Genomic DNA, 72,089 nt, shown 5'->3' with positions numbered 1-72,089 from the left:
ATATATGCATAACAAATTCAATTTATTTATTTATTTCATAAAACAATGTCTACTACATATGCTTTCAGGGCACAATTCCCAACACCGCCAGCTTTAGAAAACTGGCAAGATGTGCTTGCTGGTATGCAAGTCAGATTAGAGAGGCAGGAAGATGAGATCCACCTCTTATGACAACAACAGGTTCCAACAGGGAACCCACAGCCCGCAGTACTGGTAGTGTCATAGCCAAAGGTACCAGCGGTAGTACAGCCCATGCAGGGGGAGATAGATGGGAACCCCTGTATGAGAGGTTCATGAAATCACACCCTCCAGTGTTTTAGGGCAGCTCAGATCCACTAAAGGTTGAACAATGGATGACCATGATAATCACCATCTTGGATTTCATGAGGGTTGGTGGTAATGAGAGAGTGGCTTGTGCCACTCACATGTTTCGAGAGGATGCCTGAATATAGTGGGAGGTGGTATCCCAGACCAGAGTAGTAAACACCATGGAATAAGAAGAGTTCAGAACTTTGTTTAACGAGAAGTACTACAATGACTCAGTTAAAGCTGTGAAGGCTGAAGAGTTCAGCAAATTACTTCAGGGTAACATGTCGGTGACTGATTATGCCTTGAAATTTGACAAATTGGAAAATTTTGTTGTGTATCTGGTGCCCACTGATGGGACCAGAAGAGAGAGGTTTCTTCATATGCTACAACCTATGATAGCACGAGATGTTTATATTACTACTGTGCCATGAATGACCTCCTATGCATAGGCTGTGGAGAGGGTGCTTACAGCTAGAGCGTAGAGAACAAGATCTGACTTGAGAATTCGACCATAAAGGATTCTAGGAGGCCGGGACCTCCATTTAGAGGCTTTGGTAGGGGCGGAGGCCCCGGTGACCAAAAGAGAAAGACTCCAAATATAGTTTCAGCTCCATGGACAGATAGGAGGCCACGGGGCATACAAGTGGGTAGACAGGGTGGCAGTGAGACCTAGAAAGCATTCCCAGAGTGTACTCGGTGCAGAAAGTGCCATATTGGGGAATGTCGTGCGAATGCCTACTTTGTTTTTGGCAGTGTGGGGCATTTGAAGAATGACTACCCAAGAGCCAGAAAGGAAGAGCCTAAGAAGGTGTATAGCCTAACGCCAGCTCGGGTGTTCACCTTGACCCAGTTAGAGGCTGAGGCTAGTCCCTCGGTGGTTACAGGTCAACTTTCTAGTGCTGGAACCTTCTATACTATTTTGATTGATTCGGGTGCTACACACTCTTTTGTTTCTAGTAGGATTATAGATGGATTGTGTAGACCATGTGACTTTTATCCTATAGGGTTTGGTACTATGCTGCTCACTGGGGAGTTAGTGGTTTCCAGGAGATGGGTTAGATCATTACCAGTTACAGCAGATGGCAGAGAATTGTCAGTTGACTTAGTAGAATTGGTAATGACTACTTTTGATATAATTCTGGGTATGGATTGGCTAGAGAAGTATGGGGCAATGATAGATTGCAAGAAGAAGATGGTAACCTTGAGCCTGAGGGTGAGGACCCCTTTGTATTCATTGGCACTGTGCATGGACCCCGTATACCTATGATATTTGTAATTAAAGCTAGAGACCAATTGCAGGGGGGATGCATAGGGTTCTTAGCTAGTGTGGTGGATACCACCTAGGTCATGCCACTGGGACCAGGACAGACCCGATTAGTCTGTGAGTTTTTGAATGTGTTGTTAGAGGATCTACCAGGGTTACCTCCACACAGGGAGATAGATTTTGTGATTGAATTGGCGCTAGGGACAGAGCCAGAGTCTAGGGAACCATATTGGATGGCTCAAGCTAAGCTGAAGGAACTAAAGGTTCAACTACAAGAGTTACTAGACTTGGGTTTTACAGGCCCAGTTTCTTGCCATGGGACACACCAATTCTTTTCGTGAAGAAGAAAGATGGTTCTCTGAGGATATGTATCGATTATAGAGAACTGAATAAGTTGACTATCAAGAACAAATATCCTCTGCCAAGGATTGATGATCTGTTTGATCAGTTGTAGGGTAGGACAGTATTCTCCAAGATAGATGTTCATTTTGGTTATCACCAGCTGAGGATCAAGGAGGAGGATATACCAAAGACAAATTTTCACTCCAGGTATGGGCATTATGAGTTTTTGGTGATGTCATTTGGACTGACTAATGCCCCAGCAGCATTTATGGATCTGATGAACAAGGTGTTCAAAGATTACATGGATCAATTTATGATCGTCTTTATCAACGATATACTAATATACTCTCAGTCAGAAACAGAAAATGAGCAACACCTCATTTTGGTACTACAAAGATTGGGAGAACACGGGTTGTATGCGAAATTCGAGAAATGCGAGTTCTGGTTGCCGCTGGTGACTTTCTTAGGTCACATAGTAAGTAAATATGGAATCATGGTGGATCCAGCAAAGATTGAGGCAGTCAGAGATTAGCCAAGACCGAAGAATGCTTCAGAGATCAGAAGTTTCTTGTGAATTGGCAGGTTATTACAGATGCTTTGTGGAGGGGTTTTCCAAGATTGCGTCATAACTGGCAGAGTTGACATGCAAGAGTCAGAAGTTTATATGGTTAGACAAGTGTGAAGACAACTTCCAGAAGCTAAAGAAGAGTTTGATCACCGCTCCGGTTCTGAGTCTTCCTACAGATCAAGACAAATTTTTTGTTTATTATGATGCCTCGTGGCATGGCCTAGGTTGTGTCCTTATGCAGATGAGGAAGGTGATTGCCTATGCATCATGTCAACTGAAGGAGTATGAATAGAGTTACCCCACACTTGATTTAGAACTTGCAACAATGGTTTTTTAACTGTAGGTGTGGCGGCACTACTTATACGGTGAGAAGTGTGAGATATACACTGACCACAAGAGCTTGAAATAATTCTTCACCCAGAAGGATCTGAACATGAGGCAACGATGTTGGTTAGAGCTGGTAAAGGATTATGATTGTGAGATCCTCTATCTCCCTAGGAAAGCCAATGTGGTAGTAGATGCCTTAAGCCGGAAGGGTCTGGGACAGTTGTATAATGCCAGGCAGATATTCAGGGAGTTGGCTTATGATATGACTAGAGCAGGAATTGAGTTAGTGGTGGGCCAGTTAACCAATATCACCATGCAGTCTACTCTCTTGGAAAGAATTAAGGAGAAACAGTTATATGACCCACAATTGGGGAAGATTAGAGGGAATGTCCTAGCTGGAGTAGCTAAGGACTATACAGTGTCAAGCATGGGCTTGTTGAGATATAAGGATCGGATCTGCATTCCGATGGACACTAGGATCAGATGGGTGACTCTAGATGAATCTCATACTACCCTTTATTCTCTACATCCAGGCACCATGAAGATGTACCAGGATCTGAAAGTTTTATATTGGTGGCTTGGGATGAAGAGAGACGTGACTGAGTACGTGGCAAGGTGGAAAACCTGTCAGCAGGTCAAGGCAGAGCATCAAAGGCCAGCAAGGTTGTTACAGCCTTTAGATATCCTAAAGTGGAAGTGGGAGGACATCACGATGGATTTCATGGTTGGATTGCCCAGGACAGTGGGCCACCATGATTCAATTTGGGTAATCGTGGATCAATATACAAAATCAGCTCACTTTCTACCAATGAGGACGAATTACAATGTTGATTAGTATGCAGATCTCTATGTGAGAGAGATAGTTCGCCTTCATGAGACTCTGAGGTCTATCGTGTCTGATAAGGACCCTATCCTTACTTCCAAGTTTTGGGGAAGTTTACAGAGGGCGATGGGTACACAGCTGAAGTTTAGTACAACTTATCATCCTCAGAGTGATGGTCAGTCTGAGAGGACTATTCAGATATTGGAGGACATGTTTAGAGCATGTGTATTGGACTTTGAAGGGTCCTGGAGTAAATATTTACCTCTGATAAAGTTTTCCTATAACAACTCCTGCCAATATACTATTGGAGTAGCACCTTATGAGATGTTGTATGGTAGGAAGTGCAAATCTCCCATTCACTAGGATGGGATGGGTGAGAGGAAATATTTGGGTCCTAGTTCAAAAAACCACTAAGGCTATTGAGAAGATTAGAGTTCAGATGCTCGCGTCTCCGAGTAGACATAAGAGTTATTCAGACCTTGGAGGAACGTGAAGTTCCAGGTGGGAGACTATGTCTTCCTTAGGGTTTCACCACTGAGAGGGGTGAAGAGATTTCGGAAGAAGGGCAAGTGGAGCCCTAGGTTTGTGGGACCATTTGAGATCCTGGAGAGGATCGGTCAGGTGGCTTATAGGTTGGCCTTACCCCCTGCACTGTCTAGTATGCACAATGTATTTCTTATTTTCCATGCTGAGGAAGTATGTATTAGATGAGACTCGTGTATTGAGTTATGAAGATCTAGAACTAGAAACAGATTTTTCCTATAAGGAACAGCCAGTTCAGATTTTATATAAGAAGGACAAGGTCCTGAGGAACAAGACTATACCTTTAGTCAAGGTATTATGGAGGAACAGCAAGGTCGAGGAAGCGACCTCGGTGCTGGAGGCAGATATGCAGACTCAGTATCCCGAGCTGTTCTGGTAAAATTTCGAGGAAGAAATTTCTGTAAGGAGGGGATAGTTGTAATGTCCCAAATTACCTAATAAGGCTTGGGGCCTTGATTAGGGGGCCAGGATGGCAATTTATGGAATTATATGCTTATATGATATATTTGTGTATAATTATGTGATTACATGAGTTATATGATAATAAAATAGGAGTATTACATATGCATGTGGGCCTGTTTCTTATTAGAAGGGCATTTTTCGTAATTTGGCCCGTTATGGGCATAATTGTATATATGTACATATATGTGATATATGTGAGAGACCACATTATTATGCAGGTTTATTTGGGTTACTCAGCACGAGACGATCCTAGGGAGCGCAATTTCTACTGGGATGACTGCTCCGCATCCGTAGACCATCGATTAGGGAGTATGTTCAGTCAAAGTTCTTTATGTGGTCTGGTATGCCCATAAGACAGGGGGAAACTCTTCCAGCCACTTGCTCTTGCAAGCTTGTAGCTTTTTCTTTAGCGTCCCCTTCAAAATATTGTTCACGACCTCTGTTTGCCCGTTTGCTTGAGACCTTGCGGCTATGGAGAAGCTTTTGACGATTCCATGTCTTTCACATAAGTCAGTGAAGTGGATGTTATCAAATTGTTTCTCCTTGTCGGACACGATTTTATGAGGGAGGCCGTATTGGCACACAATATTGTTGATGATGAAATCCAGGGCCTTTTTGGAGGTAATAGTGCTCATTAGTTCCACCTCGACCCACTTGGTGTAATAGTCGAGGGCTACAATGGCATATTTCAATCGCCCTTCCCGGTCAGGAGGGATCCTACCAAATCAATTCCCCAAACTATAAAAGGCCAGGGACTAGTCATCAAGGTTATCTCCATGGAGGAGCTCGTGGGATCTTCATGTACCTTTGGCATTGCTCGCACTTGTGGATGTAATCTACACAGTCCTTCTTCATTGTTGGCTAGAAATATCCATGTCTTAGGATTCTCTTGGACAAGCTAAGTTCGACTGAGTGATCTCCGCAAAATCCTTCGTGCACTTTGTGCACGATCGCGCTCATCTCGGTCCCGGATACGTATCGAAGATACGACATGGATAACCCCTTGCGATAGAGCTTTTCATCCATCATGACATATCTGGGGGCCCGGTACTGAAGCTTCCTGGCGACGGCCTTGTCTGTGGGCAATTCTCCAGTGGTTTGATATTGGATGAGAGGCCCTATCCAGGACATTGTGTAATTGATGGCATTTATGATTGCCCCCCGCAATCATAAATGCCATCAATTGGGTGCAGATAGATGGTCGATTGGGACTACCCCGGAGAGTTCTAGTTCCACATCTGTATCCAACTTTACCAATGTGTCCGCGAACACATTCTGTTCCCTGGGAATCTGGCGGATGACATATCTTTTGAACGATTGGAGTAACTCTCGGGTTTGCACCACGCAGGCAGCCATCTTCTCCCCTTTCATTTGGTATTCTCTCAAAATCTGTCTTACCACCAATTAGGAATCGTTGTGGACTTCAATGTTTTCTGCCCCCATTTCCCGAGCTAAGCGTAGTCCGGCCAGCATGGCCTCATTGTAAAGTCCCAAATTACCTAATAAGGCTTAGGGCCTTGATTAGGGGGCTAGGATGGAAATTTATGGAATTATATGCTTATATGATATATTTGTGTATAATTATGTGATTACGTTAGTTATATGATAATAAAATTGGATATGCATGTTTAGGAGTATTAGATATGCATGTGAGCTCGTTTCTTATTAGAAAGACAATTTTCGTAATTTGGCCCGTTATGGGCATAATTGTATATATGTACATATATGTGATATATGTGAGAGACCACATTATTATGTGGGTTTATTTGGGTTACTTGGCACGAGACGATCCTAGGGAGCAAGTTAGCGAAAAAGTCATAACAGGACTTTATACCCGACTCAAGGCGAGTCAACGGGTATTTTGGGTATCTAGCTCAGTACGGGTTATCGAGTAACGGGAATGAATAATTGAGGATATATTTGGAGTTATTAAGATTAGGAGGGAATATTGGGGACTTTGACCATTTTTCCTCAGGGACGTTTTTGGTACTTAGAGCCTCGAGATTAGCTTAAGATTACATAAGCCTTAAGAAAAAAAAACAAAACAAAAAACACTCAAACACTTAACTTCCTCACTCACTGAACCGAATCTCTCTTTCTCTCTCTCTCTCTCTCTCTCTCTTTCTCATTCTCGTTCAACTTTCCTAAGTAAATTCTTTGAGAATTAAGGAGATCTTTGGGCTGAAAGCTTGGGAATTGAAGGCTTAAACTGGGATTTGGATTAGCTACAACTAGGTGGAAATTGTTGCCAATTGAGGTAAGCTTTGGACCTTGATTACAATTGATTTTCTGTTTAAGTTTGGCTGTTCTTGAGCTTTGAGACTCAAGGTTATGAATTTAAGTTTTGGGTAGAATTTTGAGTGTGTTGAGCTGGGGTTTTGATGCTAGTATTATGCTGATATTGTTCTGAGGATTTAATTGTTGTTTTGGGATTGATTTGGGTAGGTTTTGGTAAGTTTTTGGCTAGAGAAAAACAGAGGAAATTTGGGTTCACAGGGTCAGGTCACGGCCTTGTTCTTGGGGCTCCGTGACCCAACCGAACCCAGGGCTAGAGAGAGTTTTCTACTTCGGGGGCGCGACGCGACCCTCTAGGTCAGGTCGCAGCCCGTGTCCAGGCTCCAGGCAAGAGGGAGCCTCTGACCTGGTAGGCGCGCCGTGACTCTTAGGGGAAAGTCACGGCCTGCCTGGGCTGTTTTAGCCACAATGAGTCTTGAGTGACGGGAATTTAAACCTAAGGGCTCAGGATTGATTCTATTACCCGTTTTAGTGGACATCGACATCACGGAGGCTAGGACTTGGTCCGGAAGCCTTTATTTGCTCGTTATTGACGGGATCCTATATTATGGTTGTGACTAGGTTATCGCTAGGGGCTCGGAACTGGGATCGTGCTTGAGGGTCATTTTTATTTTACCATGCACTCAGACTTGAGGTAAGAAAACTGCACCCAATACGTGATATATGTGACTAGGGCTTGGCCCGATTGTTTATTAAAATTATGAATAGGGCTTGGGCCCGTGAGAATGTATGTGCTCGAGTTATGAATGCACTTGTTGGTTGAACATACTTGAATATTCTGTTGCTGTCTAAGTGTTATATGATTATTCGCCTGGTCTGCGTAGCTAGGGCTCGGCGTCGTTAGGGAACATGGTTATTACTATGTTTGCATTTAATTGATGGTATTATATGATTAATATGTATGCATACTTGTATTGTCTGAAGTATGCTTATTTGTAACTGTGCCTGAACACCTGGTTCAGGGCTTGACTTATTAGTCAAGGGCGGCAATAGTGCGCTGCGCTCTGGTCGAAAGGCTTAGGCCCAAATCAGCGACATACTATTACGTGTGCCGACCCTATGGTCATTGGAAAACAAATTATTTGACTAGCTCTATGGCTAGTTATTCAAAGTTAAGGGCAAGGGCCCCAGGTGACTCTATGGTCACATAGTTAGGGCATAGAGCCCCGGGGTTGACTCTATGGTCAACTATTCATGGCAGCGGGCCCCAGAATGTTCCAATGATCATTTATTTGTATTTGTTTGCATGCATGAGTAGGTTATTATTGTTGGGCACGCTAAATATGTATGTAGAACCTGTATTATTGTTCATGCACAAGTTTAAGTTTTCTTGTTGAGCCTTGGCTCGCTGGTGCTTTGTGGTGTAGGTAAGGGAAAAGGAAAGCTTAACCAGCCATGAGTTGGAGAGCTTCGGTGGTAGCATGTACATATACGTCTGCTCGTCCACCACGACCGAGGGTATCTCAAAGGAACTAGGGTTGTATCCCTGATTTTGCTGCTTTGGTCGGCAATTGTAATTTTTTATGTATATACACCCTTTTAAGCGTTTGTTTGTAATATTTTGGGAACCTATTTATGTATAAAACTTTTTAAATGAAAAGTCAATGGTTCCTTTGACCAACATTTGTAACCCTAACCCTTGACGTTAACCTTAGTTAAACATTTATAACCAAATGACTTGATTAGCAACTCTGACACTATTTAAAGTACACAGTGTAACGATCCTGGATTAGGAGGACGTTACACTCATGCTTAGCCTCATTGTTTGATGCTTCAAACTGGAAGCATAGGGCACTTTGAAATTGGTGACCTTGGAGGGATATTAGGATAATCCCAGCCCCGGCCCCATTCTCATTGGAGGCTCTGTCAACAAAGATCTTCCAAAAGGGCACTACAGGGTCGATTGACTCTTCGTCCTCAGCAATCCCGGTGCATTCTACGATGAAGTTGGCCAGGGCCTATCCTTGATGGAGATTCTGGGGATGTAGGCAATATCGAATTGGCTCAGCTCCATGGCTCACTTCAAAAGTCTTCCCGATGATTCTAGTTTTTTAATACTTGTTGTAGGGGGTGGTTCGTTAGTACCTTGATGGCATGAGCCTGAAAGTAAGGACTTAACTTCCTAGAAGCGGTTAGTAAGCAAAATGTCAGTTTCTCGATCAAAGGGTATCTGAACTCCGTGCCCAGCAACATTTTTCTTGCGTAATAGACTGGGAGTTAGACATTTCCTTCTTCTCGCACTAAGGCAGTGCTTATGGCATGTTCTGACACGGCCAATTATAGGTACAGTGGTTCCCCATCAACCGACTTTGATAAGATTGGTGCTTGAGACAAATGCTCTTTCAGTTTTTGGAAAGCCTCTTCACACTCGGCTATCCATTCGAACCTCTGGTTTTCGCGAAGTATGTTGAAAAATGGAATGCACTTGTTCGTGGACTTTGACACAAAGTGGCTCAGAGCCGCTATTCTTCCCGTCAGGCTCTGAACATCTTTTTATTTCTGTGGTGATGGGATGTCAATCAAAGCTCTAATCTTATCTGGTTTAGCTTATATCCCTCTCGAGCTTACGATGAAGCCTAGAAACTTCCTCGATACCACGCCAAAAGTGCACTTCTTGGGATTTAGCTTCATCCCGTACTTTCGGATAATGGCGAATGCTTCCGCTAGGTCGTCTGCGTGTTGGGCCGATGTCTTATACTTAACCAACATGTCGTCTATGTAGACTTCCATGTTCTTCCCGAGTAGGTTCTGAAACATTCTGTTGACAAGCCTTTGATATGTGTCTCCAGAATTCTTTAGCCTAAAAGGCATGACAATGTTGCATTATACACCCTAGTTCATCTGGAAGCTGGTGTGTTCTTGGCTGCTATGTGCATCAAAACCTATGCATCTATGAAGCTTAGTAACTCGTACCCGGACGTGGCATCCACCATCTGGTCTATCCAGGGTAGAGGAAAACAGTCATTTGGACATGCCTTGTTGAGAACCGTGAAATTTATGCAAGTTCTCCATGTCCCATTTGGTTTTTGCACCAACACCGGGTTTTTCAGCCAAACAGAGTACAATACTTCCTGGATGAAGTTAATCAAGGATAACTTCTCTATTTCTAGTTTAAGGGCCTCTACCCATTCCGTGCCCATTAGCCTTCACTTCTGCCAGATTGGATTTGTATTTTCGTCGACGTTTAGGGCGTGACATATAATGTTGCGATCAATCCAGGTCATGTTCGAGTGGGACCATGCCAGGACATCCTGGTTTTATTTTACTCAGGCAACTATGGCAGCCCTGACCTCCGGATTAAAATTTCTTCCTACCCAATTACTCTGGTCGGATCTGTGTCAATAATGCACACCTCTTCAATTTCCTCCGTAGGTTATTCACTTCTATCTGGGGATCCAATTTTTTGTCTTCCCAGACCACCCCTCGTGCTGGTTGTGGTTGCGGGATCAGAGCGTTGCTCTCCTCCTCGAGGGGTTCTTCACGGGCCATGAAGATTGGTCAGGCGGAGACGTATAACACTTTCAAGCGCTCTTTTAATCTCCCTGTACTGTCCCTACTCCGCCGTTATCACATGGGAACTTCAAGCATAGGTGACGGAAGGAGGTAACGGCACCAAAGTCGACTAGAGCGGGGTGCCCAAAATCACATTATACATAGTGGGACAATCCACCACCACGAATGTGCAGTACTTGAACGTGTTTTGAACATCGTTCCCTAATGTAACAAGGAGATGTATCTTGCCCATCGAAAGTAATGAATCCCCATTAAAGCCATAGATCTGTGTTGGACACGACACTAGGTCCACCTCCGTTACGCCGATCGCTGTGAAGGATGGCTTGAACAAGACATTGACAGAACTCTCGTTGTCTACCAACACTTGGAATACTCTTTTGTTGGCAATTTGGGCGTCAATGACTAAGGGATCGTGATGCGGGAAGTGGACATTCCGAGAATTTTCCTCAGTGAACATTATCGACAGATTCTATTATATTATTTTATAATATAATGTAAAATTATATTATATTATAATATAATGTTTTAGATTAAATAAATGTGACAAAGTGTGTCACATATTGTAACATATAATAGAGAGTTACAATATTTAGATATATGAGATATATCCAAATAATGTAACATATTTTGTGTTACAAATTTATAACCTCCAAATATTACCCTTTATTGTGTAAATTGTTGTTACACAATATTGAGATGAATTTCATAAAAGCCATATGTGATATGGCTGTTAAAGATATGATTTTAACCCCAATAATGTGTTTTGGGAGTTACAAAATCATTTGGGAGGGTTTGGAACTGTTTGGAAAAACAACACAATTTTTGTGCTGAATTTGGTCAATGGCCGCGGCCTGTGGGTCAGAGACCAGTGGTCGCGGCCACTAATGTCTCTGGCTGCGGCCACAGGCCAAAAACTGACCAAATTTTCAGTTTTTTCAATATTTGTTGAACGGCTCAAAAAACCCAAATAACTCCCAAATCTCCTTTTTAATTCTATATTAATCCAAATAAACATTAGTAACAGCCATGGGGGTTGGTGGAATTTGAAATTCAAAGGGTGTCTCTAAACTCTATAAATAGGAGCCTATAGCTCACTTTGTAAGACACAACTTTTCTATCCACTAGAGCACTTGGCTAGAAACACCTTGAGGCTTGATAATTCCAGAAATCTTTTCCAATATCTGAGAGAGATCCCTTAGTGCTTGAGTTAGGGGGAAATAAGCTTTTGGACAAAGGTTTTATACCTTGTTCAAGTTGGTGATCCCCAATCCTCTTCACTTAGGTTGTGTAAGTGAGAGTTTGCTTTTGTTTTTGTTCTTCTTTCTATTGCATTTTTTTCTACTTATTATCTTGTTCCTATTACTTGTATTTCTTGTTCAAAGGTTGTAATCTTCTTTTCTTTATTTCAAACATTTTAGTTTACTTGTAACATTTTGCTTTGAGTTGTATTTCCACCATTCTCTTCTTCGTCATCATCTTCTCCCTTTCTTTGGTTTATTTGTATTTTCAGTTATAGAGTTGTAACCTTATTTAATCAATCTATATTTACTTGTAATATTATTGCATAGAGTTGTAATATTATAATCATTTCCATTGAGGCAAAACAATATTTTCCTAACATTCAAAAGCTTATTCCTTTTTGTTTCAATGGAAGGGGAGACTATCAAGATCATGAACCAAGACCTAGTGAGATTGGATAGGTTTGATGGATCCAATTTTACTAGGTGGCAAGACAAGGTGAGGTTTCTTTTAACCACTCTCAAAATCGCCTACATCCTTGAGTCTTCCTTGGCACCTCTAGCCGAGCCATCCGACAAAGACACTCCCGAGGAGGTGGAGAAGGGAAGGAAAAGGGAGGAGGACAATCTTCTTTGCAGGGGTCATATCCTCAACGCCTTATCCGATAGGCTTTATGACCTCTACACCGAGACCAAATCAGCGAAGGAGATTTGGGATGCACTTGAGAAAAAGTTCAAGGCGGAAGAGGAAGGTACCAAAAAGTTTTTGATATCTCAATACTTTGATTTCAAATTTTTTTGTGATAAACCTATTCTTCCTCAAATACACGAATTGCAAATTATTGTTAATAAATTGAAAGTGTTAAAGATAGAGCTTCCCGAGGCCTTTCAAGTTGGTGCTATTGTGGCTAAATTACCACCAACTTGGAAGAGCTATAGGAAAAGAATCCTTCATAAAAATGAGGATTATTCTTTGGAGGAAATTCAAAAACATATTCGAATCGAAGAGGAATCGATATGTAGAGATAAACTTGTGGAGGGGTCTAATGGAGAGACTTCCAAAGCAAATGCGGTGTCACAACCAAAACATCCAAAAAACAAAGGGAAAAAGGGTAATGAGAAACCTTTGGGTCCAAAAACCAACCCAAACAAGTTTAAGGGCGAGAAAGGTCCTTGCTTTGTGTGTGGGAAAAAGGGTCACTATGCTAGAGAGTGTAGACATAGAAAAGATCAACAAGGACCTAAGGTGAATACAACTCAAGAGGAAAACATAGTTGCTACCCTTAGTGCGGTGAATGCGGTCCAAGGCAAGGTGAAAGGGTGGTGGTATGATACATGTGCCACCGTCCATGTCACCTATGACAAATCATTATTCAAGTCCTTTGAAGAGTCAAATGGCAACCATGAGATACAAATGGGCAATGAGGGAAAATCCAAGGTACTTGGCAAATGTACTATTGATGTCTACTTCACCTCCGGCAAGAAAGTTACATTAGTGAATGTGCTTTATGTTCCCGAAATGAGTAGAAACTTGGTAAGTGGTGATTTGCTTGGCAAGCCCGACATTAAAGCCGTTTTTGAGTCCGGTAAACTTATACTTACCAAATCAAATGTATTTTTGGGAAAGGGGTACTCTTGTGAGGGTATGGTTAAATTGTGCACCAATGATGTAACTTTCAATGTTATCAATAAAAATGTTAATTCCGCCTCTATTGTTGAGTATGATTCTTTATTTTTGTGGCATCTTAGACTATCGCATATAAGTTTTTCTACCATGAAAAGAGTAGTAAAATGTGGTATGATTGCATGCAATATTAAAAACTATGGTAAATGTGAAACATGTGTTAAGGCGAAAATGATTAAGAAACCATTTCCTAGTGTAGAAAGATCATCTAATTTACTAGATTTAATCCATAGTGATCTTTGTGAATTAAATGGTGTTTTAACTAGAGGTGGTAAAATGTATTTTCTTACTTTTATAGATGATTTTAGTAGATATACCTATGTGTTTCTTTTAAAGCATAAAGATGAAACCTTTGATGCTTTTAAATTGTATAAATTAGAAGTTGAAAATCAACTAAATAAAAAGATTAAGGTGCTAAGAAGTGATAGAGGAGGAGAGTACTTCTCTAATGAATTCAATACATTTTGTGAAGAAAATGGTATAATTCATGAGTGCACTGCACCTTATACACCACAACACAATGGTGTTGCCGAAAGGAAAAATAGGACTTATCTAGAGATGATAAATTCTATGTTGGTGTTTTCTAAGTTGAACTTCAACTTATGGGGTGAAGCGCTTTTAACCGCTTGTCACATTCTTAATCGAATACCGATGAAGAAAAATGAGATATCTCCATATGAGTTATGGAAAGGAAGAAAACCCAACATAGGGTACTTCAAAGTGTGGGGGTGTCTTGCATATTGCAAGAAAACCAAACCTAATAGAACAAAGTTAGATTCAAGAGCCATAAAGTGTGCTTTTGTTGGTTATGCCAACAATAGTAAAGCTTATAGGCTATTAGACTTAGAGTCTAATATTGTGATTGAATCTAGAGAAGTTGAATTCTTTGAGAACATGTTAAGTGACAACAATTCTCAAGCTTCAACATCTCTAAAGGAGAATATGTTATATGAGAACAATTCTCAAGCTTCTACATCCAAAGTTGATTCTCAAGAGGAGAATTCTCAAAAGGATGTAAAGCAACCCTTTGAACCTAGAAGAAGTCAAAGGCTTAAAAGTCTAGTAATGGATGAGATAGATCCTCAACGAATTTCGTTCTACATGGTAGAAGGAAATAGAGACGAAGTCATTAGGAAAATTCCTATTGTACTTCTCGTTGAGGATGATCCTAAGACTTATAGAGAAGCTATGCAATCGAGAGATAGTGCATTTTGGAAAGAAGCCATCAATGATGAGATGGATTTCATTCTTTCCAATAACACTTGGGAATTGGTAGACCTCCCACCGGGGTCTAAGCCAATTGGGTGTAAGTGGGTATTTAGGAGAAAATACCACACTGACGGCACTATCCAAACCTTTAAAGCTAGATTAGTAGCTAAAGGGTTTAGGCAAAAAGAGGGTATCGGTTATTTCGATACCTATGCGCCTGTTGCAAGAACAACTTCTATAAGAATTTTGTTCGCTTTAGCTTCTATACACAACTTGTATGTTCATCAAATGGATGTCAAAACGGCATTCCTTAATGGTGACCTCAATGAGGAGGTCTATATGGAACAACCCGAAGGGTTTGTCCTACCAAAATATGAACATAAAGTGTGTAGACTTGTAAAATCCTTATGTGGATTGAAACAAGCTCCTAAGCAATGGCATGAGAAATTTGATCAAGCCATCATGTCTAATGGGTTTAGACATAACAATGGTGACAAGTGTTTGTATTCCAAAACTTGTAAGGGATATGTGACCATTGTTTGCTTATATGTGGATGACATGCTTATTTGAATTAATAGCATGAAAGGGATAGATGAAACGAAGAGGTTTCTATCATCAACCTTCAAGATGAAAGATCTTGGAGAAGTTGATACCATACTCGGTATCAAAATAAAGAAACATAGTGGGGGTTTCGCGTTAGGGCAAGCCCACTATGTTGAGAAAGTATTGAACAAATTTAACCATCTCAAGGTTAAAGATGCCAATACTCCATTCGATCATAGTGTAAAACTAGAGAAGAATGAAGGAAGAGCGGTGGCTCAATTGGAGTACGCTAGTGCTATAGGGAGTCTAATGTACGATGCCCAGTGTACTAGACCTGATATAGCATTTGCGGTAAGTAAACTTAGTAGGTTTACAAGTAATCCAAGTGTGGATCACTGGAAGGCAATTGGAAGAGTCCTAGGTTATCTTAAGAAAACCAAAGGACTAAGCCTTCACTACTCCAAATTTCCTTCGATTTTAGAAGGATATACAGATGCAAGTTCGATATCCAATCTTGGGGACAACTTGTCCACAACTGGTTGGGTATTTACACTTGGTGGAGGTGCAATTTCTTGGGGTTCCAAGAAACAAACCTGTATATCTCATTCCACTATGGAAGCAGAGTTCATAGCTCTAGCTGCTACTGGCAAAGAGGCCGAATGGTTAAGGGATCTGTTGATAGAGATTCCCCTAATCAAAGATAATGTATCTACTATATTGATACATTGTGATAGCCAAGCGACATTGGCTAGAGCATACAGTGGAGTGTATAATGGGAAGTCTAGACACATTAGTCTAAGACATGGATATGTAAGAGAATTGATTCAAAGAGGAGTCATCTCAATATCCTATGTGAGAACTAGTGAAAATCTGGCAGATCCTTTCACTAAGCCACTAACGAGGGATTTAGTGGCTGCATCATCTCGAGGGATGGGACTTAAACTCCCTAAAGAGATTCACGATTGATGGTAACCTATCTTAACACTAGTTATTCAACTAGTGTTAGGTTCAATAGGTAATAACAAGTCATTCAAGTGAATATTATTTGTACTCAAAACAAGTCACATCTGAGATATTGAGTACTTGTGTGTTACCAAGTGGAGGGTTAAAACCGAAAGGTTTTTTAATAGAGTTCAGTCTTGTAAAGACAAGTATTTTTGGTAACAAAATGCTGTAAGAATTCTACCTATATGGACCTAGGGGTGGTGCCGCCTCTCATGAGAATTGGGAGTATTCTCAAGAACGTTCATGAATGGAAAATGCACATGGCCATTAACGGTGCAAAGCGAGACATAGAGGTCTCAAGTGAACATCGCAAAGGTGTGTGTGTTATCACCGATTTGTCATCATGAAAAGATGGTTCAATGCCTAGTGCAACCTAATTTTCGACAAATTTTGTGATAATTACACTATAGTAAAGTTCAAGTTGAAAAACACTTTACTTTATGCACTAATGCAATGACTCCTATAAGAGAGAGTTCTTATTTAATCAAGTGGGGGATATGTTATATTTCAAAATATAATGATTGATTAAATAAGTGTTACAATATATAACTATTTAATCTTGTGGGGGAATGTTATATTATTTTATAATATAATGTAAAATTATATTATATTATAATATAATGTTTTAGATTAAATAAATGTGACAAAGTGTGTCACATATTGTAACATATAATAGAGAGTTACAATATTTAGATATATGAGATATATCCAAATAATGTAACATATTTGGTGTTACAAATTTGTAACCTCCAAATATTACCCTTTATTGTGTAAATTGTTGTTACACAATATTGAGATGAATTTCATAAAAGCCATATGTGATATGGCTGTTAGAGATATGATTTTAACCCCAATAATGTGTTTTGGGAGTTACAAAATCATTTGGGAGGGTTTGGAACCGTTTGGAAAAACAGCACAATTTTTGTGCTGAATTTGGTCAGTGGCCGCGGCCTGTGGGTCAGAGACCAGTGGCCGCGGCCACTAATGTCTCTGGCCGCGGCCACAGGCCAAAAACTGACCAAATTTTCAGTTTTTTCAATATTTGTTAAACGACTCAAAAAACTCAAATAACTCCCAAATCTCATTTTTAATTCCATATTAATCCAATTAAACATTGGTAACAGCCATGGGGGTTGGTGGAATTTGAAATTCAAAGGGTGTCTCTAAACTCTATAAATAGGAGCCTATAGCTCACTTGTAAGACACAACTTTTCTATCCACTAGAGCACTTGGCTAGAAACACCTTGAGGCTTGATAATTCCATAAAGATTTTCCAATATCTGAGAGAGATCCCTTAGTGCTTGAGTTAGGGGGAAATAAGCTTTTGGACAAAGGTTTTATACCTTATTCAAGTTGGTGATCCCCAATCCTCTTCACTTAGGTTGTGTAAGTGAGAGTTTGCTTTTGTTTCTGTTCTTCTTTCTATTGCATTTTTTTCTACTTATTATCTTGTTCCTATTACTTGTATTTCTTGTTCAAAGGTTGTAATCTTTTTTTCTTTATTTCAAACATTTTAGTTTACTTGTAACATTTTGCTTTGAGTTGTATTTCCACCATTCTCTTCTTCATCATCATCTTCTCCCTTTCTTTGGTTTATTTGTATTTTCAGTTATAGAGTTGTAACCTTATTTAATCAATCTATATTTACTTGTAATATTATTGCATAGAGTTGTAATATTATAATCATTTCCATTGAGGCAAAACAATATTTTCCTAACAGATTCATCAGCTTTGGGCGCTGGGCCGAAGTTTGGACCAATGCACACATCTCATTTTCGTGGTCAAGTTCGCTGAGGTTCATCTTTTGGTCATTCCGGGATGGTCCCCCCAGGTGCGGGCCTCCCGATATGGTGGCGATGTGTCCATCTACTCAAGGGGCGCAATTTCGGGCGAATATGGCATCCCGGGTCTAGGAGCCATAGAGCCTCCTGTCGGTCGCACTACTGAGCCCCCCTGAGAGGCTTGTGCTCCTGGTCCTGGAGCGTACCCTCCTTGAGGGGTTTTGAACTACTCTGGTGCTCCTTGGGAAAAAGGCTGTTCGGGAGCTATATGGGTTGTCCTGGAACTCCAACCGGCATTCAAACCCATTGGTGGAGGTGCCCTAGCAGTTGAGAATTGTGCCCTGAAAGCATATGTAGCAGACATTGTTTTTAGAAATAAATTAATTAATTAAATTTATTACGCATGTATTTTATGGACTATATTATTTTGTGCTAATATTAAGTAAATATCAGAAAAATTTCTAAGTTCATATATGTGATCTCAACCAGGTATTGGTACGAAAGGATTGTGTTTGAGATAAATGAACTTGAATAGTTCGCAGTAAAATAAAGTTATGGAATCTTTGGATTAATTACTGCAAGTACGGTCCACTAGTATTATGAATACATGTGATCTAGATTCGGATTACTAGTGTAGTAGGACACTTTAGTGGGGTACTTTATATATTAGAGAATATATAGAACTGAACCAGATATGTTTATTAATACTTAGTTAAATACCGTTTTGAAGTATTAATTAAATATATCAACTGATGATCATATACAAATAGATCTTAATCTTGAAGTTACTATGAATTCCTATTTATGTTATATGAGTTCTTTGATTCACTTGTTAGGGTCTGTTAGAATGATCAAGCTAGAAACTTTTGTTTTGGGAAGTCATTAATGTAAATGGCTGGGGACATAGTATACATATATGGAATCTATACCTTATCGTAAGAGATTGAATAATGGTTCTCTTAAGGGTTGACTTTTGGGACTGAAAAGGTTATTAAGCTCAAATTCATAATTTAGTTATGAATTAACCTTCACTAGTAAAGTCAATGGTACTTAAGGAAACAATATATAATTAAAAGGGTAAAATGGTAATTTTATTCCCGATTAATTATGAACTATTATTAGAGGATTAATTTGTATGTAATGATTATATCAATGGAAGCTTTATTATTATAAAGTACTCAGTAAATGAAATATCTATAATTACAAGAGTGTCGTCTCATATTTATAGTGTAGTAATCATGAGATTATTTAATTAAAGAGTTTAATTAATAATCTCAAATTTATTGGAGTTTGGAATTATAGGTCCATAGGTCCCCACAACGGCTCTATCAACACTATTCAAGGCAAGAGTTGATATAAATGGTAAAATTGTGAAAAGACATATTTAAGAAGAATTTTTTTCTTCAGGCCAAATATGTAATTATATGATAATAGTGATTAATTAATTAAATACAAATTAGTTGTGTTGACGCGGTTCTTCGCCAACAGGTAATTAAGAGAGAGAGAGAGAAGAGGATCAGTGCCAAATATAGAACCGTAACAGATATAAGATCTTAGTAAATGAAATAGGAGACTCGAGACACGTTTTTAAGTGGTTCGAAGGTTAAAATCCTTCTACTCCACTAGTCAATATTATTGATATATTCTGGGTATTTTGTTACAAAGTTATCTCTCCAGGGACTATTTGTTCCAACCCTTATCAACTCCCAGGGTCTCCATCTTTATAGGAGAAGGTACCTGGAAGTTGTGTTTATCCCAAAAGAGGGTATTTTAATAATTAAACTCGCAAGTGCACGAATCGTTTCGGAATATAATGTTCATGTAAGTACGAGGTTGAACCCATGGGAGTTGACTAACATCAAAAGAAACTATTTCAAACAAAGCAATAATATTCTAACCTAGTTCCAAATATTTGACGAGATTTTGTTTTAGAAAAATAAAAGACAAGTAATAAAAAGATTTAAGATTAAATAGAAAAAATGGTTTTCAAATGATATATGTAAAATAAGATTATTAAGATATTAGAATCCACAAAATGCAAGTTCAATAGTATTTATAAGTATATTGATTCCCAAGTTTTGATATAGTTGAAATAAATCACACTATATATTTTCTATTCAAGCACAAGTTACTCTTTAAAAAATGTAGGATTTTTCTTCACTTATATAAGATATAATTTCTAAGCATTAGTTTTGTTACAATCTAATGAAACTACAAAAAATCAAAGAGATTATGTTTAGGCAAAATATGATACTTATGCTCTAAGAATTAGATGTGAACAATTTAATGAAAAACATTTAATCAAAGAATATCATATTTTTGCATCATAAAGAACTAAGTGTAATATGCTTTAACACTCAATAATAAATGAAAAATGCATATCTTTGATAGAAAAATCCATAAACAATGTTACACAAATGGGAAATCAACATACAATGAAAAATACTATCTAGTTACATTTTGCTTCATCATCATCTTAATAACCTTTGAAAAAGATTAGAAGCTCATAACTAGATAAAAATTACAAAATAACATACTTGACATGCTCTTCAAAAGATGAAAATGGTAGAGAGAAACTAGTGAAAAGAAGAGAGAAAAGTATGTGTAGAAGATGTTGAAAAAAAAATGAAGAAGAAGAGCTCCCCAAATGGTCTTACAAGACTCTATTTATAGGCAAAATGTGGAGATTAAATTAATCAAGTTAAAATAAATAAATTGATTAATTTAATTGTGTTGGGAAGTGGTAGGATAAATAGAGTAAGTGTAAGAGTTTTGGAAAGATGAAATGTTTGGTTGGGTAAAATATTAGTGAAAAGCTAGGGTAAAAAAATAAATTAGGAATGTTTATTTAGGTAAGAAAAATAGGGAATAGTGAATTGATATTTGAGTGAAAAATATTGGGAAGGAAAAAATGTGGTTTTTGGCCTTTTTGGGTGGCTGTGTTGGCATGGGTTGCAAACTGGGCCTGGTTACTTGCTGAAGAGGAGAGTGGCGTTGGGCCTGCTTTGGTGTTGGGCTGGCTATAATTGGAGAAGTAAATGGATGATGAGGAGAAGAGCAGCTGGGCCGAAACTTGCTGCTGGAGAGTGAATGGTCTTCGGCTGGCAGGAGTTGCTTGGACATGCATTTTTCATGATGGCTTTGATGGCTTTGATGGAGTTGCTGCTGGGCTTTGATGGAGTGTTGAGGAGAGTGGACAGGTGGCGCGTGGAGAGCAGAGCTGGGCTCAAGTGGCAGGCGGGCCTGGCTGGTGAGTGGGCTTCGGCCCAGGTGCTTGGTTGGCTCCATTCTTTCAAAAATAACATTTTTTTCTCCTTATTCCTTTTTCTTTTCTTCACTCTTTCTTGGCTCTTCAAGAACCAAAAATAGAACCATATCCTACAAAATAAATGCAAATTAAGTCATAATAAAATATTTCCAATTATAAAAAATTCATATAAATTCTTTGAAAATATTAATCATAACTTAATTTAGCATTTAAGTTCAACAATACTCATTTATTTATTTATATAAAATTTTACAACAAAATAATTATAAAAATACATAAAAATCTATAAAAATTAAAATGAAACTAATAAATTCAAAAAGTAATTAAAACTTAATAATTTAATTAAAAACTTAAGAACTAAATCATTTTTAGCTTAAAAAATATGGTAAAATAACTCTAATTTCTAGAGTTATCACACCCCCAAACTTAGAATTTTGCTAGTCCTCAAGCAAAAGAAAATTAAAAACACACTTTTTTATTTTTTTATTTGGTGATATCAAAAATGTCCTCAAAGATTGCACATTGAAAATAATTTATAAAAAATATGAATCAAAATTAATCTTATGTAATTAATTCCATAGTCAATCTTGCTTTGAAAATATATTTTAAATTAGAAGTCCAAAACTATTTATCAAGTTATTATGTGAATTTTGGAAAAATTGTTGTAATAAACTATTTATTTCACATATTATGATGAATAATTATTTTTCAAAATTTCATTTTTTTTAAGCAAAATTGACCCAAGAATTAAACACAAAGCTTAAGAAAAATTCATATATTTTTTAAACTAAAATCGAACTCAATCAAGGGTATTATCATAGGAAAAACGGATATCACCAAAGGGGTTTTTTTTTTTTTAATTAATTTTTTTTTAATTGTTTTTGATGAAAATAAAATATAAAAGTACAAAACTCTATGTAAATATATATTACTAGAAATATAATTTTTTTTTTTTTTTAAAAGAAATTCTACCATTTTCAAACATATGAAAGAAGTAACCATATAAAACCACTACCCCCAAACTTAATTTATGCATTGTCCTCAATGTATCAAAATACAAATATAAATTGAAGTGTAAAAGAGTTTAGAGTTTAGAATGGTCGTACCTCATCATAGAGCATGTCAAGAGTGCAACAAAAATCAAAACAAAAAGTTAACCTAAAAACATAAATAAAACACACATTTACCAATAATTGATGAGAGCGATCAATGATCATGGTAAATAGGATCCTCAAGAAGGATTTCATCCACTTTAGCAGTTTTTAATTCTAAAAATGGTTTCAATTTTTGTCCATTCACTTTGAATATATTACCATTATTAGGATTTTCAATTGCAATGGCTCCATGTGGAAAAACAGTGCGAACAATGTATGGACCTACCCACCTAGAGCGTAACTTCCCCGGGAAGAGATGCAAACGAGAATTGTATAAAAGGACTTTTTGACCGGGAGAGAAATCTTTTCGCAAAATGTTTTTGTCATGGTAAATCTTCATTCGATCCTTATATTTTTTGGAATAGTCATATGCATCATGCCTAAGTTCTTCTAACTCATTTAATTGAAGCTTTCTTCTCTCACCCGCTTTGTCTAAGGAAAAATTCAATTGCTTAATTGCCCAATAGGCTCTATGTTCTAGCTCAACGGGTAAGTGACATGCCTTTCCATACACAAGTCTATAGGGAGACATTCCAATGGGTGTTTTGTATGCAGTCCTATATGCCCATAATGCATCAATGAGTCTTAAGGACCAATCTTTCCTAGATGGATTGACAGTTTTCTCTAAGATGTGCTTAATTTCCCTATTTGATATTTCGATTTGACCACTAGTTTGTGGGTGATAAGGTGTAGTGACTTTATGTGTAATACCATATTGTTTCATTAAATGCTCAAAAGATCTATTACAAAAGTGTGTACCGTTATCACTAATGATAGCACGTGGTGAGCCAAAACGGGAGAAAATATTTTCTTTTAAAAACTTAAGCACAACTTTATGGTCATTTGTGTGGCATGCAACAGCTTCAACCCATTTAGACACATAATCAACACCAACAAGAATGTACAAGTTACCAAAAGAGTTAGGAAATGGACCCATAAAATCAATGCCCCAAACATCAAATATTTCAACAATAAGGATAGGATTCAAAGGCATCATGTTTCTTCTAGTTACACTTCCTAACATTTGACAACGTTCGCAAGATTTGCAATAAACATAAGTGTCATGAAAAATAGTAGGCCAATAAAATCCACATTGTAAAATTTTCAAAGCAGTTTTCTTACCACTAAAATGTCCACCACATGCATGATCATGACAAAAAGATATGATTTTAAGTTGATCACAGTTTGGAATGCATCTCCTTATTATTTGATCAGGGCAATATTTAAACAAATAAGGGTCATCCCACATGAAATTTTTCACTTCAGAATAAAATTTAGATTTGTCATGCTTAGACCAATGAGAAGGAATTTCACCAGTGACCAAATAATTCACAATGTCAGCATACCAAGGCAAAGAAGATACATGCATGAGTTGTTCATCAGGAAAAGTTTCAGTTATAGTGGTGGATTCATTATTAGTTTCAACAACAATTCTAGACAAATGATCAGCGACAACATTTTCAGAACCTTTTTTATCTCGTATCTCTAAATCAAATTCTTGTAAAAGCAATATCCAACGAATTAAGCGAGATTTAGCATCTTTTTTTGACAAGAGATATTTCAATGCAGCATGATCAGAATAGACAATTATTTTAGATCCTAAAAAATAAGACCTAAATTTCTCCAATGCAAACACAACAGCAAGCAATTCTTTTTCAGTTGTAGAATAATTTAATTGAGCATCGTTTAAAGTTTTGCTAGCATAGTAGATTACATGAGGTAACTTGTTAATTCTTTGTCCTAGAACAGCACCAATAGCATAATCAGAAGCATCACACATTATCTCAAAAGGAATATTCCAATCAGGAGGGCGAATAATAGGTGCACTAGTTAAAAGGGATTTCAATCTTTCAAAGGCAACATGGCAATCATTATCAAAGACAAAAGCATTTTCTTTTCCGAGCAAGTGACATAATGGGCGTGAAATTTTGCTAAAGTCTTTTATGAATCTTCTATAAAAACCGGCATGGCCTAAGAATGATCTAATTTCTTTTATTGTTTTAGGTGGGGGAAGTTTTGAAATAAGGTCAACTTTTGCTTTATCAACTTCTATTCCCTCAGATGAAATTACATGACCTAAAACAATTCCTTTTTTAACCATAAAATGACATTTTTCCCAATTAAGAACCAAATTCTTTTCTTTGCAACTGATTAAAACAAGAGAAAGATGGTGCAAACAGTCATCAAAAGAATTTCCAAACACAGAAAAATCATCCATAAACACTTCAAGATTTCGTTCAACCATATCAGAAAATATTGCAATCATACATCTTTGAAAAGTTGCAGGAGCATTACAAAGACCAAAAGGCATGCGGCAATATGCAAAGGTTCCAAAAGGGCAAGTGAAGGTAGTCTTTTCTTGATCTTCAGGGGCAATGGGGATTTGGTTATATCCCGAATAGCCATCAAGAAAACAATAATATGCATGGCCAGCTAAACGTTCAAGCATTTGATCAATAAAGGGTAAAGGAAAGTGGTCTTTTCTAGTAACATTATTTAGCTTTCTATAGTCTATACACACTCTCCACCCCGTTTGTACTCGAGTAGGGATTAATTCATTTTTCTCATTTTCAACAACTGTGATCCCAGACTTTTTAGGCACTACTTGAACTGGACTAACCCATTGACTATCAGAAATATGGTAAATGATACCTACATCTAACAGTTTAAGTACTTCTTCCCTAACGACCTCTTTCATATTTGGATTTAACCTTCTTTGACATTCCCGAGAGGTTTTAGCATTTTCTTCTAGATGGATTCTATGCATGCATATGGATGGGCTAATTCCCTTGATGTCTCCAATAGTCCAACCTATGGCTTCCTTATATTTTCTAAGGACATCTAACAATTTATCTTCTTGTTCTTTATCTAAAGCAGATGCTATGATAACAGGCAAGGTTTCAGACTCTCCTAGAAAAGCATATTTTAGATCTTCTGGCAAAGGTTTAAGGTCTAACTTTGGAGACTCGGAAATTGATTGAACATGATCTAAGGGTGAAAAGGGTTCAACTTTGGTTCCATTTAAGGGTATAGACTCTAACAAAGAATTCACATCATCATTAAAATCATCAATATGCAAGCTCATACCAAAGTATTTTTCACAAAAATCAAGTAAGTCACTTCCATCATCTTCACATATACTCTCTATCATGTTAACTTCATGCACTTCCTCACACTCAACGGATTTAGCAACATTAAAAACATTTAATTCAACAGTCATGTTTCCAAACGATAATTTCAATACACCATTACGACAGTTGATAATTGCATTAGATGTAGCTAAAAATGGTCTACCTAGAATGATGGGTATTTGAGCATGAGCATTTTCAACAGGTTGAGTGTCAAGAACAATAAAGTCCACAGGGAAATAGAATTTATCCACTTTAATTAAAACATCTTCTACAATACCTCTAGGGATTTTTACTGAACGATCGGCTAATTGAAGTGTTATAGAAGTTGGTTTTAATTCTCCTAGACCAAGTTGCTTATACACAGAATAAGGCAGTAAATTCACACTAGCTCCTAAATCAAGTAAAGCTTTGTTAATAAAATGATCGCCAATGATGCATGAAATTGTTGGACAACCGGGATCTTTATACTTGACAAGGCTTTTATGTTGAATTATGGAGCTAACTTGTTCAGTTAAAAATGCCTTTTTTGGAACATTTGTGTTTCTTTTAACAGTGCAAAGGTCTTTTAAGAATTTAGAATAGGCAGGAATTTGTTTAATGGCATCTAGGAAAGGAATGTTGATGCTTACTTGTTTGAAAACTTCTAAGATGTCACTATATTGGTTGCCTTTCTTGAGTGGAATTAATCTTTGTGGAAAAGGAGCTTTTGGGATGGAAGGAAGGATTTGAGCATCATATTTTGAAAGGTCATTTGTGTTGGAACTTTGAGGTTGGCTTTGGTCTTTTTCAACTTGAGGTATGTAATCGGGTTTGACAATTTGTTTTCCGGACCTAAGAGTTGAAATAGATTTAGCTTCTTCTTTATGACTAGGAGTTCCTATTTCATATTGGCCTTTAGGATTTGGGATGGGTTGGCTAGGAAATCTTCCTTTTTCTCTCTCAGTTACAGCATTAGCTAGTTGACCCAATTGTGTCTCGAGTTTGGCAATGGATTGAGACTGATTTTGTAAGATTTGTTGGGTGGATTGCATGAATTGTTGTAAGGTGTCTTCTAAGGAAGGTTTTCTTTGTGGAGGGTAAGGTTGACTTGGTTGGGCATGATTTGGATTTGGCATGTGGAATTGGTTTCCTTGATTCATTTGTGGTTGGTTTTGTCTCCAGGAAAAATTGGGATGGTTTCTCCAATTTGGATTGTATGTGTTGGAAAATTGGCTATCAGAAGAAGGTTTTCCATATGAATGTAAAGCATTAGCCTCTTCAGAAAATGTTTCAACAAAAGAAGGACATGATTGAGCATTATGACATGAACTAGCACATAAAGAACAAACATCTTTTTTAGGTTGCACATGAGAATTCATAGATTGACTTATTACTAAGGCTTCTACTTTTCTTGCTAATTTATCAAATGATGTTCTTAAATCACTTTCCTATTTTATTTCATATTTTCCTTCTCTTTTTGGTGAAGGGTTGGCTCTAGATCTAGGCTCAGAATAATTCCATTGTTGTGAATTAACAGACAATTCTTCAAGAGCGTCCCAAGCCTCTTGCCCTTGCAATTTTAAAAATTTTCCAGTATGCATGGATTGAATCATTTGTCGGTTTGAAGGAGTTAAACCATCATAAAAATATTTTACAAGTCTCTATTTTTCAAAACCATGGTGGGGACATTTTAATAATAAATCTTTAAATCTTTCCCAACATTCATAAAATTCTTCGTTATCTTTTTGATAAAATTCGGAGATTTCTCTTCTTAAACTATCAGTTTTGGACATGGGGAAAAATTTAGCAAGAAATTTATTAAAAAGTTGATCCCAAGTAGTTATGGTTCCAGTTGGAAGTGAGTTTAACCAAGCTTTGGCTCTATCTTTTAGAGAAAAAGGAAACAACCTAAGTTTAACCGACTCATCTGAAAAATTTTGAAAACGAAAGGTTGAGCAAATTTCCAAAAAATCTTTCACATGCATGTATGGATCCTCTCTTTCTAAACCATAAAATGATGGTAACAATTGAATAATTGATGGTTTAAGTTCAAAATGAGTGGCATTCGTAGTGGGCAAAACAATGCATGATGGAGCATTAGATGAAATAGGTGAAAAGTACTCAAGAAGAGTTTTTTCTTGCACAACATTAGGTTCTTGTTCCATTATGCTTAAATTTTCAAAAACACTTTCAATTTCACGTAAAGACACTAATTTTTTCACCAAACGATTTTTTGAATTACGATGCCACTGATGCATACAATGTCACAAATTTCTCAAAGTAACACAAACAATCACAATGAAACAAATTTCTGATGTGGAAGATCAGTTAGAACCGCAACCACAGAGCATACTTATAACAAGAATAGATTATAATATTTATATAATTTTTTTTTTGTTATGAATTAAATTTTTTTTTTTTGTTTAACTTGTTCCCAGGCCTATTTGATTCCACTTACTCACAACTTAATAACAACTCCCCGAGGTTAATTAATAAGCGTGGATGGGAACTTTGTCAAATTTCCTTTAAGCAAAAATTGCTTATGTTGAAAGAACAAGCTTTGTTTTTTAGTTTTTTTTTTTCAAGTATTTTCTTAAACAACAAAATTACAACTAACTAAATGCGATAATTAAGAAATAGAAAAAAAAAATGACAATAGCAATAGTAAATAGTTATATAAAAATTAGGAGGCACTTATGCCATCAACCAAATGATCAAAAAACATAAAATTAGGAGGCACTAATGCCATCAACCAACATTAATAATAATAATAATAATGATAATAATAATAATAAAACTTAGGAGGCACTAGTGCCATCAACTAAGATAATAAAAAAATAAAAATAAATAAAAGCTAGGAGGCACTAATGCCATCACTAGAAGAGATAGATTGCTCAAGTATGTAGGAGGCAAAAATTGCACTCAACTATCAAGTAATTAGGAGGCACTAATGCACTCAACTAATTAGTAAGTAGGAGGCACTAAATGCCATCAACTACCAAGATATATATATATATATATATAATATAATATAAATAAATATATATATAACTTTCTTTTTTTTTTTTTTTTTACTCTTTTTTTTTTATAGATATATATATATTTTTTTACTTTTTTTTTAAAGATAATTGTGCAAATAAAAAAAAATTAAAAAATAACTAGTAGAAGAATGTTACTTACCTTGTAGAAAGACCGTTTCTTTCTTGCAAGTCCCCGGCAACGGCGCCAAAAACTTGTTGATCCCAAAAAAGGGTGTTTTAATAATTAAACTCGCAAGTGCACGAATCGTTTCGGAATATAATGTTCATGTAAGTACGAGGTCGAACCCATGGGAGTTGACTAACATCAAAAGAAACTATTTCAAGCAAAGCAATAATATTCTAACCTAGTTCCAAATATTTGACGAGATTTTGTTTTAGAAAAATAAAAGACAAGTAATAAAAAGATTTAAGATTAAATAGAAAAAATGGTTTTCAAATGATATATGTAAAATAAGATTATTAAGATATTAGAATCCACAAAATGCAAGTTCAATAGTATTTATAAGTATATTGATTCCCAAGTTTTGATATAGTTGAAATAAATCACACTATATATTTTCTATTCAAGCACAAGTTACTCTTTAAAAAATGTAGGATTTTTCTTCACTTATATAAGATATAATTTCTAAGCATTAGTTGTGTTACAATCTAATGAAACTACAAAAAATCAAAGAGATTATGTTTAGGCAAAATATGATACTTATGCTCTAAGAATTAGATGTGAACAATTTAATGAAAAACATTTAATCAAAGAATATCATATTTTTGCATCATAAAGAACTAAGTGTAATATGCTTTAACACTTAATAATAAATGAAAAATGCATATCTTTGATAGAAAAATCCATAAACAATGTTACACAAATGGGAAATCAACATACAATGAAAAATACTATCTAGTTACATTTTGCTTCATCATCATCTTAATAACCTTTGAAAAAGATTAGAAGCTCATAACTAGATAAAAATTACAAAATAACATACTTGACATGCTCTTCAAAAGATGAAAATGGTAGAGAGAAACTAGTGAAAAGAAGAGAGAAAAGTATGTGTAGAAGATGTTGAAAAAAAAATGAAGAAGAAGAGCTCCCCAAATGGTCTTACAAGACTCTATTTATAGGCAAAATGTGGAGATTAAATTAATCAAGTTAAAATAAATAAATTGATTAATTTAATTGTGTTGGGAAGTGGTAGGATAAATAGAGTAAGTGTAAGAGTTTTGGAAAGATGAAATGTTTGGTTGGGTAAAATATTAGTGAAAAGCTAGGATAAAAAAATAAATTAGGAATGTTTATTTAGGTAAGAAAAATAGGGAATAGTGAATTGATATTTGAGTGAAAAATATTGGGAAGGAAAAAATGTGGTTTTTGGCCTTTTTGGGTGGCTGTGTTGGCATGGGTTGCAAACTGGGCCTGGTTACTTGCTGAAGAGGAGAGTGGCGTTGGGCCTGCTTTGGTGTTGGGCTGGCTATAATTGGAGAAGTAAATGGATGATGAGGAGAAGAGCAGCTGGGCCGAAACTTGCTGCTGGAGAGTGAATGGTCTTCGGCTGGCAGGAGTTGCTTGGACATGCATTTTTCATGATGGCTTTGATGGCTTTGATGGAGTTGCTGCTGGGCTTTGATGGAGTGTTGAGGAGAGTGGACAGGTGGCGCGTGGAGAGCAGAGCTGGGCTCAAGTGGCAGGCGGGCCTGGCTGGTGAGTGGGCTTCGGCCCAGGTGCTTGGTTGGCTCCATTCTTTCAAAAATAACATTTTTTTCTCCTTATTCCTTTTTCTTTTCTTCACTCTTTCTTGGCTCTTCAAGAACCAAAAATAGAACCATATCCTACAAAATAAATGCAAATTAAGTCATAATAAAATATTTCCAATTATAAATAATTCATATAAATTCTTTGAAAATATTAATCATAACTTAATTTAGCATTTAAGTTCAACAATACTCATTTATTTATATAAAATTTTACAACAAAATAATTATAAAAATCTATAAAAATCTATAAAAATTAAAATGAAACTAATAAATTCAAAAAGTAATTAAAACTTAATAATTTAATTAAAAACTTAAGAACTAAATCATTTTTAGCTTAAAAAATGTGGTAAAATAACTCTAATTTCTAGAGTTATCAAGTTGGTAAGGAGGTCATCCCGTGACCTTCTTATTTGTCATATCAACTCTGTGACATTCATGATTAATTCCTAAACCTGACACATAAGTATGGTCAAATCGATAGATAAGGAGATAATGGGCCGCACGGCCCAACCCAGCCGTGGGTGTCTGAACACGCACGTTCCTACAGCGTGTACGAGAAGTCAGGGAGATATCGGACACGTGATGTTAGATATATGCACGTTTATCTTGCGTGTGTTGACTTTACAAGGGGTCATGGCCTCCATATCCAGCTCGTACCACGAGCTGTGCACCTGACCCGACCGTCGGCCTTTCGATTCCTTGCTCCAGTCTTGGCGAGTCCTTGAGGATTCCTCGAGCTAAGGGGGTACGACCTCAAGACAGGATCTCTGACCTGGGGGATGTTTATGGACTAACCATGATTAGTCCGAAGCTCGACCTGCTAATCAGCCCGTGGGAAAATCAGGGCGTACAAGTTGTAATTAACAAAATTAGTTAATAATTAATTATTATATAATTTTTGAAATTATATAAAATAATTAATTAATTATAATTTTTGAAATTATAATAAAATTAATATTTAATTTTTGAAATTAGTATTAATTAAAATTGGTTTTAATTAATTGGTAGAATTAATTAAATATCTTTATTTGAGTGGGAGATAATAATTTGATAGGTTCAAATTAGATTTGAATTTAAAAGATTTATATGTATTCAAATAATTAATTATATTTAATAATTAGTTAAAAAGATAATAAATTCAAATTTGAATTAATTATCAAGTTGTTGGATTTTATCTGATAAGGTAGTTTGAATAAATAATCAAATAATTGTGGAAAAATCAAATATCCCTAATTTACAGGGTGCTACATGCCACACACAGTTCCTGGATTGTGTGTGGCGTGAGCAGTGTAAAAAATCATGGATAGATTTTTCACTTTTATTTATTAATTAATTAATTAATGAAAAATTCAAAAGTTAGTTTTTGATATTTTCATTAATAAAATTGTCATCCCCAAAATTTCGTTCAATGACGTGAAAATCAAAAGTGACAAGTGGAAATGCATGGTAGTGAATTACACATTAATAGTCAATAAATGTGTTGACTAAAGAAGTGAAAAGGTTTGAAATTAATCTTCGGAGTTGTGATATTAATGGTCAAGAAATTGACTGACCAGGTAAAATTTATGTCCGACCTGTAAGGTTCTTGACTGACCAGTAAAAAATTATGTCCGACCAGTCACTTTAGAAAATAGTGTAAAGTGTTTTGCCCGACCAATAAAATATTTTGCTAGACCAGAGATGTGTCATGCTAGACCAGAGATGTCTCATGCTAGACCAGAAATGTGTCATGCTAGACTAGAGATGTGCTAGATGAGTGATTAGCCTATACCGACCAAAGGTGTGATAGAGGAGTACTTTGCCTATACCGACTAGAGGTGTGCTAGAGGTGCTTGCCTATGCCGATCGGTGAGTTGTCTTGGCCGACCAGTCACTTCGGGGATGGATTTGGTCGGTCCACGGATCAGAATCTCAGAAGTTACCGTCTAGTGACTCTTCAGTAAAGCCTCAGTAACAACTTCAACCCGAATCATTCTCAACTGCTGCAGGAATCTCTCAGATATCCCAGAATAATAGCTATATTGTTGCAATTTGAATTTATTTATATTTTAGTTAATTAAAGTTGGTTGGAAGAACCAAGGACCTCGTCAAAGGATATTTCTAATGTACGATCCATGAGCCTATAAATAAATGGCTCATGGCATCATTTAGGGGGACTAGTCTTTTGAAAGAAAAAAAGGAACTCTCTGGTTTTGAGAACTTGGGACCGTCATTTGGGGCATTCCTGGGGCATTTTCTGAGATAGCTTAGAGAGAGAAACCATGTATTCTCTAGAGAGAGAAACACTGTATTTTCCTACTTACACTTAAGAAACTCAGTTGACTCAAGTTCATCTGATCTTAAGTGTAGGATACATATATCACAATTCTAAGTGGATTAGGCTATTACCAACAAATTGGGGCTGAACCACTATAAAAATTACTTGTGTTATTTACTTTCTATTCAAGGATATTGTTGTTTTTGTGTCTACTCGCAGTTGACCAAAATCGTGGTCAACAAAAATAAATAAATAATTAATTAAAAGATAAATTGTAAATTGATTACAGATTTATTTTTAAAATTTTAATATTTTCTATTTAAGTTAGACTTATCATAAAATAAAAATATATTGAATAATCAATACAGAATTATTCGCTCTAAAGAAAAGAATGATATTTTTCTATCTCTCCCTGGAAAAGATACAGAACTAATCTCAGGCATATTCTCTTGATCTCATGTGTTGAGTACATCAAGTTGAATCAGAAATATACCATCCTTTATTCTCTAAGTGCCCACACACTTCTTGAGGTGTAGAGAACGTTGTGGAAGATCTTGGTGTGAGTACCTGGGAGCAGCTTGGATAGGAAGATCGTTTATTTTACGAAAAGATAGCAAGGACACTTGATATGCATCAAGAGGTATGTTTTCTATTCTTTTCTTGCTTATGATTAATGTATCTACATTAATGGATCTGCATATTTAAAGGTAAATTTTTTGTTGTACACTAGGCCAACCCACCACCATTCTGCTGCATATTAGAAAACTCGTTCCTAACACCAGCTTGATTAGATTCTCGATCTCGTCCTTTAGCTGACGACATTTCTTAGTTGTACGACATATGTCCTTGTGATAGGCACATCTTTTGCTCGCATCCTCGGGTTCTTTCCCCCTTTAAACTTGGGGCTTGGTTTTTGGTAGTGGACTACATTTCTCGTTGAAAAGTAGATATTCTCCCGGGTATCCACCATGTTTGATTATTCTGTGTATTGGGGCTCGTACCCCCTCTTTCCCTTCTTTGAGGGCTTGGTCCGACTCTGATTTTTGCTGGATCGTTTTCCCCAGGAAGGGTTTATGCTTGCCTCAACCGCTTCAGTCTAGGATGGTTAAACCGCTCCGGGAGCGACACTGTATCAAGTCAGTGCCACTCTCTATCCAGAGAAAGGGGCTGAAGAAGCTGGAGCATATCCCGATGAAGTGAGCGCATAGACAGTCGGGGTCATGAACTGCATCCCGGATACTGTTAGAGGTGCCGAATAGGGATTTGCAGGGTATTGTGGGGCGTACCTAGGAATGGTCTGCGTTGTTGGTTGCGGTGTTGGATGCCATCCAAAAGCTTAGATTCGAGCTTCTTCCCAATTGATGAAGCCTTGAGCCCTCCTTATAAACTCTTCAAGTGTGGCTGCCTTATTGCGTTGCATGTCATCTCAGAGAGGGGATCCAACTCTGATTCCGGACTGGAGGGCTACTTAGCATTTTCCATCATCCACCTTAGTCTTTGAAGCTTCCTCTGTGAAGTGTTGGATGTAAGCTCTAATGGTTTCAGTGGGATGTTGCTTAATGTTGGCCAGCGCACTAAACTCCATGTCCAGTTTCTAGGCAGCTACAAATTGCTTACGGAAAGCTGAATGCAATCCAGACCAAGATTGGATCGATCCTGTCTTGAGCCTTTTCCAGCAATCTTCGGCGGGCCCCACCTAGGTGATAAAAAAGCGCAGGCATTTTCCGTTGTCGCAGACATGGGCTACAGTCATCAAGCGATTGTAGGTGGATAGATGGTCTCTTGGGTTGGTGTTTCTGGTATAGGTGGGTATATTTGACACCTTAAACCCCTTGGGTAACACGATGTCTAGGATGTGTGTTTGCACACTGTTCCTTTTCTTCATCTTCTGAATCGGAACCTCCGCCTACTTCCTATCGGACCAAGCGGTCCGTGACCTTTTTGAGATCGACCAGCTGATCCATGAACTGCTTGGCCATTCCATCATCAATGGGAACTCTTTCGTTCCTCCTGTCGTTGAGGTTATTCCTCAAGTCGCCTCCTCGAGGGCGAATCTTTTCTTTCCAAGCCTGCTCCTTTTGAGCATTGAGGCTGTCTCACAAATCAACGCGGGATGCGTCATCTCTCGACCTAATAGCTTCCGGCTCCTCTCTGCGTTTACGTCCTCCGTGATCTTTGTTCATGTACGCGCTTGGATAAAATCGTCTTCCCTGGTCTTCATATGTTGGGACATTTCGAGGTTTAATGCCCTGCGGACGTTTCCCCGGCAGATTGTTAGGGTGATTTTGTCCTGGCACAAGATTCACCTGTTCTTTCCTAGGGAATGCTCTGGGTCCACCCTAGATTTTGGAGTGGGAGGAGTCTTCTTTTGGGGCTTTGCTTTTTCTATGGGATCAGCTACTTTGGCTTTCCTTTTTTCTTGAGTTGGGTTCGAAGGACCGGCTTTGGGATGAATGGATCGTCTTGGAGGAGGAGTAGGGGTTGTAGCGTTGTTGGGAGCACTAGTCCCTGTAGGTAGGACAGGTGGCTGAGTTCTTGGGGGAGGAACAACTGGGGATTAACTATAAATCCCTGAGCAGCAATAAATACTTGAAGAGCCAGGAGGGACTCTTGCATCTGGCGGATGGTCCCTTGTTATTCTGCCATCCTTACTTCATGATCGAGGACCTGTTGTCTCAGATAAACCACTTCCAAGTCCTCATGTTTAGGTTCCACATAATTTTCACTAGGATTGATGGGATTCTTGGCCTCATGGTCTTTGTACCCCTCTCAGTTTTCCTCGTAGTATTCTTCGTCGTACTCACCCCCTTCTCTGAAGTTCTGGGAGTCGTCAACCAGGGGCCCGTGATGAGGTATATGCTCTGGTTGGTCTTGAGGAAGTTGCTGGTCTTGCAATGGTTCTCCATTGTCTCGTTGTTGATGTTGTTTAGTGGGATCAAACACAGTATGTCTGGTATTCACCATCTTTGTAGATGATAAGGACTGGTTCAAGATTTCTTCTAGTTCTCAATGAAAGCACCAAAAATTTTACCGAGTTTTTCGGAAACTACATAAATATCGAGAAATAAGATCACCATTTTTACGTGGTTGGGGCATTAATGAGCCTTAGTCCATGATTCAATAGTATTGAGCTTTAGATAATTTAACAATGGAGGTTTCTACTAGTTTAGCAGCATTTATGCATACAAGAGAAAATCGGATCCCTGCTATAGTACACAAATGACCATATTTATAGGTGGTCATGTAGCTTGGGCAAGACTAATTTGGGCCCAATAGGGATATACTCATAAGTTCTCTCTAACGGAGCTATAATACAAGAGTGTAACATGATTACAAGTTGTTAATCTAGGCCCACTTGGCCGACTTAAGCGTAGTAGAGCCTTACAGCTGCTATTTGTATGTTAATACTGACCGATCCGCATGGGTTACCAGGGGGATTCTGGGAACAGGATCTGTCAGAGTAGTGGCAGTACTGTTCCCTTGGAACATCGTACGTTCTATGTATATCTCTTTCTGCACGTTAGTTAGGGAGACAAACTGCCAGATTTCTCGGGGACACGACAGCTGCATGAAGAACTGGCCTTGATCTACTCGGATGCATGGTCCATGTTCACTTACCAAGGTTTAGGTTCGTTTACTTAGACTCGGGGTCATTTACCAAGGTCCGGGTTCTTCTACCAAGATGGACATCAGCCAGCGAAGACAGATCAAGGGAAAGATCCCGGTAGTGAGTTGGATCGAGAGGATGAAACTAGAAACTTCATCTGGATCCCACATGGTGGGATCCATCCCTTGGAATAGACCGTCTACCACAATGATCTAAATCCCGGAGGGTGGAGATTGGATGAGTCCATGAAGTTGGTTCAGGTCTATGTCTCAAGTCCGCACTCTTTACTATACGATTATTCGCTAGTCGTTGAACCTAAGATGGGTCTGGGCCTCCGGGCCCCTGGCTGCTCAGTATTCGCTAGGCCTTGACTTCTTTTGAGGGCCTATGAGGCCCACTATACAATGCCACGTGTTCAAGGTGGAAAATTTGAGCAACAACCATGTTTTTAAGGCTCCATCGCAATTTGCATCATTAATGCATCGTTATGCATCGTTTTGGCCTAAAAACCATGTTTTCAAGACACTTTCGCAAACACATCATTATCGCATCATTAATTCATCATTAAGCATCGTTTTGGCATAAAAATCATGTTTTTAAGCCTCCATCGCAATTGCACTGTTATTACATCATTAATGCATCGTTAAGCATTATTTTGGCCTAAAGCCTATGTCTTCAAGACATCATTACAAACACATCATTATCGCATCATTTTGGCATAAAAACCATGTTTTTAAGGCTCCATCACAATCGCATCGTTATTGTATAGCTTTGTCCTAAAAACTATGTTTTTAAGGCTCCATCTCAAATGCATCGTTAATGCATCATTATAGCATCGTTAGGAAGTCATCATCGCAAACGCATTGTTACTACGTCGTTAATGCATTGCTAAGAATCGTTTTGGCCTGAAAACCATGTTTTTAAGGCTTCATCGCAATTGCATCGTTAATGCATCGCTAGAAATCATTTTTCTGCAAATTTTTAAGTTTTAGATTTAAAAAAAAACGCAAACAAAACCAAAACATCTTGTACATAAGTGTTCCAAATCAATAAATTAATGTCTTAGGTGAATCTTTCCTTTGATTTAAGATTTGGATGAAATTTATCATTGTTAAAATTAAAAAAAAAAATGATGAAAGAGCTTTAATGGCGGTAGGAGGTGAGGATTCAATGGTGGTGGAGGCGTTAACGGCAGTGGCGGCATGGAGAGGTGTTGTGCTCTGCTGCCATTGGGAGATGGTGGTGGTGGTGGTGGTGTCGTGGTTATAGAGAAAGAGAGAGAGTTTGAGAGAGAAGTTGTACAAGATGGAGAGAGAGAACACTAAAGGGCATTCTTGTCCACTAATTATAAAAAGTCATGCTTTTGTCATATTTTTTAAAATTGGCATACCCAAAAAAATAGGGTATATGATGCATAAATCATCAAGTTTTCCTATTAATATTATTGCCTCCTCTAAGTATGTGTGAATATATATATATTTATATATATATATATAAACAGTGTATAGATGAGTCATTACTAAAGTATCATTTGAGACTATATATATATATAAAGAAAAAATATCAATTTGGTCTTTCTGTTTTGCTCGAATACTCGATTGACCTATGTATTTTGTTAAATGACAAATCGGACCTTGTGTTTTACAAAACGGATCAATTTGGACCTTAAACCCAATTTTGATTAAAATATTTTTCAATATGACCAAAATGCCCCTAACTTTATGAATTAGTTAATTAAATAATATAAAAAAATGAAATATTGAATCTATTATTGAAATTAAAATAATATTAAATTAGTTTTAAATATTAAAAAAATTAACTAAATTTAACAAACATAATATTTAATTTGAAATAAAAAGACAAAACTAAATTAAATTTAAAACATAACCTTTATCTTAAACTTAATTAATTAAATTAAAATCTTAAATTAATTTAATTAAAACTAAAACTATACAGAACTAAAACAAAAATCTATTTTTTTCCAACAATTCATTGACTCTTCTTCTCCCACTATTCTTCTTATACATGCTTGGGTCGAGTGTGGGTCTCTTATTCCACTAACGATGGACAAAATGGGTATGGGTCCAGAACTTTGACAACTTCAGCATCAGTGTAGATCTCACAGCTTTGGCGTGGGTGTAGATCTCAAAGCTTCGCTGTCGATTTCGGATAGGTGCAAATCTTCAGTGGTTTGGAACTTTGGCTAATCTGAGATGGGTTTGGGATTTTGGCAGATCTAAAAAAGGGGAGATCTGGGTTTGTACGAAGTGGGGGCTGCGCCGGGGGGCTGGAATGCTTCCGCAAACTCATGAACAGGAACTGAAATGGTGATGGGCGGGGGTTATCTTCAAATTGGGCTCATGGATTTCAGGGTGGAGCTCATCGCTTGCGCACGGTCATAGTTGGTGGAGGTGGAATCAACAAGCGGAGCTGGTGGTGTGTGGTGGTGTGACTAGGCGATGCACAGTTCGATCTTGTTGTGGGGTTTTGCTGATGGGGGAAACATCAAGGGTCTCCCCTGCGCAAAATGAGTAGACTGGGTCCAATGTGGAAGAACGAGGCCAGAGAATATGGTGGAAGGTGGCAACGGTGGCTATTGAGAATACTGGGATTGGAAGAGATAGAAGTGAAGAGATGGTAGCAAAATTATGGTTTTGAATTAACCCTTTCAGTAATTTTTTTTAACTTTTATTTTTTCTTATATTACAAAAATAGATTTTAAAATATGTCTTAGTTTTTTTAATATTTTTTAAATTTTATATAAATTTTTTATTATTTTTTAATTATTTTTTATTTTAAGATTATTTAATCATTCAATAATTAAAAAATATAAGGGCATTTTAATCCTATTGAAAAATATTTTAACTAAAATTAAGTTCAAGGTCCAAATTAATTTGTTTTACAAAATACAAAATCTAAATAAGTCATTTAACAAAACAAGGATCAATTGAGTATTCAGACGAAATTAATAAACAAACTATTATTTTTCCCTTATAAATATATACGACATTGGCTAACTTTGAACCTTTAAGAAGAAATCAAATTAGATTCTTCTAACTTTGAACCTTTAAGAAGAAATCAAATTAGATTCTTCGCCCTAAATAAACCTGCACAGTATAGTCTTTCTTACAGGTTTTGCGTAATTGTATAATATAAGTTTGTGAATAGGTCAAATTATACCAAGCTTATTTTTATAAATTTATTCTTTGTCGCCTTCTAAAAACAAATAGGTTAACTATAAGTAGAAAATAGGAAAAAGATAAGGATTCAAGTCACTTTCCAACCCTACTTGCTCTCATCTTCATTTAAAGCTAATCTTAATATGTGTGCATATAATATTAAGATATAGACAATACCCAATGGATTTGATCATCACATGATCCACTTGCATTTTTTTACAAAAGTGTACAACACATATATTATAGGATAATAATTAAGTACATTTATTTTGTAATTCAACGAGTGGCATGAATGCGCACCAAATAAAGCCCAATCAAGCACGCATGACGAAACTTAAGCCGCTTTTGTGTTAAAAGTACTGTAAAGTTGAACTGATCATCAATACATGTATGGAAATATATATGGGTTTATATATATATATATATATATATTTATTATTTTGTCTCATTATTTATTTAGACGGTGTGCTTTGATAAATTATTTTTTGGACCCTTTATTTTTTAAAATGATTAAAATAGAATCTTAAACTCAATTTTGATGAAGAAAAAATTAAATATAACAACACAGTTTTTAAGCAGAATGATTTTATTTTTATTCTGAATTGTTAGTTTGGTAAGTTATTTGTAATTTTAGTTGAGAAAACATTGACCAAAATCGAGTTTATGGTTCTATTTTAACCATTTTACAAAATATAGGGTCCAAAAAGTAATTTTTCAAAACACAGGATCCAAACAGGTAATGAAAAAAACACAGGGTCCAAAAAAGTATAAACCATATATATGTATATAAGTAATGATATGTGCACTTAAACTATGCACTCAAACATTACACACAGTGACGTGTCACTTTTTTTTTTAAATAGTGGATCCTAGTTTTAATAAATATAATTACCTAGACTAAACTAACATATCACTGTGTATAATGTCTCAGTGTATATTTTGAGTACACATATCATTACTCACATATATATATGAGTATTAATATGTGCACTCAAAATTTGCACCTAAATATTACACATAGTAACATGTTACTGCTTTTTAAAACAGTAAGTCTCAATTTTAATAAATGTGATTAGCTAGGCTAAAATGACATATCACTGTGTGTAATATTTGTGTGTATATTAATTTTTTTGGTGCAACTAAAAAAAAAGAGGTGCACCCATATACCTCTTTTTGTTTGCATTTTGTAAATAGTTTTCGACACGATTTTTTTTATGAGCATCTTGCAAATTTTCAGAAAATTTCGAAGAATTTAGAATACCGAAATAATGTTCCATGGGCATAAAAAAAATAGTCGCACGTCCAACAACCTATTTGAATATTGTTTTTTATACTGTAAATTATTCATAATTTTCTAAAAATTTATAAAATATTCTAAATAACTATAATATACACAATCATAAATTTTTTTTTACACCAAAAATAGTTCTCCAAATAGAAAAATGTATACATGTGAGTTACACCATAAAAATACCCTATATATAAATGTATTAGGATATGATTAAAAAATATAAGTTGATGTCATGTGACTAATGTGAAATATTCATTGTATATATAAATATATAATATTATTATCAAGGGACTTTCTTAAGTCCCTCGGTTCATTTTCAGGACTTAGTCCTGTGTTTGATTTTCAGCCTTTAGATTTTTTGTTTTATAAAATGGAGGGTGTGATTTAGTTGTTGGGTTTATTGGGTGTGAAAGTACTGTTATGGCCTTAGGGACCCCTTAGTAACCGGTGACCTTTTGTTTGTGTTTGATCGGTGATTTTGGCCGTTTAGCCATTCTTCTCCTTTGAAAAGCTAAAGTCCCTCCTAAACCAAATCATAAGTTTGGAAGGAAAATTTCCTCTCATTTAGTCCATTAGTCTCCTTGACGAATTCGGGCTAGTTTTTTTTGTTTGGAGTAGTGAGGATTTGGATTGAGTTTGGTAAAATTTGCTACTAATTTGGAGGTGTTTGATTCTACATGCACTGTCGCTTGCGTTGAGTTTGAAGGACGGAGTGGCCAAGCATAAATCCTTGCATCTTTGTGTCGAGTTCTTCGGGTAAGTTCTTATACCACATTTACGTGATAAGTTTTGGGGATTAGCTAATTAGGCAAAAATTATGTTTGGCTTCTTTGAATTCTGGGTAATGGTGCACTCGATTATTCAGTGGCCGAGCATATATAATGGTGACCACCTTATGTTTGAATTTTAGTTTGAGAGAAATTATAATAGCAATCATATGATTGTGAAATATAACAATGCGTGATCAAATTTATATTATCAAAGTTTTTAATGCATTTGTTTCATCCAATTCTAAATTCTATTTTTATTTGTATCAGTTTTAAAAGTGCTTGCATATTGTTTGATAAAATGTCTCAGTGAAGTATTTATTGGAAAAGTTATGAATTTCTGATTGCTATAAGGTCAATTAAAGATGCAGTTGGCACTCGTCAAATATGCATATGAATTTAAGTAGAGGGTCTGGAAAAAATTAAAATAATTTACGGAAATAGACAAGGTAAGAGAATCAGTGTACTGAATAAGAGACTCGTAGAATACTCAAGTAATTTCTGACCTAGCATTGTTATGTTTAACAAGATTATGTTCACAGTTGTCACTAGATGGAAGAGATATAGTCATGGTGTACTATGAATGTGTCATCATTGGAAGGAAATTGATGATAAACTGAAATAGATAACTCTGTCAAAATGAGTACAAAAAATAAAATAAAACACCATTGTGGAAAACTAAGGGCCATGCATCAGGTCCTAATCACAAGAAAAGTAGTTATTGACACTTTATTTGATAATATTGGATGCCACTTGAGATTAGCTCTAGTGGTGTGTGTGAGATTAAGGGGCAGAGTTGAAGTCTGTAAAGATATATGTTATTGAAAAAATGAGAATAAAAAATTGTTAACCTGTTTTCTGTGACCAACCAAAATGTTAGAAGTAACATATAATTGGCTTAATTGGTTTTGGCAACATAACTCACTGGTAGTTTCAGCAGTGATTGAATCATTGATAGTTTACTTTGTCACTTCTTCGATAGGTTTTAGACAAATGTAATCAGTTGACCGAAGTATTATTTTTTTCATGTTAAACAACTGATTTTGGAGGAAAATATAATCAACTAAAATGTGTTTACACCTTACTTATTGTGTTCAAGTTTTTGAGAAATTGGAGTAGATTATATTTATTTGCCAGGGGGTTGTTGTACTGAAATCTATTTTGTCTAATGCACTACCACTCCATTAACATCTTTGTTTATAAGTATTTAAAATATAAACAAATCTAAATGTTAAAGCATGACAAGTATTGTTGTAGCATGGAGTATATTAATTATAATACAAGGTATAATTTATTCTAATCAAGTAGTTTGGTTTTTTATGTGTGGTGCATTTATAGTTAAACTATGTGATAACTTGAAAGGACTCGGGAGTTCCCAAGAGTTGTTTCATTTTAATTACAGAGATGGCTAGGTTGTTGACGTAAGTGCATAGGAATGTTTACTTAGCGTAATTTTTTTTTTTTTTGATAAGAAGAAAAATATATTCCACTAAAAAATCAACTTACAAAACCCCCTGTACCAGAAACGAATATACAGTTACAGCTTTACAAAAGTTGAATAAAATCAACCATACTCTTCTCAACAGCCTTTAGTTTAATGCTCCTAATATCAAGTAATTTGGCTTTAAGACCCATAAGAATCAAATAATTCAATTTCAAAACAGTACAAGAATAAGACTCAAAGATACACCAATTCCTATTAGACCAGATGATGTACACTGCAGCAACAAGAACAACAGCACTAATCCTTTGATGAAGCCCCCTAGGTCTCCCATCCATCCACTTCATCCACTCTGAGTATTTAGGAGGCCACATCAGATGACCCAGCCAAGACCGAACCTGATACAACACCTGCTGAGAGAATGGACAACTAAAAAACAGATGATCATGCGACTCCATATCCAACTCACAAACAGGACATAAGCAAGACTCAATTTGAATATGGCATTTAATCAAGTTGTCTCGAGTAAGAAGGTGACCTAAAACCACTTGCCAAAGAATAAATATATGCTTAGGAATAGATAGCTTCCACCAAACCACCTTATTATAATGAACCTTCTCTTTCTGAACCAGATGCATATAAAGACTAGAAAGATTCAACTTGCCTTTGGAAACCGAAGGCTTTAATGAATCATGAGAGAAAGGATCTCTCAGCTTAATAAGCTTCCTCCAATACCAACTAACATCAGATTGTAGATTATAAGACCAGAAACTATGCCCTTTGAGATAGATATTAGCTACCCATTTGACCCATAAAGAGTCCTGTTTAGATTAAATAGCCCAAATATATTTGGCCATCAATAAAATATTCCATTTAGATCCTTCTTTAAAACCAATCCCACCCAAACTTTTAGGCAAACACACCTGATCCGATAATGATAAATGCACTCTGCTACGGATGCCTTTAACTCCCCAAAGAAATTTCATGCATAACCTATCAATCTCCTTAATAACTATTTGAGGGAGGAAAAATATACTCATCCAATAAGTCCTAATACCCAACAAAACAGAATGTATGAGTTGAGATCTTCCTGCAAAAGAAAGATGTCTACTAGACCAAGTATGTAATCTATTTTGGATTTTTTTTAAGAATTAAACCACAATCCTCAGCCTTCCATTTAGTTGGTGTTAGACACAATCCCAGATATTTAAAGGGAAGGATCCCTCCTCAATATTCAAGCTATCCAAGATTTTTTTCCTTTCATCCAAATGAACACCACCAAAGTAGATGTGAGACTTAGATAAGTTCACTGCAAGACTAGAAACCTGACTGAATTTTCGAAAACCATAATACAGAATCTGAACTGAAATATAGGAACCCTTAGAAAAGAGAATGAGATATTATGGGCCAACGATCTTTGCTTAATGAAAGCACCCTGATTCTGATGAGTAAGAAAAGGAAGAAGAGTAGACAATCTCACACACATCATCTTCGAAATACACTTGTATAAGGTGTTACAACAAACTATTGGTCTATAATCTATTGCTGTGGAAGGAGTATCTTTTTTAGGGATAAGGGTAATAATTGATCTGTTAAGGGAATTAGGTAAGCAGCCAGAATAAAAAAAATGCAGCACAGCAGTGGCTATCTCATCCCCCAAATCTTTCCACATATACTTGAAAAACCCCGAACCAAACCCCTCAGGACCAGGACTTTTAACAGCATGAATACTAAACATGGCCATTTTTACATCCTTCTTCGAAAGAGGCCTAATCAAACTAAGTTGCTGGTGTAAACTCAAAATGTTGCCAACCTTAAAACAATCCAGCTGAATCCTAGAAGTAGCAGAGCTAGGACTGCCCAGAAAACCTTTAAAATGGTTAATAAAATGATTAAGCACATCATCATAACAATCAAGAATCTTGCCATGTTCATCCAAATAAGCAGTGATTCTATTAAAAGTTGACCTCTGTTTTAAAGTAGCATAAAAGTAAGATGTATTGTCATCTCCAAATCGTAACCAAGTAAGTTTGCTCCTTTGCCTAAGAAAACTGTCATGCATCTTTGAATAGTGTTTAAACTCTGAACATGCTACTTGTTCTGCTTGCTGTAACTCTATAGATTGAGGTTGCTGTTGCAGCAAATATTATGGTTGTTGAAATTTTTTCTTGGCTTCTAAATATCTATCTGTGACATCTCCAACTTTCCTCTTCTTAAACTAAATCAACACTGACTTCAATCTGTTTAGTTTCTGAATAATTCCCAGCAGATCAGATCAGAACCCCTTAATACAGCAACTTTTATGAACAATCTCTCTGAATTCCTCATGTTTTGTCCTCTGTCATTGGTAAATTTTATGATAGGCGAATGGTGTATTTATTTTTATGAGTTTGTAAATGTTAAGTCGTGTTTGACTAATAAATTTCCGTTTTTTATTTGACAGGTTAGTTTGGAGTGATTAAAATAATTAAAAAATGGCTGAAGCAAAGAAGTTAGATTATAGATGCTCACCTCGTAGGGTATTTTCTGTTATTTCCAAACTCAATGGGGATCAAAAGGAGGTAGTGAAACAAATGGGATTTGGGGCACTTTTGGGGATGAAAGATTGTGTCGTAAGAAGGAATCTAGTGACATGGTTGTTTTCTCAGTTCAACACCCAGGACGGGTCTTTGGAGGTTCATGGGAAACAATTTAAATTGAACAGTCAAATATTTGGTGCTACGATGGGTGTTAAGGATGGTGTTGAAAATTTATTTCATTGTAGCAAGAAGAAGCATTCGAAAAAGAAGGTTGAAAGCACTGCTGTGCAAGTTCTAGAGGAGAAATTGATAACAGGTCAATCGGCGGACATGCCCTTCGTTCGAGACTTCTTGCTCTTTATTGTCTCTGTATTCTTGATGCCTAATACGTCTGTAAATGTTGCTCGCGAAGTGGAGGATCCTATAAAGGCCATAAATGACATTGCAGCGGTTTGTCGTGTTAACTGGGCATCACTGTCGTACAATTATCTATGGAAGGCCCTTCGACGGCATCAGAAAAACAAAGGCATGTTTTTCGGAGGATGCATATATTTTTTACAGGTACATGTTCTTTAAACTTAGCAATTGTAATTGTTTTATGAGACACCATCGTATAACAATTTTGTTTTTGTGCATGTTGTAGTTATTTTACTGTCATCACGTTGTTTGGAAGGAAGGATATGTTGATAGATCCCTCTGCCCTTTAAATGTGTGGTCTGACGATGATTTCAAGGCTATACTGGATTGGGTACAGGAGCATGGGGGGTTTGAATCAAATAAAGTAAGTATATGATTATGTAAATAATTATTTCTTGTTTTCGAAATATTTTGTTTGGTTGAATTAATAAAATTTTCCCATGTTTTTCAGATTCCAATGATAGAGTTACAGGACGGTGCTGCAGCATCGAAGATGCCTGCCACGCTCGCCTCTTTGTGTGATAAGGTTGAATCGATTGAGAACAAAATGATTGAAAAGGAAATAGAAATGGTAAAATTTCATGAGGATTTGAAGTTGCAAATGACCAAGGAATTCAAACGATTACGTAGGAGTTTGAGCGGCGGAATCAGTTCAAGGGTGCGTGGTGGTGGTGTTCCCAAGTATAGTAAGGGAGAGGAGCCTCGGGATTCAGCCATATTAATTAATGACCCTATCCTAGCAAACATGCAAATGGATGAGAATAGGCTATTGGAGAAGCTTTCGATTAGGAATGACCCAATGTTGTTGGAGTGCGGTATAGGATTTCGGAATGAACCTTCTTATGGAAACTACTCACCCTCCTTCAACGAAAGCAACCTGGGGGAAGTGAAGCATGACTTCATTAATTTTGAATTAACATTTTCACCACGGAAGGAGTTGTTCAATGAGGTCCCAGGAAACACTGACCCAAATGCTTTTTCCTATGAACCATCTAATTCAGAGAATGGGAAGACCATGGTTGAAATGGACAAGGATTTCAACGAATCTCTTGCTAAAGTTAGACCTCCTGAGAAAGAAAAGAAGGAGGTGGAGAAAGGGAAGGAGAAGGATATTGTGGATGAAGTCACGACTCATGAACCTAGTATCCCGGGGATTACGGTTGATCATGTTGTACATGAAATAGAGGAAGATGATAATGAGAAGATCGATCCTCCCACTCTAAGGAGAGAGAAGGAGCTCTGCAAATTGGACAACTTGTTTCAGAATATGATTCACACATACAATGAAAGCAATTACTACCAAATTGGAGCATTCAAATTGCGGAGGCCGTTGGCCCTGGCGAGTTTCGAAATCGCACTTTTCATTTTTGACTTCAGTTTGTCTTTGACGTATGTGATACTTTCTCATCTTAAATCAACCATTTTTTATGTCTGACAGAATTTCTACATTGAAAATATTGATGTTGTTAGGTTTACTTTTTTTACATTTTTCAACCCCGTAATTTTCAGTGAGGTGTTGGTAGTAAATCCAATGGCAAAGTTGGAACGTTGGTACTTTAGGAGCCTTAGGCCTGAAGCTCATGTGGACATGAAGGTAAGTACCCAGTTTGTACATAGTTCACTTTTATTAGGATGCCCAAAGTATCTTATGAAGGGTTACGCCTTACATTTGTTGGATAAGGTGGGTTTGGATAAATGGCTTTATACTTAATTATGTTTTGCAGATTATTGATGCTTTTGCTCATGTACTACGATTTACACATAAAGAGAAGTGTGAAAAAATGGAGGATATGAGAACTCTAATTTTGCCCACCTTTCATCCCAATTTGGTATGTTGTAACGTATGTTTGATTGCCTCAGTTGAACATTGATAACGTAGTTAGTAGTTGCTCATTTTCTATTAATCTAATAATAGGAAAGTGGTCATGGTCGAAACTTTTGGGAGACGGGGGATTTTGGTTTTCTTGGTGTACCTGTCGATGTTACTTTGGTTCTAAATAATGCCGAAAAGGTATTCCAAGCCTTCCTTATGCAAGTTATTTATTTTCTTTGAATAATTCACTTATCTAATCATCTGTTTTTGGGTATGAGTTAACTTAGATCCTAGTGCCTATGAAGGACATCGAATACAATCACTGGATACTGGCTGTATTGGACATTAAGAGTTCCTGTGCATCGTATTGGGACTCCATGTCCACTGCACGCGCAAAAAGGCACAGGATACATATGCTTAGCACACTGGTATGCGTGTCTTGTCAATTTAATATTATTGATGTTAAATAATGGATAAAGTATATGTACTATTTAATTCTTATTACAGTTGAAGAAGCTTGATAAGTTGCTGTTGAGGACGATGGATGATGTGCATTCTGGCCGACCTGTTTTTGAAGTTTTCAATATAGTGCCTGCCGGAAAACTCCCGCAACAGGACAATGGACATGATTGTGGTATTTTTGTCATGAGGTTTATGGAGTACATTGCATCTGGACAATCTCCTCCCTCGGCCTATGTAGGTCTCTTGACCTTTTATTTTAATTTTTGGTTAAACAACCTATGCACTGTGTTTAGAATACCGCGTTACTTTCTTAAATGTATGCTTGCCTGCTTCTACTTTGCAGATAGTCGACCATAATGAGAGATTCCGATTTGCAATTGATATTGTCTTATCGGAATCCAACGGCCTATTTTGGGATGTGATGCATGATGCAACCGCTTATTATGGAGTTTGTTCAAGCAAAGGTGGTGAATCATCAACCTTAAAAGAAGGTAAGTGTCTTCCCCCAAGACGTGATGCTTCGCCTCCAACGCTTTCAACAAAAAAGTCTAGACAGCAACACTGGTCGAAGCGCGGAATGAGAAAAAAGAGGAAGTCAATGAACTAAACTTGTATTTACATATTTTGTCTTCATACTACCATGCCATGTTTAGACCAATTAGCTATTACACTATTAATTTCTTTGTGACTATACAATAGTTGGGCATGCATGCTTCTCACATTAATGTGTGTTATGTGGTTTATTTTTTGATTATTCACTCTTAAATAGGAAGGCATTATTGGGACATATAATGCGAGTATCCATCAACCATATTAGTAAAAACCCGATCTCTGTTATGTGTACTGCTCAAAAATGCAAAACATAATCCTGTCCTTTATATTTGCTGGAAAGATGGTCATGTACTTGAACTGTCAATTTTCACACTCTATTTCTCGTTTTACGTGAACTTGCACTTTTCTTACGTAGCGTATCACATATATTACGTTAGTGCGAACACTTAATAGGAGCTCAGTACATTCATTTGCACTCTCTCACTACTTGAACTGAATTGCGAACACACTCAATTTGCTAAGAGGTTTCTATACATTAGAATAGATAAATTGTATAGATTTTAACACCCGAAATCGGTGAGGACCACGATAATAGCCTGGCTTAAATGTTAAAAGTTCAGGAAACTAGCTTTTGCAGATGCAGGCTCCAAAATTAAAGTGGTAATTGATACAACCTGATTCCTAGTCTTCATTGTTCATATTTCTAATCATTTGGTTTGTATAATTACTCCAATTCATGTTTTTTTCCTTATTTCGTACCAATAATGGAACTAATTTACATATATGTTGAATGTGTAGTGCATCCACTTGCTTTGAGGACTACTTGCTGGGAATTTGAAATTGTTGTGGAGGTAAAGGTAGGCTCCAACATCCCAAAAAATACCTTGCTTGCAATTTTACTTAAATGCACTACTGCAACCATATTAAATATGGTTTGTGGTATATATCCTTCTGTATGTTGTACTGATGTTTTTGTAATATTACATAATTCTTGGGGAAACAGGTGGGTTGACTTGTACATAGCAGAGATTTAAGTTAGCTACAAAATAATTTGGCTCTTTTTTTTTTTTTTTTTATAAATTTTTTTATTGTTACAGAACCAGAGATTACTAAGAGAATCTGACATTAGGAGAGTGAATAAGGAGGAAGTACTTCAACAAGGAAATTTTGAACGTTCTTCCATGATATACGTTAACGGTTAATAGGCTCTGGCAACATAATGATTGCTTCAAGTTCATGAGTATGGTTGTCAACTAAAATTAATGACATTCGTTGCTTATGTTATACTACTGTTTCTTTCAAAAAATCAAATTGTATCATGTAAATATTAAAATTGTTTACTAAAAAGGGGAGTACTTGAATGAATCATTAATTGAATGAATGTATTAATTTTGAATTTTATACATCTTCTTCCCTAGCAGAACACAGATACATTCATTGACTAATAATTTTTTCTTTAATTATAGTGAATCTCTATTTTCTTTGAAATGTAAACTTATTGTTTACAGTGTTATTGAAAAAAATATTAAAGAGTAAACTCATTGTTTTCAGTTTACAAGAAACCAATATTTGCCTATGCAATTGTGTAAAACTAAAAGCTTGACGGTTAATGTTAATTTTAACAATTTACTTGAAAAAATACTTAATACCTTGTTTATGTATTTTTTGTTTTACGATTTTGGTTGGAAAATTTCTAAAATAGTAAACTCATTGTTTACAAATTTGTTTAAACTGATGATTAAAGACTAACTAGTTTGTGAACTTTGTGATTCAACGAAAAACAACATGTTTTTCTTTCTTTATCAAGTTAGTAATGAGGGTAGTTTTTGAATTGTCTCTTCAAAAATTAAGATTTATTTGAAAAAGGGTACACATGTTTAATCAATGTGTCAAATGGGTATTCCTGGCCATTTCTGTAAATGGTGTATGCGCCACGAGAAAAGATGAATTACATAAAAACTATAATACCCAAATGTGGGAAAGTGATGATCTTTAAGAGTTGGTGAAGATGCAGTTAAAATATGGATTTTTGGGTTTATACGGCCGATGCTCAATTTCAATGAGTAGCACAAAAAATAAATTACAAAAAAATTATTTTTTAAAGACCACCATCATTGAGGTCGTGTGTATGAGGTAACATGATATACAAAAACCATTGAAGTCAACTTTTTTAGTAAAAACAGAACAGGTAAAACAGAGCCTTCGTACAAGATATTTGCCATTATTACAATATTTGTTTCTTTTATTCTGACATATCTTAGAAGAGCATGAGCTTAATAATACTACATCCACCCACCCTAAAAATAGACTCACCTTTCCTTCTTATGGGGTAATGTGAAGAACAGTTCTCATTATGGGCTCCCGAAATTGTCCTGTCCTATCAATATACTAGTAAACAGATACACTCAATTTCATTTCGATAGTGAAAGTAAAATATTTTCAAAGTTAATGTCAACAAAAGTGTGATGAGTCCATAAATAACAAAGGAAAATAAAATTTAATTAAATATAATTTAGAAGGCCAACTTACAAACAAACATTTTAAAAAAATGTCAGCAACTTTGGAAATAACAGAGGCAACGAAAGATTAAAAATCGTAACTAACATTTACTTTAAGGAAACAATGAACATAACAAGTAATAGATTAAGCTACTAACTCAGGTACTGGTCATCCTCTTCCACCTCAAATTGGAGAGTTCACGGCCCACAATATTATTCAATCTCTCATCTAGGTATTCTTGGTACCTAGTAATTGACTCTGTTTTAAGTTGCAGCACTGCTTCGGAAAGCCTTTCATAATCTTCCATCCACTCGTCCTTCGAGTACGAAGCATCCCGTGTCATTTCTTGTAAATTATTTGACTTCTCGGCAAGCTCTGCCTCTAGCCGCAGTATCTTCTCCTTCATTATTATGTTTCGTTCCTCCAAAACACGTTTTTCCCTATCAATATTTGAAATGTGGTTCTCCTTCTCCCCTAATGTAGTCAGGAGATCGTTAATGTAATCGACCGGATCTGCTGGGAGTGTTGTTATTTTATAGAAACTGAATTGTTCCCAATCTGGGGGGTCTGGTTGTCGTGGTGGGAGGTCATGTAGAAACTCTAAATTGCAGGAATTGATTGAAGAATTTGAATCCATGACCGAGTGCCCTTTGAAAAATTTAGTTTCAATAACTCAATATAGTCCCACCGCAGTATATCAAGAGAGATAATGATAGAGTACAGTGTAATTGACAACCCACTATCCTGTATTTTCGGTTTATGTTGATCGGTACAAGCTAATGAAAGCCTGATGAAAGTGATATAACGTGGGCCCATGACCACCAAATGTGATCCATAGTAAAATTGTGCACGCAACCTTTGGAAACAAGCTAAAATCAGAAACACAAATAGATAGTCAAACGTGTGGGGCCCTATATAATGATTTGTACTTGTGTGTGGATCCAATATTACTCCTGTACATTCTATTTACACTCTATTTACACGATACTAAAACATGAGAGTATGGCCCTCATATATACGGAGATTTTATTTTAAATTGAAAATAATCTATGAATTATAAGTTGATATTAAGTATGGCCCACTAATAAAAGGTTTCTGATATACAAGAAAAAAAACGTGAAAATGGAAGTCAATTCCGTCTCCTTTCTTATTTTTCTCATGTACTGTGCTCCAAATAACTTCCCACGTAATAGCACTCGCAACTCACGTGACCATGACGTGCTGAAACGCAAATTCTAATTCTTCCCACATAATACGTGACTGCTTCCTTATGTTTCTAATAATGGCATACTTTATGTATTTTGACTGATGTGCAACCCTATTTTTGATAAGTGACAGTGCATTAACAACTCCACCATTTACAGAGGAATGTGTTTTCTATATGTATATATATGTGTGTAGGGATCGTGTTGACCTCAATTAAATCTCCACCACCCTACTTGTATACTTGGATATCCTCTTTTTCTCTGTAAAATGGACTCCACACCTTTGCCAATGAATAACATCGTTAACTTCCCGTCGTTTGATGACAATCATCTTGAGCAAATGCAATACATTAACCGAATTGTGCATGACAACGTCAGGCTGGCCACCGAGCGGAACGAATGGGAGAGGAGATACAATGCGTCCAACATCCAGAACACTCTCCTTAAGTCTGACCTACACTCCATCAAGATGCTGGTATTAGAGCTGAAAGAGAAGTCGGTTGCAACAGAGATGGCCTGGAGAAAGGAAATGGAATTTGTGGCAGCCGCGATCGATGAGCTCCGGAGTGGCTATATCAACATGTACCCACTATACGTCCAAACTCAGAAGCCACCTAATCAATAGATATCTATTTAGTTATATCTACTCAGTTTGGTCTACACTTACTATAAATGGAATTACTGAATATGTATCTTTTCAAGTTTTAATGGCTTTACAAGTCACTTTGCTATAAAACGGTCTTTTGGATCGTACTTTTGGAAACTCTTCTCTTTTGTGTACCCCCTACTATGATGTCTAGGCGGGTTTTATCAATGTGTAAGGGGCCCTTGCATGTGTAATGCAAACTATCCTCTATGTATATATTAAATGTTATGGTTTTAGTTTTAACAAGTCTTCTCCAGCTTACTTCGTATGTATTGTGTAACACCGAGTAATACCCTTTATGGCCGATTACTCCTAGTGTTTCTCAATTCCTATGGCTTCTAAATGAAGGTTCATTACTAGATGGCATCTACCATTAAACAAAACTATGTACTACCATTTACACATTCAAGAATAAAAATCTATATTTGTCATGTAAGAGCCCCAACAATTGTCACCATTCCCATTTCAACCCAACAAAGAGGATTCCTGTAAGTCAATCACTACACTTAACCTTTGTAATACATTAATTCGTTTTACATCGGGTAAGTAACCATTTGCTAACATGTATTTTTCCAGAGTATCATGTTGGTACAAATAATGTTCATTTGGTACAATTGAGATATTTGGTACCCTGTATTTTTAAAATGTACATATTTAGTACCATAAACTCAAATTTAATTAATAAGTTTTTACCAATTTAATCAAATTACAATAAATTTAATCATACGAGCTACATATTATAAATAACTGCTGACAATTTAGTGTTAATGGCAAAATTTTATCAATTAGGATACCAAATATTTATGTTTTCAAAATACGGGTATGTATTATTGCAAATAGAATACCGAACGATATTTTGAAAAAAAAATAAAAGAACCAAATGAGTAAATTCCATTTTACATCTACCACCCCATATTTTTAATGCATTTACTGTGATGTCACCTTCTATTGATTGTTTGAGCGTTTATTAATTAACAAATTATAATTATGGAATAACATGAATGTTTGTTCATTTAATGTATGGATGAAATGACACACCATTTACCACCAGGTGTAAGGAGAACGATAATTAATGTAAGGCACAGTTGCGACAACAAACCAGAACCACCACATTAAATGGCTCATTCAATAGCAGTATATATATGAGCCATTCACATGTTTTTTGTGAACCAAACTGATGTTATGCCTCTCTTCGCCCTTGGATGGCAAGATCTACATCTAGTATCATAGAAAGTCACAAAGTCAACCAACGTTTACTTGTTAGTATATAGTTTATGAGCTACTGAAAGAGGTAATTTTTATGTCATGCTCATCTAAACAAATTTACGAGAAGATATACTTACTCTATATGATTTGTAGTGTTCATTTGTTTTTAGGTGCCAATTTTCACTGATGGCTTCATTATTTTCTGCACCACTCGTAATGTTCAACTAACACTCCTTATTAAGGTATACGAGCTGTAATAAAATCAATAAATCCATTCCCATGTTATATGTACATTTTCTATAATCGATCCCGCCATTTCAGAATAAAATGAAAGATATTGCCTTAATTAATTTGCCTATTAATAAAGTTGTATAGGATCTTCTTTGGGGCAGATTGTCAGGGGAATATTGTGTCCTTTGATTTAGCTACCCGTAATTGAGCAGGTGGAAGAGTAAGAAGGGATGCAAGTGTTCAGATAGCATTGGGCCACAATAACTTAAAGGTACCACTGACCCTTACTGTTCATTTAATTTGCTTGAAACATGGAAGATGTAAGCCACTTCCATTTGTAATCACGAAACCATCGTTTTGTTAAGGGTTTTGTTTCACTGTTACACATTGTCGTTAAGGTTGAATATAGCATCCTTAACCAACAAATTTTTTGGCGGGAACCATTTTTGAGAATGAACAACCCCAGCCTCCCAGTATATATAACACTCTCGGTTAGTGAAACCCGCCACCCCCAATCCCTCGCCTTGTACCCTAGTTTTTTGCACTGAACCATTAAAAAAACATGGCATCTTCTAACTTATGCGTCAATCTATTCCCAAAGGAGGTCGTAGTTAAAAAAGAGCCTGAATCACCAACTCATCAATTCCCAATTCCTTTCCATGTTGAGTCCACTCCCCCAACACCACCGTCCACTAAGAACACTGAAATGACAACCCACTCCGCTCCTTCCTCGGTTAACAGGTCAGCGACGATGTCGCCGAGTGATAATGGTAGTAAGAAACCAAAGACTAAGCCTGGTTTCCGTGGTAAGTGCAAAAACTGTATGAAAAAAGATCTTAAGATTGAGAAGCTTTCAACTTTCAAAAACCTTGCTGCTAAGAAAGCTTCAACTTTAAGGGTTAATTCAATGGACATTAAGTCTTTCCTTTTCCAACAGCGCCAGATTATAGATCATCTAGGAACTATGGTTAAGCATCAAGAGACCATTAGCAGTGAGTTGTGTGTCGAAGCTAACGACTCAGGAATTAGGACGGAGATCATAGTGCTTGACTGATATTTCACATTATGATGCTTTTGGTTATAAGATCCAGTTGCATTATGACCTCACTATGTTAAATTTCATGTCATCAAGTGTCTTGCAAATGCATTATTGTTTTTTATATTACGTACGCACTCGTATTAGGTACTAAATTTACCTAAAACACTATTTTGGGTAATCCAAGTTCCTTTTATTAGTAAGATAGTTGCAATGCTTTGTAGTAGGTGATATATCCTTGTTAAGGCTATCTGTATGTTATGTACTTGATGTCATTCACCTTTTAAATTAATCTTACTTCGTACAGAAATATTAGTTTGATGAAAGTCCAAAGTAATATCGCATAAAAATTACACACCCAAAGTATTTGCACTCTGATTTACATTTTTTGTAAACTATGACCATTTATGTATAAGATTTGATATGGTTAAATTATTACGAAATCAGAAAGATCACCTTGGGCACCAAAAAATTGGTAATTTATCTCCCAATTTTTTATTGCATATAGTGTAATAGAAACCCATATGACATAAGACAGAGCTATATGTATAAGCCTTGTACATAAGACCAAATATACAGTTGCTAACCTGAAAGAAAGAACCAAATAATAATTCACATGCATTCATGCTGTAGTCACCCATACTCTTTATACGTAGGTGTCGTTTGTTAACACTTGTTATTTAATTAATTAAAAATGTAACAATTAAACAAAAATTATGTTTGGTAACTATTTTTTAATTTATTAAATTTTATTTAAAATTTATTAAATGTTGATAAAATTATTATTTTACTTTCAAAATTCGTTTAAATAGTTTATAATTTTTCTTAATTTTTTCTTCCATTAAAATCAACACCTAGTATTGTTAAAAATATATATATATAAGTTACGTGTTTACTATTTTTTGTTTTTAAAAACAGCAAACAAAAATAGTTACCGATCTTCTTTCTATTTGTTAAAAATAAAGAAATAAAAAAAAATTAATATTTATATTTTTGTGTTTAATAAATTTAAAAAATAATTTTTTTACCGAACAGGGCCCATAGGAAGTAGAAGATGTGAACATTATCCGTAGTTTTGCTCTTTTTATTTCCCACTAAACTGAAAAGTGAAAAGTGTAGGAGGGAAACACCAACATTTTACCCAAGAAGTAACACTGTCCAATATAAGTTACCGGGCCGATGTACATTTTAAGATCATAGATATAAAATTTTCCATTTTGCCTAATTTAAATGAACCCTAATTAAGAATTTGAATATAGAAATTGAAATATATTATATCACGTTTTGGCAAGTCGAAGATTAATTTAATAAAAGTCCTTTTACTAAAATAAATTAAGTTTTGAACAACATCTCACAAATTTTTAAAAACAGTAGAGGGGAGATATCCTAAATGTCAATATTTAACGCCCCGAAATCTATTAAATCACGACTTTCATATTACTGAAATATTTTTTCTACTTTCCTCGGCACTTACCAAGTTGTAGTGTATTCAGGGATTTAATATCGAGAAAACATGGAAAGTGACATCTGTACAGTACCGGGCCAAGTTAAATTTTTCAATAAAGATCCACAAGAACTATCAAAAGAAGACATCGTACATCAACACCTTAATACCCTCCAAGAATGGGAAGATTTTTATTACACGTACTCTCAATGGATGGGGTTTAGTGTTCGAAAAGAAGATGTTCGCCGCGAGAAGGCCGATAACTCAGAGTGGCAAAGAAAATGGGTTTGCTCGAAACAGGGCTTCAGAAGAGAGAAGTGGAAAAACCTAACTAACCGAAAGAAAACACCCAGAGCCATTACCAGGACAGGTTGTCTCGCAGTACTCCGAGTAAACTTGGATAGGTCGGATAACACGTGGGTGGCGAAAGACTTTAACCCAGTTCATAATCATGACCTAGCTGCAAAGACAGAGCTACATTTCCTGCGATCCAACCGAGCTATACCAGAATGTATAGGTGCACAGGTCATTTCAATGAGACGATCGGGCATACGCACTTGCCATATATTAAATCATCTAGCACGAGAAAGGGGAGGACGTGAGTATCTTCCATTCATGAAAAAGGATCTTTATAATTGGATTGGTCGCCAAAGACGACAGGAAGCAGAAGAAGGGGAAACAGACGCTGAAGGTGCACTCGGTTACCTAGAATGTCTCGGTTTGCGTGACCCTGATTTCTATGAAACACACACAATTGACAAGGACTTCAGATTGGCAGACCTGTTCTGGGCCGATGGAAATTGTCGTACAGATTACAATTTGTTCGGCGAAATCATGGCTTTTGACACGACATATAGGAAAAATGCATACAACAATCCATTACTAATCTTCGTTGGGGTGAACCATCATTTCAGAACAATTGTTTTTGCAGTTGCATTGTTATACGATGAGACGGAGGAGACATACATATGGGTTTTACAAGAATTCTTAGAGTGCATGAAAAACAAGGCACCGCATGTTATTGTCACCGACGGAGACCACGCTATGGCAAACGCAATAAAGGTAGTCATGCCGCAGTCAGTCCACCGTTTGTGTGCGTGGCACCTTCAGGCCAACTTAACCAGCAATGCACCTCACCCACTTTTCAAGGAAAAATTCAACGAGCTCCTTTATCAATATTGTACCGAGGAACAGTTTGAGGATACTTGGAACAATATGGTCTCAGAATTCCATCTTCAAGAAAGTCGCTGGGCAAAAACAACTTACGCCAACCGTAAAAGTTGGGCTAAGTGTTTCCTTCGGGGAAACTTCTTCGCGGGTCTTACAACCACCCAAAGGTCCGAGTCAATCAATTCCTACCTATCGCACTTCCTAACGAGCAAACTTAAGCTTAGGGATCTTGTCGGCCAAGTTGATGCAGCCATACAGAACATTCGCCACACCGAAAGGGAGGATGACTTCATCAGTAACCACACTTCGCCCAGTATACCAACAAACGTCCTCCACCAGTACTACCAACAAGTTGCCTCCATTCTTACCAGGACCATGTACGAAAAGGTGGCAGAGCAAATCAGTAGTGCTCTTTCATACTCAGTTGACTCTGCAGATGTTACAGTTAACAGTCGATCGTACTACTTGACACGTTTCCCAAAAGGACTTGTACGGAGTCAAGTGAACTACGACACTGACCATGGACACATCAATTGTACATGTATGCTGTTCGAGTCCGATGGAATTCCATGTCGTCATATATTCGCTGTTATGAAGCACTTGAACATACCTTGCATTCCAGACTTTTTGTTTAAGGCTAGATGGAGGAAGGATGCTAAGAGCTCGGTTGAATTGAATGGTTTCCCCCATTCTAGGGTGCCCGCTGATGTGTTGGTATGTACAAGATGGGGATCATTAACATCACTGTTCAATGCAATGGGATACTTTGCGACCAAGCAAAGCGACACTTACGAAGAGGCCATGAATGAGATGTCTCGGTTGGAGGAGAAATTTAAGTCAATGTGCTTCCAATTTTGTAATCAATCCGGTGACGCAAACATTGAGCAAAATGAGAACCACTCCCACCCATCTAACAGAGGGATCCGAGATCCAGCTTTAATTCGGACTAAGGGGAGGGAACCTAATAAAAAGTCAAAAGGAAAGGAGAAGGAGCATGATAACAAGGTGGCTAACAAGAGAAGATGCAGAAACTGCAACGAGTTAGGGCACAACAGGGCAACTTGCAAAGTTCAACCTCAAATTCAAATGACTCAACAATTTCAACCATTTTCTAAGTTTCCATCCACAGAAGCAAGTGTATGTTGTGGCTTCATCCAGCCTGGAGAAAGCAATGATGATGGCAATAATGACACATCTACACCATGGTAAAATAACATTTCTGCGAGTGGCGATATTCCTCTAAATGAAAGTACGATCGCCGGTAGTCATAGTTTTGCGACGCATGGGTGAGTAGAATATATATGTTTTAAATTACTTTGTTGTTTGTGTTAATAAGCTTTATTAGGTTATGAACTTCACCCATGATTTCATATCGTACTTCTTAAAGCTGAAGAAATGAAATAATTAAAATTTTTAATATTTCAATTATTACGAACTCATGGGGTATTATTTCATATTAAAGAGCTTATTTAATCATTATAATGGTAATTATTTAAAAAGTGTAGAGTCCAAGAACTTTACTTAGCTAGTTAGATAGTAGCACCAATAGTAATAGTTGTAGTATTTTTATGCCTGTGGATTTTGGTTCAGTTTTGGATTTAGTTGGACACTCGTGGTAACACTTGTACATTTTCTAAGTTTAACCTTTAGTTTTAGAATATTAATTTTAACCTAGGTTTGATTAATATGACTTGTTTACTTTACAAGCCCCAAGTAGTAACGGCCATTATAGTATATATGACATATATGATATGCTTATAGTATATGTTATGGTATGTTTTTAGCCTATGATATAATTTTATGTATATGATTTATGTTGTTAGATTTTTCTTCGTGAGCATTAGGCTCATTCCTTTATGTTTATATGTCCAGAAAAATAGCTTTGGTGGCGGAAAGGTTCTTGGCAGCTTAGGGGTTATGTATTGAGGCGGGATGGAATCGGTGGATTGAGCGTTTCGGTTCGACGATGAAGTGTATTTTAAAAATTACGCTTTATATGTATTTTCCGTACTTTATTTTGTAATCCATTTACTTAAAGTTGTGATATGTTTTTATTTTAAAAACAATGGGATCCCATATCATACTTTAAATTTTATATAGTTTAACATTTCCTTTTTAGTTTTAAATAAAGTTATGTTGTTTTTATATGTAAGTGTTGGGTAGTGGGTCATTACAAAAAGCATTAGAGCTTTCCTTTCCAATTTATATTATAACCCAATTTCGAAGGATAATTAAATATACCGAGAAATGGATTCAATTTTTGTAACTCCTCATTTGTATCACCTAAAGGCATATATTTGGTTTATGTAGTCAACAAGGGGAGGATGTTGTATGTAACTGGGAAAATGTAAAAAATAAGATCCATGTATGACCGATCTGTAGAACAACAATTTTTAACAATGTAGTTGTGAATCCTTTAGTTGCCAGGGGTTCATAAAAAAAAAATTTACCTGCATATATATATGGTCGTAATTGGGGGATGGGAGGTGCTGTTTGAGTATGGCAACAACCAACTTTACTTAGACTAGATGAACCTACTCTCTAGATAGGTGCACTGTCATGTGGTACTCTAACAATTTCTTCATGATGGGAAGGCTGTCCCACTAAGTGTCCTCAAGTGTAACTCTCACATTCATTTACAGTAATACTAGTGAACATAATTCCATAATAAGTTATTAATTATCATAAGTACTACAAATGCATATTATGAAAGTTTAGTCAAATAATCTGACATACAAGGCATTGTGATCGACATACACCACCTCAAGAAACTAACAACCCAAACCTAATTGAACAACACTTATAAATTAACAAACCAGATATACTCGGTGAAACTAATGCAATGCAACGCCCACTTAGACTAACTTAGACAAGGATAGTATCATAAAGTTTTGAAGTTACTAACAATGGAGTTGTTCATCCTCTTCTACCTTCCTTTTGCAAACGGACGCCGACCCGATTGTGCACTTTTTCATCTAGATATTGTTGGTATCTAGTCAATGCCTCAGACTTAAGTTCGTCCACTACTTCGGACAACCTTTGGTAGTCGTCCTTGGAAGCAATCCTTCTAATTCGTTGCACCATTCAACAATTTCCGCCTCCAACTCCAATATCTTCGCTTCCATTGACTTGTTACGTTCCTCCAACATACCTTTTTCAAAATTGATTTGCCAAATCAAGAACTTCTTCTCCTCCAATTTATCCTTTAGATCATTAATGTACTCTAAAGGGTGTGGGGGTAGGGTTGTTATTCTACAGTGTGTGAATTCTTCCAGTTCCGGGCGGATGTTTTCTTGACGGGCGACCTCGGGGAAAACCTCTCGATTGCATGAGTCGAATGAGGAGCCAGAATCCATAGTAGATGGTTGGTCGTAAACAAATGGGAGTTTATAGTGTTCCATACATATGCACACTAATAACATAGTCCAAACAAGAGCATAGGACATGGATGGTGTACTCTAGAAGTCATTGAGAGGTGTAGGTATGCCTAAGTGCCATAGGCGTTATGACACAAATTTTAAGTGGGACCAATACGAGGCCACACTATCATTTCTTATAGTACATTCCTGCAGCAGTGACATTTGAAATAAATGCAAGTAACAATGTAGGGTCGTGTTATGAGCAAATAAACAATGCACCCACAGAATTGGCCCCACTATGGATATTAAAATCAAATTTGGATATGACATGAAGGTATGGTGAGGGTGGGTAGTATTTGAGTCAAAGAAGGCATAACGTGTATAAATACTGAAAAAAAATGGGTGGATCCCACGACAGTGTAGTCAATTTCAAAATACTGTTGGTAGTCAGTCAATCATTCAATGCTTGGCGGGTATTGTGGGATATATGGGTTCTCAATGCACAGATACACTAATGTAATTGTACTATAATAAGACAAAACTAATGGAAACCATAATAAAATGCCATTATATAAATCCAACACTGGTATAAACACATATGTGCATTGGACTTCTATTTTGGCGAACATAGACATTAAGGGTAATATTTCAAAAAGATGATGGCCACCTCAGCCAACGATTCAGAGTTGAACAAACGTGACATAATTTTGGATGCGGACGCAGACACTGACGCTGGAGCCATACAAACGATGGATTCAGGCTGCAACACCATCGCAATGGATTTAACTCCTCCAGTTTACTTTCGAACCACCCAGGTGGCTGTAGGCATAAAATTAACAACCATATCCCCGTACCCGGTTGTTAAGAAACCTGACGTTGCCAAATTAGAGTATCCAAAACCCACTGACATTGAAAGTTTTATTAAGGAACAGATTGGGAAGTTTGACAAGGGTATGACGACGGCTCAGTTACTCCGAGCTAAGATTGAGAAGAATGGTTTGAGCAGCTTAACCGTCGGTGCTATGCAAGATGCACTAGACACTATGGTTTTGTGTTTCCAAGAGTTGGAGGATGTTGTGTACTGACAGAGAAAATTAACTTGAACTTAAACAAGCTAATGTAGTAGTTCTATATATAATGGATATTTGGTTTATGTAGTCACTCTTTTTCAGTAACCATGGTTGCCGATTTGGCCATATGGTTCTATCAAGTAAACATGAGTGTATGTGTACAATGTATTAGTATAAAGGATCATGTTGTGCGAACCCTTTTGTTATAATTAGAAAGCAAAATATGTGTAATGTTACCTATTTTCATATCTTTCAGCATCCTCTTGTTTTGGATTGAAACTGAAAACGGTTGATATTGTGTTTAGTATTTACTTAAAATACTAGAGGGAAGATGTTCAACTAATCTTTTGAGTGTGGTGTGAACTTAATTTGCAAAAATTTATTGTATATATATAGGCAAAATCAATGCAAGAGAGTTGATTTGAATTTCAATGGAGGGGTGAAAGCTAGTTGAGGAAAAAAATTTTAACTTACGTTTAATTAAAGAGCATAAATGTAACAATGCACCAGGTCGAACCCCCTTCCCCGTGTAACAACTCAGATAGCACCTTCCCAGTTGTGCTAACAAAATTTCATGAAATCATTAGAATTTTATAAATATATATTAATACGACATGTGAAAGATATCTTTTTTTAAAATTATGGTCAAACAAATTATAGAATACAGTTATACATCATTAAAAATATAATTTTGTAGTTAGGAACATAGCTGCAAAATGCGGAGATTTTTTCCCAAAAATGATGTGGAGTTTCACTGAAACACTAATGTATCATAATTATTTAATACATTAGTATTTCAACTTATTAAAGAGAAGTCCCCGTTATGCTGATGCAACTTACTAAAGAGAAGTCGAGTAAAAATGAAACGGTAGAAAAGGTTGATTACTTCGTGGTCTTATGTAGTTAAAAACAGATGAAGGGCATGTTTATGTGAATTATATTATAATATGATGTTAAATGCATGCATTTGGGTCCACATTTCATCATAGGGGCAGTTTCGTAATTTGGCCAGCTGATGGCGTAATTATGTATATTCATGCATGTTCGTCATAACGGGATTAAGTTCGGAGCTCGGGGTGAGTCTCTGGGTAATTTGGTGATTACAGCATTGCTGGGGATTAACGGGTAACGGGATATGAATTATTCGTATTTGAGAATATCTACAATAATGGGAAGTTGAGGGTGTTAGTTATGATTAACAAAACGCATGGGAAATGACGGTTTTACCCTTGGGAGCCTTTACAAAACTTTAAATGAGTTAGGGGCAATTTAGTATTTTCACCCCTTCGATATGTTTAAGCCATTGGAGACTATGGAGACCTGTGTTCAGACATTAGATGAGCTGCTTCAGCTGGAGGTGAAGATGCATGGGGAGACCCATTGTAACGACCCAAAATCGCTAATAAGGCTTAAGGGCTTTGCTTAGTGTGCCAGGACGGCATTAATGGAATAATTGTGATTTAAATGAGTAATTATATGTTTACTAATGTTTATATGATAATTGATGGTATTATGTGGTAATGTAATATGAAATAAATATGTGGTATATTTGAGAACCAATTATTATGTGGATAGGTTTAAGTTCGGGCCTCGGGATGAGTCTCGGGGTGATTTTAATGATTACAGCTGTTTACCGAGATTTTCGGAAACTATATTAATGAATATTAGGTAAGACTAATGATATGGAATTTAGAAGATAAAAATAGGATTTTTACGTGGTTGGGGAGTTAACGAGCCTTAGTCCATGAGTCCGTTGTATTAGAGCTTGGAAACTCTTTTACAATGGAGTTTCTCTCTATGTTTTGACATAGTAACTGTATACAAGTCGAAGAGAGATCCCTTCTACAGAGCTCTACCATCTGTATTTATAGGCTCACAGGAGCACGAGCCTTCGACCGGGTATGACCCGGGCCCATCAAGGATAAATACCCTAGGCTTCTATAATGGAAGCCCAGTACAAAGGATAAAAATACAAAAGATTAAGAGAGACTGAAGCCCACTGGGGCAGCCCAAAGCCTATGCTCCACCCGACAAAATAGGCCTTTTGGTTTGGACATTCTGAGTTACGAGGCAGATTCAGTAGAGAAGATCGGTCAGTGCACTGCCAGTGCAGGTCTGAACCAGCGGCGTGCAATCCGGAGGTGGCCTTTTCCGTATGTGAAAAGTGGGGACAGCTCCCACGCGTCGTGCGGCGGCTTCAGGGTCATCGATGCCTTTTCCTGCCAACCTGGAGGACATGACCCAGGTTCGTTTACCTCTGTCCCTCTTCGTTTACCACAGGCCCGGACCGTTTACCAGACTCCGGGATCATTTTGCGTATACCGCGACCGTATCCCCAACTGGCCATAAGTCTCCCGGGCGACTGTCATGGATCATCTTCCTGGACACCATCCAGGTCCGGAACCACACTTGGCCAGTCGTCCTTGGTTACTCCCGTGCTAAGCAAGCCTGGGCTGGGCCCATATCCAATCGCCCAGACCATAGGCCTGGATCATCGTCCCGGGGCCACGACAGGAAATGGGGATAACAAGAGCGTTACCAGGAATTAAAGGATAATGGGATATTAATTTTTGGTGTTTGAGATTATCGAGAATAGCAGGAATTGGAGAGCGTTATTTATGATTAACGAACTGGGTGGGGAATACCAATTTTTCCCTTGCGAGCCTTTACAAACCTTTATTTGACCTAGGGGTATAATGGTCTTTTCACCCATAGGATTGATATAAACCATTTTAGGCTATGAAAGAGGTACGAAAACAGAGCATCTATAAGAGCCTTCCCATATCTTTTTCTCCTCAAGTTTCCTTTGAGATTTTTGAGCCATTCTTGAGGATTCAATCTTGGGAAGTAAGCCTCACGAGTTTGGGACAGTGTTCTTCCATTGAAGAGCATCATAAGCTTATCTTTGGGTACGTTTCTATACCTTGAATTCTCTGGTTGGCCCTGATTTGGTTCACCACCACGGCCAAGGATTTCTTAGAGGAACTAGGGGGTTTACCATATTTTTGCCGCTTAGGTCGGCGGGTTGTAAATTTGAAATAGTAATGACCTTGTTGAGTTGTAAATAACCTGTAAATGTTTTTATGGGCCCATGAACAGTTTTATGTATTTAATAAAATATATCATTTCCTTTTTATTGTTTTCCACCTTAGTCTGTTAATAATACTTACAAGCACGTTTTTAACCAAATGACTCGGGTAGCAAGTCAAATTTCTGATTCACCGTAACTGTTCTGGGGTAACTAGGGCGTTACACATGCTGACGCCTTGCTGGAGGCTACATTCGACGAGGCCATCTATATGGCCTGGCTCCATGAAAAGAACACGAACCTCCTGCTTTACCCCGACCCCACCACGAAAAGAGCCGAGTTTGATGCCAAGGAGAAAACTGATGCGGAACCCTTGGACGATGAAGAGGTACACAGGGCAACTCCTCTGGCCACTTACTTTTTCAGGCTTGAAGCTTTTTCGTCATTGTTCCCTTCAACATCTTGTTGACGACCTCTGTTTGCCTGTTTTCTAGAGGGAGATTAAGGGGACAAGATCTGTCAGAGTAGTGGCAGTGGAGTTCTGAACCGACGCCGTACATTCCTGATGTAACCTCTTCTGCAGGTTATCTATGGGGACATAGCTACACACTTCTTGGGGTGATGTCAGTATCGGGGACAATTTATCACACCCAACTTCGACACCGGGTCCACATCCGTTTACCAACATCCCTCTTCATTTACCAGGGTCCCGGTTCGTTTACCAGGACGCGGGTTCATCCATAGTCGTCCCGGTCTAATCTCGGACTTGGGAACCACGACCTCTTCATTGCATCCCGGGAGGCATCGGATGGCGCGATCTAGGAGTATGCAACACACCAATGCGATGGTCTTGGCTTCTATTCCAGGATGCCCTTTCAAAATAAGTTAGTCCTAAGATTAGTCAGTGTACAGGATTTACACTGACTTGCCAATCTACGATATGATCTACTTACACATTACAGTGTTATGTTCTTTCCAGAACATTATACCAAAGTAGATAAGATCGGATGTATTTGTTACATCGGACTGGACCGATATTCACAGTTGATAAGATAAATAAACATACCGTTATTATATATTCTAGTCATATGATATAGTTGATCATAGGTCAATTCAATCTAAATTATGAGTGGTTAGTATTATAACTGATTGTATTATTTGAGTTCTTTGACTTGTTCGTTACCAGCTTACCCTAAGGACTAGCCCATACTTACATCTTCGGAACTCGATAGTATAATTGAGTGGGAGTGTTAATCATAGATATGAACATCTATAGCTTATGATGAAGAAGTCAAACGATGGTTTCCTTTTAGTTTGATTCAAGGTGTTAAATGATAGAGATCTCATTTCAGTAATTAAATTAGTTTACTGAAATATCATTTACAAGGAACTAAGTGTTTTAAGGATAAAATACAATGAGGGGTAAAATGGTATTTTAGTCATATCTCATTGTAGACCGTCTATAGAGGATTGAGTGACAATTACGGTTGTAACAATGGATAATTAATAGCGTATATATATATTTGTTATAGAGCGTTCTATGAATTCAAGAGTGCAATTCCGAGTCTATAGTGGAGTCACAAGGAATTAATAAATTAGTAAATTGTTAGATTTATGATAACTTATTCGAGCTTTATTTCATAGGCCCATGGTCCCCATTGTACCTTGGATAAAATCATCTACATAGTCTCAATTAATTGATTTAATTATCAAAGTTGACCAGGTCAATTTTGGATAGTTTCACAGAGTTGTGTAATTTTGAGAAAAATAGAGAAATTATGGCAGCTTTATTAATTAAGATAAATTCGTATCTAAATTAATAAAAAAGTTTAAATCAAGCTTGAAATTATAAATAATTAATTAGATAAACGATTTACAAAATTATTTAATTAATTAAATTGATAGAAAATAATACAGACATTGATTTTAAGTCCAATGTGCTTATAATCAAATGAAAATTTTCACAGGCCTAAAGCCCATGATAATTTCGACCTACGGCTTTAAAATGGCTATTATTTTATTGATTTTCTAATTAAATTAATTGACCTAATTGAGTCTATAAAAGGAGTGCTTAGAAAGAAGTCAAAACATAAGTCACAACTCAGATTTTCTGATAGATTTAGATTCTCTCTAAACACAAGTCATTTTCTAAGCCTCTTTGTTATTTTCTCTTATTCTCTCTATATGTATCTCATGTGTTCAGAATTCCCCACATTAGTCTAGGTGGTTCTAAGGATACATTGGAAGATTGTGAAGAAAATAAAAAATCGGTTCAGTTTCTTGATAATACGCTGTGATAGAGAGGATACAAGAGTTAGAGAAACTAAAGGAATGACTCTTTAATTCCCCTGCGTATACTGTAAGTATTCTATTCTTTGTTTCTCTTTCAATTCAATTTTGTAAACATGTTTTAGGCTATTATGTATTAATTTATTTAATATTAGATATACATGGAAATAAATAAAGATCCTATATAACCTAATCCAACACGGAAATCATTTCATTTACCATTTCTTCAATTAGAATATCTTATTCAATTAATGTAATGTCAACAAAGAGTTTTATACTATGTTTACAACTTTTCTTTTCACAAAATTATATCTTCACATTTACTTTGAAATATAATTAAAAATGTTGAAAATGTCACAATAACTTGCTTTGTAATTTATTAGACACTTACTATTTAAAAATGTAATAAATAGGCAATTTATTTTTTTAAATAATTGTTGGTCCCGTAATTTAAAATTTTTTCCTTTCGGTATTGTGGAATGTGGTATTTTGCAAGAATTTAATTAAAAACTGACATCTCCAGCAAAGATTTCGACCCATTCAAAATAGGTCTAGCCCATTTAACCAAAAAATGGACTACATATTTTACAGACTGTGGCATTATAAAATCAAATTTGGTGCAAGAAAAATAAACAGAATCATTCAACTAGGATTCCGAATGTTTCTTGCGTGTGTTAGTATCCAACCAGGTTCACATAGTAGCCATGATTAGCCTACTGTGTAGTTTTGGAGGTCACTATTCAGTTTCTCTTTCCCAACATCATCTTTTCATTTCAGTAAATCATATGTAAACCCTTACCATTCACATATTCCCCATCACAAACCTAACTGCTTCCCATTCCTAAAACATGAGGTTCAAATGCTTGGCTGGCCGCCCCCCATTAACGACGCAAGACACACCCCATGGATCTCTTGAGCCATCTCCACCGACAAGGGTCGGCCATCCTAGTAAAAACAAGAACACTCTCAAGCGACAACCAGACAAAGACGTGCCTCCTCCACAAAGTTTACAAGATGACCTTGTCAAAGGGGATGCTTCGAAAAGTCAGCCACGACGAAGGCGAGGTTATCCACTCAAGTTCATGATTATATTATTTACTACGTTTTTTTACATTACCTTCAGAACTTCCTCTGATTTGAATAATTTGCAAATCGTAACTATTAATTTTGGTTTTCGAAGGCCGACCTCGCAAAAAACTGGTTGTTCTACCCGAAGGTTCGTCTGGTCGAAGGACGAAACAACATGGGAAAACAATCTCATTGTCGTCTTCAGACTCTGAGGTGTCCCACCAAGAGATGTACATGAGCAGGAACACCTTCCAAAATCTAACATTTAGCATGTTGTTTAATCTGCGAAACGACGTTGACGAAATTAGGAGTCGATGGTGTTGCCAATGTTGTCACGGGGAGCAAAAGGGAAATCCCAACCTAGTCGAACGCAAGTCTTCTTCTCCACCACCTCCCTCTAGTCCTAAGTAGTAAGGCATCAATGACTGGAACCGAAATGTATTTTGTTCATTGTGGTGTTGTGTTTATTGCAGTCCTCTATTATAGTTTTGTTGGATAAGGAATGAAACAATTAGGTTGGTAGTTTTATTTCAATATGCTATTTTGAAGTTGTTTTACAACCATGTACGCAATGAACCAATCGGCTATTATGAATGTCAGTTACTATGTTGTGTTGTTAATGCATTTCATGACATGGTTTAACTTACATTTTTTTCATCAATTTGAAATGCAACCTCTTCGTAACATTTTAATAGTTGTTTTTATACGTCACCGTCTCTTTTACGAATTTCTTTTGTTTTATCAAAAAAATCATGACTGAAATTTTCGATCATTTCCGGTTAATGTTGGCCAACTAATTTCATAGATTAATTAATTCGATTTGAGATATCAATCACAGGAGAACAAAGACATGTAACGAGTTATAATATAACCAGAATATATAAAATATTCTCCTGTAAATAATATAGTTGGTGATTCAATCATCCTAAATCACACAAATAAAACATTTGCACGTAATAAAATAGAATACTCTGAACAATTATAAAGTAGCAGTTTTTATTACGGGGTAAGAGTTATGAGTTACGCACTACAACTTTCAAATTACTTATCAGCTCTTACCCGCTAACGTATCTTCCTAATATACGTATCTGACAATTTAAAAAAAATATGGTTTTAAAGGCCTCAAAAATCGTAATTTACTTGGTAATTCACTCATTCCATCTCTTATAGTGATGCATTTATAATACATATCTGAGATGATCAAACCTTAACGTAATTATGATCCTCAAATTTACCATATCAGAGGATCAACTAATTATTGTACTACTTATTCTCTTCGGTCAAACAACACAAAAATTCAACCTTATTTGGTATTAACATAGTAATGATTAGTCTTATCACAAATCAGCTACCCTAATCTATTGTACTACTTCTATTCCTAAATTGCTCTATGAATGTAGGTCCATTTTTAGCTGGGCTGGACCGATATTCCTGGAAATTCGCCAATTTGTACCCACAAGTTAACCTGTGAAGTGTTTACGAATTTAACCTATCACTCAGTTTCCCAAAAAACAACGGTACATGCATCACCCACCTATAACACGGTCAAGCAATAAATATACATTTACTTTCCTCGCCAATTGTTGCCTTCTATATCAAATATGAAAATACTTCAATAAATTTTCATCTACAACGGGATGGAGTTTGTTCACACGCATAGCATCGTATGTGCTTCTCCTTCATCTTCACCAAGAAATAACGAATTCCATAACAAATTCCTCTCTTCAGTACAACTACAAGTTGTCAAAAGTTTCTGTTCATCTGTGACAAACAGGTCAAAAGTGGTGGATCAATTGATGTTGCTTTCTATGCACGACAAGTAACTAGTTCATACACCATTTTTCATGTTTTATTATGCACAACATCTTTTCATAACTTTGCAAAGTACTCAAGAAATTTTTCTATAGTCAATCATAAAATTAAACACCCACCTCAGTTTAATTATGAATGTCCACAAGTAACGTTTCCTATTATTTTCTATACCTCGCCAAATTTGATGTTTGAAAATAGAATTCAATCTTTTAACTCCAATGGTTCTTCACTTTGCAAGTGGGCCTGACTTTGGTAGCCCACATTTATCTCAAACTTATTGATAAGTTAAACTGGACTACTTCACTTCCTCAAGTGGGCAAGAAACAAACTGTAAACAAATTTTTAAAAATTGTGAAGGCTTGTGTAGAAAAATTTCAATAGTTTGATCATTTAGCTTGGTCACTATCTACTTAATGAGTATAATATAAAAAATTCAAATACTAACATTAACCTTATTATATGCTTGTAGTTTGCCTACGTCATTTACTCCATTAACTGAAAGTTTGAAGGGTGTTTATAATCTCAACCTCTCCTCCAAATGGCGGACCCACAAGACATAGAGTTGGAAACAAAAAATATTGAAATAGTTGCCAATATCAAAACTAAGAATTGTGTTCACGACCCACACAAAAACAAGATCCCAACACATTTGTTACATGTTTCTCTTGCAAAGTGTCATATACAAGTAATACGACTCCCATTTCCATCAGGGAGATATTCAAAATTTACAAATGCAGATGGAAACCTTGTCATTTTTGTTTTCGACGAAGGACAATGTTGTATATACGATATTCTCACATGTTTGGTAAGTCCTTAAATTCGTAAATTAATCGAAATGATTAATTGAACTTCTAAATTTTTAATACAAATGAACTCTACTCATTTTTACAATGATCGTTACCAAGTTAATTCATTATCGTTTTATTATGTGATTAATAACTTATAAATTGTTCACCCTTTTCATGTTGCAAAATATAGCTTATTTCAAGACGGTACTGCACTGGTAAAATTCTTCCCTCTGGAATTTGGAATCAAGTTACGATCACAAAAAATGGATATTCAGATCGATATATACGTGTCATAAATGTGTCACAATGTACACAAACGGTTTCCAAAAATTTTGGAGGATTTTCTAGCTGGGAATACCATCTATTTCAATGCCTCTCATCATATATGTACACAAAAGCACTAAAGAACAAGAACAACAAGATAATGAAGCATATCACTGCCATGTCCCAAGTCATCATCTAATGCTATATGGAAACAACGAAGATAGTTTCATTAAATTGTTTGTTCTTACAAATGGGACTATTAAAATGAATTGTGATGTGGGACTTCTCTTACAACCACTTCTATTTTCAACACCAATTGCCTGGAGTAGCAATGAAGGAGTCATTCTACATTCAACCAAGAGACTACAACTATGGGATATAGGCCAACCTCAGCCAGTTCAAATGAGCCATCTCCCATCAATGGGAAGGCATGTCAGGGCC

The 72,089-nt window shown here is 36.5% G+C and overlaps 2 protein-coding genes, 1 long non-coding RNA gene and 1 other non-coding gene across 4 annotated transcripts; all 4 read left to right on the top strand.

The window, feature by feature from the left end:
* The first annotated feature begins 27,109 nt into the window (after positions 1-27,109).
* On the top strand, positions 27,110-27,216 carry LOC133787475 (small nucleolar RNA R71). The gene has a single exon (XR_009872495.1). It is a non-coding gene; the product is annotated as a small nucleolar RNA R71 (small nucleolar RNA).
* Positions 27,217-46,163: 18,947 nt separating this feature from the next.
* LOC133785392 (uncharacterized) lies at positions 46,164-48,588 on the top strand. The gene is made up of 7 exons (XM_062224636.1): positions 46,164-47,095; positions 47,216-47,300; positions 47,431-47,535; positions 47,622-47,717; positions 47,807-47,947; positions 48,027-48,215; positions 48,325-48,588. The coding sequence occupies exons 1-7, from the start codon at positions 46,164-46,166 to the stop codon at positions 48,586-48,588; spliced, it is 1,812 nt and encodes a 603-aa protein (XP_062080620.1).
* Positions 48,589-49,067: 479 nt separating this feature from the next.
* LOC133784156 (uncharacterized) lies at positions 49,068-49,938 on the top strand. The gene is made up of 2 exons (XR_009871165.1): positions 49,068-49,390; positions 49,631-49,938. It is a non-coding gene; the product is annotated as an uncharacterized LOC133784156 (long non-coding RNA).
* Positions 49,939-56,869: 6,931 nt separating this feature from the next.
* LOC133785391 (protein FAR1-RELATED SEQUENCE 5-like) lies at positions 56,870-59,179 on the top strand. The gene has a single exon (XM_062224635.1). It carries the CDS (start codon positions 56,870-56,872, stop codon positions 59,177-59,179), a length of 2,310 nt encoding a protein of 769 aa, XP_062080619.1.
* Positions 59,180-72,089: the final 12,910 nt, after the last annotated feature.

Source organism: Humulus lupulus, chromosome 6 (assembly GCF_963169125.1).
Source record: "Humulus lupulus chromosome 6, drHumLupu1.1, whole genome shotgun sequence".
Taxonomy (NCBI): Eukaryota; Viridiplantae; Streptophyta; class Magnoliopsida; order Rosales; family Cannabaceae; genus Humulus; species Humulus lupulus.
Note: the sequence above shows the minus strand (reverse complement) of the source record. Positions and strands in the feature narration are given on the sequence as shown.

Bases quoted from the DNA above. Each gene is read 5' to 3' on its own strand.
- LOC133785392 (XM_062224636.1), top strand. From the start codon at position 46,164: ATGATAGAGTTACAGGACGGTGCTGCAGCATCGAAGATGCCTGCCACG. The intron at 47,536-47,621 runs GTATGTTGTAAC...ATCTAATAATAG, and splicing joins CCACCTTTCATCCCAATTTG to GAAAGTGGTCATGGTCGAAA. The intron at 47,718-47,806 runs GTATTCCAAGCC...GAGTTAACTTAG, and splicing joins TTCTAAATAATGCCGAAAAG to ATCCTAGTGCCTATGAAGGA.
- LOC133785391 (XM_062224635.1), top strand. From the start codon at position 56,870: ATGGAAAGTGACATCTGTACAGTACCGGGCCAAGTTAAATTTTTCAAT.